This window comes from Pleurodeles waltl, chromosome 4_2 (genome assembly GCF_031143425.1).
Source record: "Pleurodeles waltl isolate 20211129_DDA chromosome 4_2, aPleWal1.hap1.20221129, whole genome shotgun sequence".
In the NCBI taxonomy this organism is placed as follows: domain Eukaryota; kingdom Metazoa; phylum Chordata; class Amphibia; order Caudata; family Salamandridae; genus Pleurodeles; species Pleurodeles waltl.
This window is the reverse complement of record NC_090443.1, coordinates 149,837,366-149,909,454: the sequence shown is the minus strand read 5'-3', so window position 1 is coordinate 149,909,454 and position 72,089 is coordinate 149,837,366.

The window sequence follows — 72,089 nt, the reverse complement described above, 5'->3', positions numbered from 1 at the left end:
TCCAGCTGGAATTCGGTACACTGTGAGCGTGTATTTATTATGCTTTTATGTCGCCTATGTGATGTGTAGCACTATGCAAACTTCCAGAGGGACACAGGGTAAGAGAGCTTGATAAGAGGCGGATCTCAAAGATCTTCTGGAAAGTCAGTGTAAGTAAGTGACAATCTTTGGAAGGAAGAGCGGACGCAAACGTCAGTGATGTAAAAGTAAAAGAACGATGTTGAATAGGAAGAACAGAAGTAAACGTTAATGAACTGAGGGAGAGCAGAGTTATATCTCATGGGTCTGAACAAAGAGCAGAGGTAAATGTGAATGCTCTTCTGGAGACTGCGCAGAGGTACATCTCAAACGCCTGGGTACAGAGCAGAGGTAGATGTTAATGATCTTCTGGATTGAGCTGATGTACAATGGAAACCAGAAAAAGTGGAACCAGAAGGCAATAGAGGAGGATGCTGTGGTCTGTGATGCCAAAGGCAACCCTCAGGTCTATTAATGGTATTAGCGATATCTCTCATTCTGCTCTGATATACAGATGTTATCCTCTCTCTCTTCACCCGCACTTACTTTCCCTGTGTTTCCCTTTCTCTCTCCTTCACACGCTCACATCCCATTCACTCTCTCCTTTTCTCATCCATTCTATTTTTTCTCCCACTTGACATAACATTTTCTCTTTTTCTCTGTTGAGTATCATTTTTTTGCTACGATTCTTCTCACTCCCATTTTTGTTTCTGACTCATTGCCACTATTTTTTTCCCTCCCTGCACTTTGAAGGACAATCTGCTTCTCCTCTCACCTCCTGTCCTTCTCTCTCGGTCCTCTCTTTCTCTCCGTTTCTCTGGCTCTTTCTGTCCATGCATTCTCTACTGTGTGTGCACCTCTCACTTTTTTATTGGAACCAGGAAACAGGCAGGAACTTATACTAATGAAGATACCCTAAGTACAAGATCACCTTTCATTTTTGTCGAAAAATATGTATTTTTTTTCTCTATGCCCTTCTTTGCGTCCTCGCTGTGCCAGCCCTTCTTTCTCATTTGCTGATCTCCTTGTGCAATCCATCCTCTCTTCACTCTCTCCACTTCAGCGCTTTTAACCATCTGTTGTATGCTCTCCTCCCAGAATGTTTTTAGAACAGGGCAATACAAGATGGCTGCCGTAGAGTGGACACCACTGCTATGCAAGTCAGATCTCTTCAAGAAGAAATGATCTCATAGAGGGAAGAGGAGCAAGGCAAACATGCATTTTAGCATATTGCAGCAGAAATCCTTGCACCCTCCATGACAATCAGAGAAGTCCCCTTAAAGGTACCTGTGCCCTGTATTGTAATCATGTGCCATGGCTGCTGGGAAATGGATTACAGAGGCCGCACCCGCCATACCTTTCCCCTGTGCTCATATTTGCGGACAGAGGAAGATGTTTATGTTTATCGGGCGAAAATGCCCAATATTTATTGCAGCCTGTAGATTTTGGTGCGATAAGCATGGTAGTCTTCAGAATTTTGTGAGAGGCCGTAATTCTCACAATCAAAAGAAACACCTCTGAAAATGGCCATCTCATAATGAGGGCCTTTTTTGTTTTAGAAGCTCCAGCCTATCATTAAACCATTTTTTCCAATAGGCTACTCTGCCTATTGGGTCACCTGGACTTTCTGTCTACAAACATGTATGTCATTGTTTGTTTTTGAGGGACTCCTGAAGTTTCAAGATAATCACATTAGATGCTTGCCTCTATGTATCAGCACATTTCACAGAAGGTAAAAATCTTGTAAAAATATTTAATACATGAGGCCTATATTTACAGATGAGGCAAAATGGTAATTCTCTACAGTCGCAGGTTACCCAGAAAATTAGGAGGCCTGGAATAGGACAGCAGTGAAATAATTATTTAAAGTACTGTACTTCGTGTCGGAATCCAGCTACTAACATCTGGGTGCAAAATTTGCAGTTTTCCCTGAATGATGACACTGTAAAACTGTAAGGAAATGTTTGCTGGTGATTGATGAAGGCTTGTATCAGACAGCGCCTTGAGATGTAGGAGTATAAAGTGCACTGATACAGTCAGAGCTCTAAGCTCCTCTGTATCTTCTGAAGAGATGGACACCCAATACCAACTCAGCTGGGCTGAACCTGAGATGTACGTGCATTAATCCTTCATTCACTGGTGACACTGAGGATATGACAATGTTCAAGGGCCTCTCCCCAAGCAGCACTTATGATAGGTTGAGTCTGCATAGTCAAAACTATTTACATACCTTTGAACTGACATATTCTAGATGACAATGTATGGTCCCTCAACTGTGAGAGTGAAGTATGTGTGAAGGGGGCAGAACGCAACTTTTTGCCACCTCAAATTTGGTTCATTCCGGATCAATTTACACACACAACATGGCTTAAATAATGAGGTATCTCTCCTACCTGACTTATTTCCGACAGCAACTGAGATGGTCAGTCAAGAGGAATTATATGAATGTTCATCTGACGGTTTTTTGTGGTGAGGGAAAACTAGGGGATTAGGCTGAGCTGAATTCCTGTAAAAGAGACCACTGTAAATTCAATATTAGACCTTACACAGAAACTGTTTTGACATTGCCTTTTCTCTAAGCAACTACTGAAACATGCCTGCAAGGATTTTGCAAATCCTTAGGTTTACGACTGTGGTTTGGACATTGTGTACACACAAAAGGAAAAATAGTTCTAAAACCAAACCCAGAATAAAAGAGGGTCGACCTCGGTTACAAAAGTATAAATTTTTATTATTTTTTCTGCTGTGGACTATTTAGAAGACATCATATCAATATTAACATGGTGTACATGTTCTTCAGTGCAAAACGATGTTATTGCTTGCTGATAAATAGCATCCGAAGAGAGCCTGTTGAAGGTGTAGACTTTTCTTTCTTGAGAAACCTTTTTTTTTTTTTTGCATAGTGATTGAACCTCTGTCAGTGTCTATTAAAGTAAAATAGCATGATAGTGATTTAACAGAATGTGCAGATGTTTCCTTTTCTTGCTGCATAATTTAGTCAACCTTTACACATAATTTAGTTACCTAATGGTGCATAATTCTAGTGGCCCTGATTATAGTACACCAGGAATAGGGAGGCCTATTCGTAGGGTTCTGGTACGCCTAGATCGTACCCAAGAGGCAGTGTTTGCATCTCTATCAATCTCTCTTGTTCAGTTTGTTTCTTTGCTTTCTGTTTCCTTTTTATCTGTCTCTCTATTTCATTTCTTCCTGATTCACTTTAATTTCAAACACTCTTGCTTTCCCCCTTTCAGTCTTTATCGCTTACTTTTTTACTTTTTTCTTTCCCTGTCTTTGTCTTGCATTTGTCTTTCGCTCTGTTAAATTTGGCTTCTTCCCTTGTTTACATTTGTTATTTCTATTTTTCTGTTCTGTTTTTCCTTCCGTTTAATTTCATAACTTCCGTTCAGTGAATCACTATTCTTTCTCTCCATTGCACTCTGATTTCTCTCTCATTGTCACTCTTTTTCCATACTCTTTCTACTTGTATGCCCTGTATCACACACCCATTCCTATCTTTGTCTCTTAACGATGGTCTCTATAGTTCCTTGATTTCACTCTTTCCTCCCTTTCTCTTTCCTTTTCTCTCTTTCTCATACGCTCCTCCTTCACTTTATTCCTCTTTTCCTTATTTCTCTTTTTATCCATACTACTTCATGCTCTTTTATCCTCTTTATTCTCTTATCTTTCATGCTTCTCCATTTTTTTGTTTCTTGTTTCGTCCAAGCTTTCTCCATTTTTTTTTTGGCTTTGCGTCTGGCCACTGCTGCTTTTCTTTCATTCCCCCTGTTCAATCTCTTCAGTGTCTGAGTGGATATTTTGCTCTTTGATGTTTAGGCCCTGATTTATACTTTTTGTGTGTGCAACATTTGCGGCATTTTTTTATGCTAAAGCAGCTCAAGCTTACAAAATACAATGGGCCAGATTTAAGGAAAAGTGTCACAGCGTGGTCCTGCGCCAAAATTGGCAGTACTGCGCTGCGTCACTTTAGAAACGCAGGGATGTGCCAGATTTAAGTGAATATCGCGCACCCCTGCATTTCCCCCTGCGCTGGCGCTAAATGTATCTGCCAATGCAGGCATCCTTGCACTATCATGCAAGGTTGTCTGCGTTGAGGGGTTTGATTGTTTATATGCGGGAAGGTGTCCCTTCCCACACATAAACAATCACTAATAGCGCTTTGCACTTCTGTGTTCAGCACAATGCAGCACACACAGAAGTGCCAAAACGTAATTTTCAAATGATTGTTTATGTGCAGGAAGGGACACCTTCCCACACATAAACAATCATTTCTGGCATTTTGCTCTTTCTATGCAGAATGCAGCACGCATAGAAAAAGCAAAAAACAAGGAGGAATAAAAGTATTCCTCCTCGTTGCGCCCTGCTAACTCGAAATTTCATAAATCTGAGGCAGCGTCAAAATGCAATGGGTGTTGCTGGGGCATGCCCATATGGGCCCTATTTACAAGGTGGCGTTAAGCCCCTTTTTGTGGCTTAACGCCACCTTGTAAATACGGTGCAGTGCTTAGTGCCACAGGAGTGTCACAAAAAGTGACTCTCCTGTGGTGCTAGGGGCCTATAGATACGGCCCTATATTGTGTAAGTTTGCGCCGCTTTTGCATCAAAAAAATAACGCAAATGCGGCATAAAAAACTATAAATCAGGGCCTTAGTCTTTCTATTGATCCATTCTTTGCTATACTTTTTTCTAGACGTTTCTTTCCACCTTGTTTCTTTCTTGCTCTTGCCTCAGCCTCATTCGCTATCTCTCATTCTCTCAACCCTTGTTTTTTCTGTATTTGCATTGATATGTTATTCGTTTATTTGGCGTTTCATATCCAAATCTCATCTGCTTTGAAGCAGCATTAGATGCATTTGCATCCCTTCTTTCTACCTTCCTCTCTTCCTATATGTTTCCGTGCCCACTTCTCACTTCCCCATGTTCTGCTATTTTGCGTTGCCTTTGGGGAAACCTCTAAAATGCGTTCTTTTTGGTAACTCTTCAATAATTATCCAGAGCACGCTCCGCACTCCGTTCTCTGTCTGCAGTTGCCTCCCCCACCTCGCCCCCATAATCCCATATTTGGTGACGCTCCAAAACATTTCATTTTTGATCTAGCCAGGCTGGCAGGGTGTTAATTAAATGATTAGGTTTATATTCAAGAGAGATTAATGGGGGCTTATTAACTCCGCGTACGAGACATCTCGTTCCAATGCAATTAGCCGGGAGTGATAAGAGTTATAAATGCGGCTGGTCCTTCCGTTGATGGCGGAGTACTGAATGGGATGAAGCGAGGCGCTAGGCCTCGGAGGGAGATACCGGCGGAAACTGGGCCTCCTTCCATGGCTTCAGGCTGCTCGCTAGCCCTACACAGAAAACAGTCAGTTATTACTCACTGATATTCGGCGCCGTCTCTAAGTCTTAACTTAGTCCTAACTTGCCTTGCGGACAGTGTGACCAGATTTTAAGAAGCAAAAACCGGGGCAGGTCAGGTATAAAAGTAGGACTAAAGCCTGCAGCCTTACTTGTATAGCTGGGCTGTCCCGTTGTTTGCGTAGCCTTGTAAATATTTGTGTGTGTGCGCGTGCGCACTAGGGTTGTAAATCTTGTAAATGTGGGCATATACACTAGCATTTACTAGTACATATATGTACACACACACACAAGACTACAACTTAACAGTAGCAGTGGCAGGACCTACGCCCCTTGCTCACGCCTCCCCACTCTGTCTTTCTGCTGGGAGCAGGCCCCTCCTGTGCTGCCTGGCAGCAACAGATACATAACTTAAATAATATCAGACTTTAGCAGCGCTTATGGAAAGGAATGCATACCTTTCAATTCTGCTTCACAGTATGGCCTGACATCTGTCTCAAAAACCGGGACTTCTTTTTTTAATTAACAAAAGTTTGGGGACCCTGGAACCCGTGACTGTCAGGGGAAATATCCGGGACGCCTGGTCACCCTACTTGTGGCAGTATCGGCCTTAAGTCCTCGGGGTTGGTTTGAGATCTAGGCAACGATATGTGGTCACATCCGGTCAACATCGGAGTTTAGGGAGCGCCAACAAATCATAGCAGTGCTGAATAGGCCTCATAGTCCCATACAACAGGGTTATGCAGCTGGCTCGTGAGGGCAGGAGCCGTGTCCCCTTTTCATTACGTCCGCGCGGGATGGATTTGCATGCAGTCCTCTTGGATGGGATTATTTTGTATTACAGTGATTATCTTGAAAATATGGCCACGTAGAAAGATGTCCTCAATACTGGGAACGTACGCATGCGCCTGGAATGCCAGGGTTGCTATAAACTGAACCCACCTCGTGCCTCTGTCTTCCACTCCTTTACACTTCCCGTCACGTATTTCTCTTATGCAGCTTTTTTCGTGAAGGTTTTCTCTTTTTTGTTGCTGTTTTTCCTTGTTTCTTTTTTCTCCTCTTTCTTCTGCCTTTCTCTCTCTTGTTCTGTGTCAAAATCTGATGAAGAAAAACAAGTCTTGGGTCCCCCAAACAAAAGAAACAAATTAAGTACTAGTGGAAATGTACTGGGTGGTAGATCACGCAGCACAATTCACCACACAGTCTTCACCATCACACAGCACAGACCATAGTGCTGAAGAGAAGATCAAACAGAAGAAGGGAGACACAGCAGAGGCGACACAATCCTCCATTGTAAGGATCACACCAATGGCAAATGAAGAATCTCTTTACACATGATTTACTCCTCAGTTTCTAAAGTTTGCAGGAGTGTTGAACAGCACTCGGGATTAATGATTAGACAGCACTGAAGATCAGTCAGCAGTGAAGATCCCTATCGTTTACACGTGTCCCTCCTCCCCTAGTACATTAAGAAGAAGCACTTTACAACGCTCATAACAAATGATGATACAGTACAGAGGAGTTCAGGCAAATCCACATCCACTCACCCTTCAGCTCTCCATTTATAGAATTTAGAAAGACTGATGACAGCCTGCACTGAAGATCAAGGAGCGCTCATGAGCCCAAAATGGTTCCCCATTTCCCAGATTTGAGTACCTTGGGCTACACTCTAGTGAGCTGTAGACAACACAAGTTACCAAAGAATGGGTAACTTTAAATTCAGTAACAGTTACCACTACTTTTATAGTGCTTTCATATTGCAAAAGTGCAGTTCGAAGCACGTTATATAACAGCTTTTTATTACTACTAATACAATTACTGTTACATATTCTTGATAGATGTGCAAATAATCACTGCTTCAACCAAAGACGACCTAGGATGCCCTGACCGGCATACATCAGCTACCTCTAGCCGTTCTGGCAGCCCTTGAACCCATTCAGGAACAGATTCATAAAAACCAGCCTTTGGAAATGTATGAGCTAATTCTACCTTTTCGACACTTAGAACATCACAGATTGGCTGATAGAGGGCCAGAATTGGAGCTCAGTTGCGGTGAAAAGCCAGAAGACACAGTGTAGCAACTAGATGATGTAGTGTTCATATCCATAAGAGCAAAAACAACAAAAAATGGCACTCTCATAATATGATTGTGATTAGAATAACATCAGCAACATCAAAAACAAGTATGGAGCAGATTTTTTGTTTGTTTATGTAAAATACATATTTTTTAAAATCAACATTAACTTATTCAATAAATACAATTCGAGAATAATTATAGAAGGGATAAATATGGTTATTGTACAATAGAGGTACATTTCATATATTCAACTCCAATTCGTGAAAACATGATACACATACAAGCAGGACTCGCACCAACCAAACACTTGCACCAACATACACATAAATAAAAAATAACATAGGCTCTGAAAAACTATATATTCCTAGATTGTGTTCAAAATGCCAGTAACTACACTAAAACTCTTCGACATACGGTTTGGTTGTCATTATATTGTTCTAGACCACTTTCCTCGGAACTACACAAATGACACACATAAAATGCATATGCTCGAGAGTTTAAACTTTACTTTCACAGAAAATAGACATTCACAATAAGCACTACCAAAATCACTACATGGGAAAAAAAACTAAGATTGCCAAAGTATTATTCCAATGGGGTGTTATTCCCAGGATATACCAGTAGACAAAAAGGACAACCACCAAGTGACAAGGTAAGATTACAACAAGAAAAAAAAAATAACAGAGTCAATGGAAAATATATAAATCTAAACACCTGTAGCAGCCATTAACCAACAGGAGCACCTGTGTGTACCAACAAAAAAGTAGGACGTTGATTCGTATTGCTCTTCGATTAGTATATTCCACTTAGATGTGACGAATGGTGATGAAACAGAAATAACCTGAAACAATAACATGCTAGAATCATTCATAGAGATATCAGAAAAATACTCAACAGAACAAATAAAACAGCTAACAAACAGAAAAAAACAGGTTGTATTCAGCTATGGGCTACCTATATGGGGAACAATAGATGAAGAAATGTGATTATGATAACCTTGCTCTAGGAAAGCTAATGATATCAGTCATCAATGGAGTTTTACTTTTTTTAAATGTCACTTACAATCAACAAAGTGCAATAGGACTCTGCTGATCATCCATGAAATATCTGATCTTGTATATCCTAAAACTATTTTTTAAGCTGTACACGTCCTCAGATTGAACAAACAATAATAAACAAACCATGGCCCCAGTCTGCCTTGGTATATTGAAATGGGGCTTGGAGATCAAGCAATATTGAGCGCATCTCCCAGGGCTTTTCAGATGGATGGTGCAGCCTAGGACACTGCAGGGACTGTATAGGTCAAAGGGCGCTGGGAGAAGATTTACGATAAGGTAGATAGCTGGGGGACAGGAATTTAGGAGTTTCCAACCTGATAAAAGTGCGTATAGTTCACTAGCTAGGAAGTGACATTATTTGGGCACCTCCCTCCGATCCCTGTAAAGTGAGGTTGGGCAGCTTATGAAGGTTTTAGGTGCATTTGAAAGAGATTTTCCTGTTCTTCATTGCAGGGTTGTGATAAGGATGTTTGTTGATTTAGAGTTACTGTTGGCAATGAACAGGTTTGCATGCTTTTTATGGTCTGGCTTCACAGCGCAACTGTCAACTGACAATTGTGTGAGCATCACTAGAAAGGGGCTTTGGCTCCGCCCATATGTTCGGAGCCAGGAGTATATGTTCTGATTGAAGTTGTGTGCTTCCACAAAAAAAAGGCTTGCCTTCCACATGGCTGTGATCATTTTCTTTGTTTATTCAGCTGCCTGAGCTTGAGCCTCCAGAGTCACAAACATGACCTTGTAATGCTATTACAGTGTCTTAGATAGCTAGCTAATTGATGGTGTTTTTCGCTGGTAGCAGCACAGAGGGGGGAAGGGCAGCCATTTACCTACAAGGATGTTTAGGTCTGGCTTGACAGTACAGCTGTCACCCGACCTTTTAAGCTACATCAATATTATTCTACAATTCTTTGCTTCTACACAAATACATATCCATTCCGATATTATTTGGTTGTAATGATTCACATTGCCTTACAACATTCCTTCAGAGCCATACCTATTGCCATTGCAAATGCTTGTTTAAGACTTAAACAAGGTTTGTTACTCTAGTGGGATGGCAGACAGGTCGGGGGGATATGGGTAGAGTTTCTGGAGAAGTCAATGTTCACGGGTCAATGTGACACAAGGTTCTTGGATATTAATGAGTTATGAAGGGTAAGAGACAGAGAAAAGGCTGTTGCAGTTTTGGAGACTATTGAAAGGAGGTTATTTAGGAATAGGGATTTATTTTATGTATAGTGAGGCCTTTACAACAATCTGTATGGGGAGGTTGTAAAGTAATTGCTGATACTTGTGATGTGCACCTGTATCATTAAAATGGCTTTTTTCACACACCTTCTTATATTAGGATGTGTTGTGTACCCCGAAGTGACAAATGGCCACCCCAGTCAGTTGCTCAAAGGCGCATATGATAGAATAGTGCCCAAATTATGGCAACGTGTTGGTGTCCATCATAAAGTGCCTACTTCTTCCAAATACTGCCCATCCTTCTCAGTGTTAGTCAGCAGGAGGAGACGGGGTGCGGATGGTGGTGTCAGGGCCTTTCCCAGAAACCAAGTGGGCCAGGACAGCAAAATGGGTGGGAGATATAGGGCCTGATTCTAACTTTGGAGGACGGTGTTAAACCGTCCCAAAAGTGGCGGATATACCACCTACCGTATTACGAGTTCCATAGGATATAATGGACTCGTAATACGGTAGGTGGTATATCCGCCACTTTTGGGACGGTTTAACACCGTCCTCCAAAGTTAGAATCAGGCCCATAGTATTATGTTGTAAGTATGTAAGGCTGTGAAACCCTGCACCACGTTTGGTAAAACTGAGAGTCTTTGCACGTCTCAGAAGGGTTGGTAACAGTTTTCATGGCATAGCAGAATTTCTAAACTTTTAATCAAACCGCTCAAGTTTTCTATTGTCCATGGGAGAGTACCAAATCCTGTCCGGGTTTTTACTTAGCATATACCATATACCAGAAACGCAAAGTAAAAACGGGAACTAAATAGCTACGTCGGCAAATACCTGGGATACTTGAATGCTCTGATTATTAAGTGGCATAAGAATATATTAGCCGAGACCAGCTCAATCATAAGGTTTTTGGCTCCCCAAGACAAATTTACATTTTGCTGTTTGGGATTCCTGGTCTCCCTGCCACTAGGCCTTTTTTCAGGCCATGTGTTGTAGTCTGGTGCCTTCCACGTGGTAAGGTATCTGCCTACACTGGTCTTAACAGCAAGGTATACTACACTTTGAATAGGGCAGTATCTACACTACTTTGCAGCATCCACGTAGGTTGGTGGGGCAACATTGCACTAATCCCCATGGTTGCTGTGATTTATAAGAGGGCAGTAACGACACTTATTAAGAGGGCTGATATGATTTTAATCGACGTTCAATGGACTTCTCATCAGAGGAGCGCAGTTTCTCACGGGGGCAGCAATAGCACTTCTGGGCGGGCTGTTCAACCGGATATGGCCCGTACATTCGCTTCTACGTAGGACTTGAAAGAGACAGTTCAGTTAGTTCCTGACATTACTGCTTCGCTGGTTATGGGACAGCACCCCTCCTCTGACAGGAGCTCGGTAACTGCAATGGGACAGTACCGACGTCTTTCAGCTCAGCTCCACTAATGTTAATGTAACACATTTTTCATTGGTCACTGACGTCACTTCTGCGTTTCGCTGGTTTACCCTTAATGGGACAATGCAAGTACCTCTGTCAGCCAGTCAAATGAGAAACGAATGCACTTTGGGAACTGTAGCGTGACATGGCTGGGTGCAAGCCAGGAAAAATGGGGCCCTTGTTTGGAAGTCCTGGGCGGCCATAATCGGGATTCAGTGAGCTCCGGCTGTATGGCGGACAGCTTCACTCTATGACTGAAAACAGTAGCGTGACCCGCACTGACAGCACAAGCCGCTCCTACCGAAAACTAGCTATGATGCCAATGCATTATAAAATATTAATAATAAACGGAGGCCAATAAATAATAATGATAACAAACATCACTGTCCGGCGACTTACCCAAGATCATCCAGAACGGGAGGAAACTGGACTCAGGGCTCTTGGGCCCAACCAAAGAGTGTTGACTCCTGGACCACAGTGCCCCCTCAAGGGCCCATAGTGGGTGGATCAAAGAAAATGTTTTACTTGTTATGCCTGCAAATAGTTTGCCCTTGTCTCGAGGGAGTAATATTTCCGGTTCTGTTGACCCCCTAATGCAGTGTGGTACATGTTGTTTTGTAGTGACCACACAAACATAAATGCAGGACTACAAGGGCCAGTATCTAGTGGAAAACAATTCAGAGCTGGAAGAGGCATTCGCATAGACATATGAAAGCTTCACAGCACGGTCTGCTCTCTTACATGTATGTGCTAAAGAAATCTCCTCTGCCCCTCCTTCCCGGCCATTTGCACGCCTTACCAAATTCCCATCCTGTAGATGCCAATCTGCCCATTGTCCCTCTGTTTTACAACTTCCTGCTTCTGTTAAGTTGTAAAGCACTTTCATGTTATATAGGGCAACAAAGCCTTCATTCAGTCTCCCCAACCTCTCTCCAGCAGGCACAAAAGACACTGAACGTGCGTTTGGGAAATGAAGAGATGAAGCCGGGTGAGAAAGGCATGCAAACACAGCGACGCGAACACAGCACAGCCTCCGTGCAGATGGCGCGGAGACCTGGAGCGGTGAACAGGTGGAGCGGGGAGAAGGCGGGAGATGTGTGTGCGGCAGCGGGGGGAGGAGGGATGCAGCCGGCATCGCCGGGGGCAGCCTCTCTCCCTTCATTAATATACGACTGTGATTATGATTGTAAAAACCTGAAAATGTTGTGCTGCATTATCATCGTAATACCGCCCGTGAATACTTTGCACACCATAAACTGATGTATGCAGGGGCCGTAAGGAAAAGGCATTATTAATTACCCAATCATGCTCGTTTTATGGACCTCGAAGAGATAATAGGTCGAGTGTGGCTGGATGCGTAGAATGAATCCCGGTGTAGGGAACAGCGGAACTCTTCCTGCCTGTTGGCTTCTGGGTAGTAAAAGACAGACGTAATAGGGTGCTATGGATTCCTTACACCACTGTGCCTGATGTCACTACACCTGCTGCACTATTGAGAGCGATGTCCCTATATGCGCTGCCTGAGGTTGGAACCTACACTGGCGGCTCCTTCACTATGGTGGGGGAGCACCGCCCCCTCATCCCCCCCCATCAGCCACAGCTGTAAACCTTTTACTATAAAACGATAATAAACCAGGTTTATTATCGTTTTGTAGTAAAAGAGGAAGGGCTTCGGGGTGACGAGCAGTGAGGGGAGTCCACTGTGCTGTCCCCTCAGCGTGCCTGTGTGTTTGGCCGGCCGTCTTGCGCCATCCAAACACACATGCGCAGTAGGCTCTCTCCAGCCCGGCACTGTGTTGCCAGACCAGAGAGCATGCACAGGCTCCCAGTCTGCCCGGGAATGCCCTGGCTGGGCGCTTCCAGCCAATCCTAACGCTGCTCTTAGCAGTGTCGGGATGTGTGTGCCACACCCACCACGCCCCTTCTAAGCACCGCGAGCCGCTCCTGGGAACCTATGAGCTTCTGGTCACTATTCATTTATGATATTGCAACATTTATATAAAGCTTACTAACCCTACATGAGGCGCTGAAGTGCTTGCCTACATGTATTGCACACTACATTGTATAGGGTGTGTGAGTGGAAGTGTGTTGTTTTAGTTTTGATCCTATGAGGGAACATTTTCAAGTCGTGTATTATGACCACGGGGTGCAGTTATTGTCTTATGAAAATTTGCAGAAGCACACATGGAAACGGTAGGCAGTCTTCTTCTGGATCTTATCAGAGTGCTGGGTGACAAAATAGTTAGCTGCAAACCCACATTTACCATTCTTTGAAGCCCATTGGCTACACAAAGCGGACCAAAAATCGGTATTTACATTTAGTAGGTTTATTACGAATTAGAATTTACTCTAATCTATAAGCATATCAAAATCAGGTTATGAAGTTACAAAATCAGAATCAGCATGCTGAAACGCTGAAACCAGGTCAATCTCTTCAGCATAAGGTATATAAGGAATGCAAAAACCAAGGAATAAGAATCGACATTCTATATAAGAAGTCAGATTCCCTCTATTCACCAATAATAAAAGTAAGGACATCTAGCTGGGTTCTAAACTAAATAGGACCAGATTTAAGGGTCTCTGGACAGAGTAAGGTAGGTGTCAGTATTGCAAAGGCCCTCAGTAGAAGTATTTAGAAAATGAAAAATCCAGTGTTAGCTTGAAGCTATGCACTGTGAAGACAAGGGACCCAAGAGGTCTGCACTTCTCAGAGTCTAAAGGAATTCTGACATAACTCCAACAGTGTGAACACTAAATTAATTTAGAAAGTACCAGGAGCATCCACAATTTCTGAACACCTCACCAGAAACCCAATGTTTCTCCTTCTCATGAAGTGCACTTGCAATATCGAGTGATTCTCCCATAGAACACTAACAAACAGTTCAACCTTGAGTTTCTTCTTCCCAGATAGACAATGAATAGGAGGCACACCAAATCTTCCAGTCCGTGCCAAGGTTTTCTTGCTCAGCATTTCTAGCTCTAATACACAATACTCCTTTCACTAGCTAAGCCATCGAGAATGGGTACCTGCAAAGTAAAGATAAAACCTTTCACATGTTAAAATGTAGGCCTGCTTATGCTAATTTAACAATCCACAACTAATATGCACATTTAATAATCTGTTATAATTGCAAGCATAATATTAAGTTAAATGCAAAATGTAAGCAATACATCATAAACATGTGAGCATGACTCTTTTCAGTAAATGCAAAACTTAAAAATACAGATGTAAAAAATGAGAACTACAGTTCCCACATTAGAACTAAAGATTAGAACTCACACATATATATGACAACTCTAATTTCATCAGTGAATGCTCTTTCGACAATGTAGTTTGAGGCTTCACTTTTCATTAATAAGGTCAAATGATGTTGATTACATTGCCAACTTACTTCTGTAATGTGTAGGGGTGCAGCTGAAAATTAAGCTGTTCCATTCCCTGCTCTGATGACGAATCAAGCCATCACAATCAAGCTAAGACTCTTATCAGATGGACCAATCAGCACCTCAGGGGTTTCAAATATTTTCATCTACTCTTTTCCAACTGTTTAATTTCATCATACTATCTATACTGACTCATCTCTAATTCAATTTCTTGTCTCTTCCTCTTCACTCTTTTTCTTTTCCAAACCATTTGCCAACTGCAGCAAACCCACTTCCAATAGCTTCTTGTGCACCTGTCACTTCCAACTTCTCAAATCTTCCTTCAAACCTGAAATGTTCTTAATATTAGCCTTCAAATCCTTACTTTTATCAAGAATATAGGTACAACACTTTTGACCCTTTATCATCCTGCAGAACCTGCCCTCCTTTGCGAGCAGGATGTCTAACGCAAGATTATTCTGCAAAACCATAGATCTTATAGCAACCATTTCAGTATCTACAACCAACAAGGCCTGCCACATACTGGTGGACAGTTTATCAACTATGGTAGACAACTTCCTGATCTTGAAATCATTCAAAATCACACCTACAGATGGAATAACTGCACTAAAGATGTCTCCTACAAATTCTCCAGCACTAACACCTTGTTTAGGCCTAGAACTCATTTCCCATATATGATCATTAAAATGCTCCACATGATATATCTTTGGGAAAACTTCAGCTAGATAACATATGCCATACCATCCATTGGGCAATTTAAAATAGGCATGTTCTCCACAACTAAAGTAACGGTATAATGGGATCTTCTCATCCAAGAACAGTCTCCAATTCCCTCTAACTTCAAATGTATGATCACATTTACTCCTTCTCACAAACACACTGTCAACTGCAGATTTCTCTGTAAGTATATTCAGCTTCCCCTTATGCTTTCAATCCAATGCCCAAGCAGCTAGGTTTCCTGCAACTTGATGTTCAATTTCCTCCTTAGGCCACCGATGCTGGCTCCTAAGATATTTATGTACTTTCGACTTACCCTCTAAATCTCTGCTTGTATCCTCAACTAAGTTCAAAAATGTATTTTGAACATCTGTTAGGATGCAAGTCAAATTGTTTCTACATGCATAGACAGTATCTAATGCCGTAGTGGGTTTAAAGAAGATTTCAGCTATCCCTATTTCCTTTGGAGCAGGTCGATGATTCGAATGCTCCAGTGTAGGACTCTCTGAAAGAAGTAAATCGCAATTCAAAAATTAATATTGGAAATGTTCCATAAAATAAGCTTAGCAAAAGGCTCCATGAAACTCCGTATGTCAAAGGAATGTGGTGATAGGTAATACCTTCTACAGCTGATGCAGGTAATTGTGTACACACATTACAGTCCCTAGCTCCATAGTGTCAATTTACTCATAAAGTGATCTAAAATAAGCATTTGAAGAAACATCTCCTCTAGAAGCATCTATTTGTAACTCCCTTTCACTAAAAGAATAATACCTACTATTATTAATGGAAGATGAAGGTGTAGGGTCTACTTTGGAATTGTCTTCCACTGTACGAGGTGTAGGTGAATACAGCCCTACCAATAAAATGACTAATGTTACAACTACAACTGTTAATATGCCTACCGATACATTTTAGTTATTGGTTTACATGACATCTCTACAAGACATTTGGGTCAATACAGCAGCAGCAGAGTCTTCTCTGTCGGTTTCCACCTATGCAAAATGGCAAACCAAAGCCCAATTAATGTGATGTTTTTATTCACTGATCATCAGGAGACTTTCTTAGCCCTACTCAATGTTCTTCTAAATATCAAACCTACGCTCTTTCAGCTATGCTTCGGGCCTCAGTACTCTTCTTAATTCCCTGTCAGAATTTGTCTAAAGTCTCTAGAATGTGCACAGCACAGAAATCACAATAATAACAAATCAAGCTAATCCAATTAGGGCAGAGTAACTTCAATATACAGTCCAGCTGCAGAGTTCAGTTCACAGATGCTCAACTGTATTTGCACAGTTATTCTCAATGTCCATAAACTCACTCTCTCTGGCATCAGAAGCAAAGAATGTCCATTCACATGAGGAGTACCAGCAGCAGAGTACCCTTACTCTCTATGATCTCCTTAGTGAAGGTCCTTCATCCTCACTCTCACTCAGGCCAGAATCCTCAGTATCATTAGGGATAATTTGGTGTACACATCATTCAGATAGGCTTAGACTCTCTCTCTCTTGCCTTCTTGGCCAACAACCTCCCGCTCCTACCGGGTTTTCACCGCACTAGGTCCTTCATTAGGGCTTGAATCTGACTCATCTTTCAACACTGGATGAGGCTCTCTTCTTTCAGGTTCAACTGTTGACTCATTCAGACCCCCCTCAGACTGGACGTGTACAGTTACAAGTTCTGCTTGGTGCCCGACAGCTTGTCTAACCTGCTTCCTCTGTCTCTCTGTCACCAATGGTATTGCTGGAACAGGTGCTGTCACATAATCAAGGTGACATTTGACTCTGAGAGTATGGGAGGCATTTATCCAGTTGGGGAGACCTCCACAATTAACAACTGTAGTTGTCATCAGGATAACTTGCAAACGCCGATGCCAACACGGTTCTAAACAGGACTTTCTCACATGTTTTTTCACTAGAACCCAGTTGCTGGGACTGATGTTGTAGCACTGCTCTTGATGTGGTGGGGCTGTGGCTGCTTCGACCTGGTGAGACACAGAACACACTACATCCACCAGTCCTTTGCGGTAGTTAAGAATCATATAATCGGTATGTTCACAAGCGCATTTGCAGGCAAAGCCGGCAGTTTTATTGCTCTCTCTGTGATTATCTCATAGGGGGACAATCCTTTCCTCCGATCAGGAATGCTGCGAAGACTCATCAACACAAGGAGCAAAGCATCAGGCCATTTGAAAGATGTTGAAGTGCACACTTTAGCTAGTCTGGATTTCAGGGTTCTGTTTACTTGCACCACGATGCGCCAGGGCAATAGCTGCAGTGCAGTCTCTGCTCCACCTGCAATGCTGCACACAACAATTGCAAGACTTTGTTGTTGAAGAAGGTCCCCCGATCTGATTCTAGAGAAGTCGGGAAATTTAACCTGGGGGTGAGTTCCCTTAACAACAACTTAGCTACTGTGAGACTGTCATTCCATCTGGTAAGATGGGCTTCAACCCAATGCGAGAAGAAAGACACAACCACCAGGATGTATCTTAGTCCATTGCACACAGGTATTTTGAAGAAGTCCAAGTCCAGCCTGTTGAAAGAACCACCTGACCTTTCTATGTGACTTAATGTCACTGCAATTCTTTTCCCAACATTGATTTGTTGATACAATCCTTCAGTCATTAGTTTAAATCTGGGGTTAAGCCAAGTCTGCAGAAATAATCACCTCCCTATATGGGCAGGACCGTGAAAATGTCTAGCCATAGAAAGTAATAGACTATCTGGCAACACGTTTTCCATCTGCTGAAACCCAAATGTCATCATTCCTTTTGACACAGCCTGCTCTGACTCAACCTTGCTGTTCTGCCTCTGGCACTTCCTCCTGCATTCTCTTTTCTTCTTCCCAAGTCTCATCTGTTGATTCATTGCAATACTTTCCATTGAAAGTACAAGCTCCTTGAGCACAATACTTGGCAACCTCGTCTGCATATTTGTTGCCCACGGTCACATAGTCATCTCCACTGCGGTGTGCAGGGCACTTAACTCCGCAACCTGAATAGGCAATTGTAAGCCTTCAAGCAATTTATGAATGTACTCTCCATTCCTTGTGGGAGAGCCAGAGGAGGTCATGAAACCTCACTGTGACCAAAGTCATGGACCATGCCAACGACATACTATCACTGAAAACCGTCACTTTCTACTGTTCAGAAACACAGCATGCCCTGTTAAGAGCAACTAGTTCAGATGGTGTAGGCAGCTTTCAGGTTTCCTCCATGGTCTCTCAAACAAGACCCATCCCCAAACAGTACGAAATCGGACTCAGGTAGCGGCTCATCTCATATGCCTTGTCTTGGCTTGGGGCATAGTTTAGTGACATCTAGACAGTCATGCTCGACAACGCCCTCTTCTCCCTCAGCTTCAGGATGGGGAACAGTGTAGCAGGATTCAGAATGGTACAAAGCTTGTCCATCACATTCTAGGCAGCCAATATAACCTTCTCATAGTGTGTCAACCTGCTATTTTTCAAATGATGGGTGCGGGTATGGGTAAGAACAGCTCAACTGAGAGGGGGACAAATATAGTAAGGGGATGACCCATCACAATTTTCTCACACTTTTCAGTGCTGACACCTATCACAGCCACTGATCTTAGTCAACCAGGCAGCGCTGCTGCTACTGGGTCAAGTGCAGCGCTGCTGCATGAAGTGTGGCAGCGAAATAGGCCATAGGCCTCCTTGCACTATCATTCATTTGTATAAGCACTGCAAGCATTCTCAGTGCCGGGGCATGACAGTGAATTTCTCTCAGCTGTAGGAAGGTAATCAAATGCTACTAGTGGGCATGCAGCATTGATTATGCCACCCACATTAGTAGCCCTTTAAACATGTCTCAGACCTGCCACTGCAGTGTCTGTGTGTGCAGTTTTAAACTGCCAATTCAACTTGCAAGTGTACCCACTTGCCAGGCCTAATATTTCCCTTTTACTACACGTAAGGCACCTCTAAGGTAGGCCCTAGGTAGCTCCATGAGCAGGATGCAGCGTATTTAAAAGATAGGACATGTACTGGTGTGTTTTACATGTCCTAACAGTGTAATACTTCCAAATTCGGCTTTCACTGTTGCAAGGCCTATCTCCCTCATAGGTTAACACGGGGGCTGCCTTTAACTAACTTTAAAGTGCAGATTCCCTTTGAGTCAGATAGAACTATGGAGTTTAGGTTTTCTGGACTCACAATTTAAAAATACATCTTTTAGTGAAGTTGGTGTTTGGATTGTGAGTTTGAAAATGCCACTTTTAGAAAGTAGGCATTGTCTTGCTACACCATTCTGGGACTCTGCCTGTTTGTGGATTCCCCATCTGGGTCAGTTCCACAGTTGGGCTGTTTACACCTCTCGTCTAGACAGTGGCACAAAGGGATCTGGGGTGTAGCCTGCATATCCTGATGAGCCAACTGTGCTGAGAGGGGGGAGGAGTGGTCTCTCACACCTGAAAGGACTGTGCCTACCCTCACACTATGCAGCCTCCAAACCCCTGGTGTGTATCTGGGGCCTGGCCTGGACAAGGAACGATTTTGAAAACATGTGACTTTGCTTTGAAGTTTGCCAACTTCAAAGGCAGAAAGGGGTATAAGTAGTAAATCCAAACCCCAAGGCTTTTAGAATCTTTCTGGAATCAAGAGGAGCCTCTGCCCAGAAGAAGAGCTGAAGAAGCTGGAGGAGGAATACTGTCCCTTTGCCGTGTTGGAGCAGAACTTGCCTCCTGTTGGAAGTCTCAGGGACATGAAAGACTTCAGTTTCCTTGACCTTCAGCACTGGGAACTCTGCTGTTCAAGAGAAGAAACCACTGCGCCGCCACCAACAAAGCCACTGGCCTACAACCTTGACCTGCGGATGCTGCACAGAGCCGCACTGCCCCACTTCTCACCGCGACCCTGGTTTTGCTGACATCGGAATACTTCACTGAGCCGCTGCTTGCACCACAACCTGTGGGTCCCGCACTCCAGCATCGCCTGCTCACACTGCAGCCTGGGCCTCCCCGACACCGCCGCTCCTGCTGACACCGGCGCTGCTGCATGCACCATGGCCTGTGGACACTGCTTGTGAGGTACACAAAGCACGTCCCGTCCCGCACAACAGCCTTGGTCCACCGACGCCAGCATCATCGATTCCATTGTCGTCCCTAGGCATCCTTGCCTGCACCGTAGCCTGTGGACACCACTTGTGAGGTTCACGAAGCACAGTCCCATCCCACACCACTGGCTTGGGCATACTGACCACAGCGCTTCAGCAACTACGCCGCCGCTGCCTGCACCGTGACCTGGTGACACTGCACGTCGCACTGCTCCGCTTCACACCGCAGCCCTTGTCTCACCAACCCTGCTGGATGCTGTCACCGAGCCGCTGCCTGCCCGTGACCTGTGGGCCCCGCACGTCGCACCATCCCGCTTTGCACCACAGCCCAGACGCCATCCACAACAGCGCACCTGACTTCATGAGCCCTGAGTTCGATCTTCAACGCATGTGACTTCAAAGGCCCGATGACTCCCGCACCGACTCCGGAACCGACACCGCGACCCCAGCGACACCGCTCCCCAGAGCTCACTGCAAGGATCACGACGCCATGCAATTCCAAAGGTACTTTTTGCGGGTCTTCCCAACACCGTAGCTGGCCCGCGACTCCGCAGCTGGCCTTAACTGTTGGTTTTGTTGATCACGACGCTGTGGTAGCCCCAGGTGGAGCTATCGACTTCAAGGAACTGTATTTTTGAGTAAATCTTGCAGAATCCATATATTTATTACTGTATGGTGGATTGTTATCGTATTTGGTCTTGTTTCATATAGATAAATATTGGCTATTTTTCTAAAAATGGTGTGGTGTCCTTTTGTAGTGTTTTCATTGATTACTGTGCGTTATGTGCAAATGCTTTATACATTGCTTCTGAGATAAGCCTGACTGCTGGTGCCAAGCTTCCAAGGGGGTGAGCAGGGGTTAACTGAGCGGGTATCTCCCTTATCTTGACTAGAGTGAGGGTCTCTACTTGAATAGGGTGCACACCGACTGCCAAATAGAGACCCCATTTCTAACCATAGGGAAGTGCTGAAAGGCATCCTGATTGTAGGAAAAATGTTGGATTAAATTTGGGACCTGAATCAAATTTACCCTGGCACCATGTGCATGGCATTGGGGAACCTGCATTGCTGGAGCCTGAGGCACGTTAAAATTTTGCATTCTCAGTCTCTGCATATTCTGTGACAATACAGGATTGTTATTTTGAGGTCCTGTAAACACTGATTTTTGAGGATCCATATAATATTCGCGCTTCCAATGCCCCAACTTGTTGGAATAATGACAAGGATTTGTCTTTTTCAAAGTTGCCACATCAATTCCATTCCTCAGATCAATCAGAACACCATGCCTTCAACCTTGTATGGCAACCCATTTCCACCCTGCATCATCGGAGCTCCCTGCTGATATACTCCTTGCAGAGTACCAACGTTACCCACAAATGGTTGACTCTGAGTTCCTCTCTTTGATGCTTTCATCTGTACCATCATCAACTTCTCTTTCACATGTTTTTGCTTAATTTCTATTTCATCACTGCAATACCTTGCATATCTCAAAATCTCATCAACTGATTTATTCTGCCAACAAATCAAATACTGTTGAATCATCAAACTAACCCCAAGTCTCAATGCCATCACAAACCTGGACACAAACTTTTCCATATCTTTAGGTTCAAGATTCTCCAATCCACTATGCTGTTTAAATACCTGCAACAATCTCTCATAGAAAGCATGCTTTGACTCTTTGTTCTCTTGTGTCATCCTCTCAATTTTAAGCCAATCCGTGCCTTAGGCTGGAATTTCCCCCTTTCAAAAAGATCTTCACTTGTTGGTACTTTTTCATCACCAAAGGTGAAGGGGCATTTGTAATCTGACTTCTGACAGGCTCTTTCTGTGGCCACTGGATAGCCACTTTACACTCTGCCCACAAGTCACTTGGTACCACAATGTCAAAGAACATTTTCAAAGCCACCCACAAAACCTGCCAAATCTTCACAAATTGTTCAATCTATTTGTACCATTTGATGGGATCCTCTCTCAACTTGGGGAAATCATTGGTGAATGAGGCAAGATCACTCCTACTCCAAGGCATATGGACATAAATTCCACCAAGCATTTCTCTCAATGGGAAAGCTGAGGTGCCCACTCTATCCCTTAAGGACGGTGGCTGCTCTTCCTTTGGTTTCTTTTGTTCTTTCTTTTTTCTTCAACCTACTTTCCCAGTTGTCCAACTCACTCCATTCTCATATACTCTCGATTAAATCTCTAATTTGTATTGTCATTCCTGCTGTTCTCACACTGCAAATGTCATTCTCATTAAAACATACACAACAGCTTTTCTGCAATGACTTAGTTTGACATAAGTCTACTGCGTAAGTTTGGGCCAATTCAGACAACTTATTGTGAGCTTATCCTGCGTGTTTAGTAATGTCCTTGCGCATGAGTATAATTTTTTTCTCTTGATAAGTGTCCAATCAGGAAATATCATGATTCCCAGATATCATCTCATCTAATTCAAATATAAATCTGACCACATCCACTACATTTTATCTCACTGGGGTCTGAGCTATTTCTTGGCTTGATTCTGACCTTTCACGTTCTCCCAGAGACCCACTGAAGAATCTAATTAAATCATCCAGGGCTTGGAAGTTACTCACATTTTGCGCCATAGATGTACTGGGTATGACTATTTCTCCAGAACTACTACCAGTAGCACCCTGAAGTGAACTCCAATTAGACAAATCAATATTTTGTGATCCAGGGGTAGATATTCCTAGTGGAACAAATCCTGCCTGATTCCCAGTTGACCTCAAAGGGGAAACATGGGACGTATTTATCTCTGTTTGTATTAAGGGAGTTGTTCCTCCTGGCTCAGTTCCAGATGACTCAAGTCTATACAATGGGACTGCAGGACCAATAGTGACTAGAACAGTAATCGCATCTGACATATTCTGATCTACAGGGTTATCAGGGGTATTAACTCCTGATCTCCCTCCCATCAGTGTTGGACTCATATTTACTCCTGTTTTTACCTGTGCGGAAGGCACTGCTAAACTATAATTTGGACCTGCACCTCTAATTCCTCCAAACTGAGTTTCACTGTAGGGGGTGGACGTGCTGACGCCAATACATCCAAAATGTATTCGCTAGAATTACTGCTACTGTCTTCATGTATGTTTTCTACATCCTTTGCCTTTTCCCCCTTCTGTGACTTTGACTTTCTTTTCTCCTTACCCGTCTCTTTGCTTGTCAATGCTGGGTACAATCAAGCTCCCTCTATCATGACAGTTCTCCACCTTTTCTGTTCTGCAATCTGTCTAGCATTTGCACAAGTATGCATTGCCTTTTGGACCCTTCCTTGAAATTTCTGTCTTTGCTTTGTTCAAGCTGCACATTCCCAGGCATTAAGTGCTTCATACTGCGCTGGTCTTGCCTCATACAATATCCACCTCAAATTCTCAATAATTCTCAAATTAAATGTGCCATAGTGTGGAAATCTCAATGCACCTTCCTTTTTTGTGATTCTATGCCATTGACTCAGCCACATTTATTGCCATATAATGACTTGGTGTGTCCGTGGATGGTGCCTCTTCCCCTTCCCGAACAGATATTTGCACATCTCCCCTCAATAAATCTCATATAAACTCTACCAAATTTCATTTTTCAATAATAGTTTCCATCCATTACAATTTGAAATACATTTTGAGTTAAATTTAGTGCTTAACCAATAGTTCCTATCCGATTGTAACAGCGTACAGCAGTGTGGCACTCTGTGACGTGGACGACCTATACCAGCGCGACTCAACACTAAATTACCAAATACCAGTGTGATGTCAACCTCACAGCGGCTCCCCCTCCTTTACAATTTTCACAAACACACTCTTCTCAATGCCAAGCACGTACAGCAAATAGCAAAGCAAATTCAACAAACAACGTTGTTTTTCTTCTAAAGAAATTAAAATAATCAATCACACAATAAACAGGTCGGAATTACACTTTCTGACCCATTCTGACTCACTCTTGAATGAAACCTTGACCTGCGGGGAATCAATCAAATTGATGTAGTGTTTTCCTGTGCACTAGGAATCCGCTGCACCAATCACACCTCACTTTTACAAAAAGATAAATGTCCCTATCTCAATTGGGCCATTGACGAGGTCTCACCACAAACAACTCCAAACTTAGAAGACAATTACAATACTGTGCCTTTTATACTTTGTAATACTATCCTGGGATCTTAGGGTCCGTCTGACCCTATAACAACTTCAACTTCTCTGAATCAAGAGCCACACTCACACAAGAACTTAAACTTTACCATATTGTATCACACAATCTCTGCAACACTGCAAGGAAGACATAAGGGACAACAACATGCAACCCCATTAATACTCGCTCCTCCGCTGCCACAATTCTCTCCCAAACTGCTGGAACTCCATCAATTAGGGTTTGAACTGGGTTTGAACAACTAGAATCTGGGCACTCTTAACTCCCTGTACCAGTAATTGAACCATCCGACAGTGCTACCACCTTGCAAGAGTATGTATGGAAGCGGTGGTCATTCTTCTTCTGTATCTTTTCAGAGTGCTGGGGGACAAAGGAATTGTCATCAAACCCGCATTTACCATTCTGTGAAGCCCATTTGGCTACACAAAGAGCATCAAGAATCAGTAGATTTACTTTAGTAGATGTATCAAAAATTAGAAATCATTCCAATATATGAGCATATCAAAATTAGATTATAAAGGTACAAAATCAGAATCGGCAAGCTGAAACGTTGAAACAAGTTCAATCTCTACAGTCACAGCAATGCAAAAACTAAGGAATAAGAATTGATATTCTATAAAAGAATTGAAATTCCTTCTGTTCAGCAGGAATAAAAGTAAGGACACCTAGCTGTGTTCTAGACTAAATAGGACTAGATTTAAGAGTCTCTTGATAGAGCAAGATAGCTGCCAGCACTCCAATGCACCTCAGTAGAAGTCTTAAGAAAATATAAAATCCAGTGTTAGCATGAAGCTATGTACTGTGAGGACAAGGGGTCTAAGAGGTCTGCACTTCTCAGAGTCTAAAGGAATTCTGCCATAACTCTAACAGTGTGAACACTAAATTAATGTAGAAAGTTCCAAGCGCATCCGTATTTTCAGACTACATCATCAGACACCCAATTATTTGTCCTTCTCACTGTGCGCACTCGCAACATAGAGTGAGTCTTTCCTCCCACGGAACATGAATGAACAGGTCAACCTTGAGTTTCTTCTTAATGTAGAGAGTTCCAGGAGCATCCGTGTTTTCTGAACACATCATCAGAAACCGAATTATTCCTCCTTCCCACTGTGCGCACTCGCAACATAGAGTGAGTCTTCCCTCCCACGGAAATCAAATTAACAGGTCAACCTTGAGTTTCTTCTTCTCAGATAGACAATGAATAGGCGGCACAACAAATCATCCAGTCTGTGCCAAGGTCTTCTTACTCGGCCTTTCTATTTCTGATACACAATACTCCTTTCATTAGCTAAGCAATCAAGAATCTACACCTGCAAAGGTAAATCATGTAAAGGAAAGAGAAAACATTTCATACATTAAAAGGTAGGCCTGCTTATGCTAACCTAACAAGCCACAAATAATATGCACTTTTAAACATTCTGTTACAACGCAAATATGATGATAAATGCAAAACATAAGCAAGAAATCATAACCATATGAGCATAACTTTTCTATAAATGCAACACTTCAAAATACAAGTGTAAATATGAATGAGAACTACAATTCTCATGTTAGAGCTGAACATTAGAACTCACACAAATAAATGAAAACTCTAATCACTATAGTGAATGAACTTTCGATAATGTAGTTTAATGTTTCCCTTCTCATTAATACGGTTAAAGCACACAGTAATAATGATGTTGATTACATTAACAAGTTACTTCTATAACATTTAGGGGTGCAGCCAAATTTTACGCTCTTCCAGATTTCTTTGTCTTAAGTTTATGTGGGAAGCAGCTGAGAAAGTGAATAATTAAAACAATTTGTAGGCAAGAGGGTGAGATATTCTGATAATTAACAGGGATTCTGCCATCTACAGTGGCTTAGCTGCCAAGTTTCATGTCAATGAGTGGCTAACAGCTCTAGTGCTGTTTCTTTCTTTGCATCCTGCAACATATCCTGTTTTATAGTGGGATAAACAAGACTACAAGCATCAAAATGCATAGAAACTGTAGCAGCTAATCATACTTGGATAAGGGAACCAGGCAGGGCAGCTGTAGATGAAGAAGTTGTTGACATGGTTGAATAACTGCAGCCAGTAATGGCTTTGTAGTAAGCAACATTTTGTATTCCTGTTTTTTGAATGTCGAAAGTGAAACTACAAACCTCAATATAGAACACAAGCTCAGCTGAAAAAAGCAGGTCTGGACTGAAGGTGTGTCAACTTAAACTGGGTCGCTTGTCAGTTGAGATTAAAGTACTAAAACATGACTTCTCGTAACACATTCAGAGTTCTCTGCAGCAGGCATATCAATCCGCTAAACTATATCACAACACGATTACCAACAGTGTTCCTACCCCTCCACCTCTTAACAACACCCCTCTGACTGGTATCGAGGCTTATCCCTGAGGACCAATCAGAAGAGCTCTTTTGGCGTGCACATAGGGCGTCGCTCACGTTCTATGAAGCTTGTCTGTCAGTTACAATTACAAAAACTTCAAGATGGCGATCATGGTGTGTTTTCTGTTAGCAGATGTTGGGAAGCTGGAATAGTCTATGAAATATGGATTAGTCTTTTGCAGCGGCAGGGAAAGTGCCTCACCCTTGTAGTGCTCTCAGCTTGTGTCAAACTGGAATCGCATTAATAACAATGATAAAACGATTGTAAAACCCGATTTTTTCCTAGTCCGTTTGAAGATTAGCACGGGCAGTGGGGTATCCTTGACTCCAACGTGAACTTGTTTATAGTCTAGCTTTCATACTTATAAAAGGCAGTAATATGCTAAACAGTGCAGCACTGCATTTTTGTACCACACGCTGCAGTGGTGTACCAAAGGCCCCCGTAGAGCCTGCAGTGTGGGGTGAACTCCAGAGGCCCCCAATCAGCACAGCACCTGGCCTGAGTGAGTCCAGAGGGTGGGTCCCCTCTATGTTCTTTGCAGTGGGGCCTCCTCCACTTCTGTTACACCACTGACACACTTGGAAGGCCCCAGTACTTGCCAACATGCCCACTTTAGGCAAGAGACAGAAATTTCCTAGCTATCGAGAAGGACACGGAAGCGAGGATTATGCATATCTTTCTTCACTTTTATTAAATAGCAGAGTTCAAAGTTCAACAGATTAGAAAAAGTGAACTACAACACCCATGAGACAACGTCTCCATGGTAACCAATGTCCAATCACTGTTATCTCCGACGGTCTGTATATAAATCCTCTGGTGCCGTCGTCCATCCTCGACTTCACTGCAATAGGAAGTTAAGGTGTCTTTAAGTTGTTGCAATTTCTGTTCCTAGGAAGCAATGTAGTACAATGAGAGATTTGGACGTGTGTTCGTCGAAGTTCTAAACAGATGAAATAGTTAAACAATTCGGAGAATCCTTCCCACCTCATCATAAGCATCAATAATGTATGCAAATTCCATTATTAGGCTTGAACTATTTCAATATTAGATTGTATCATTGATAATTGAAAAAAAGTGAATACCACCTCCAGTGTTGTTGTGTCAGCTCCCGGGTGGGCGACATTTCTCTAATGTCGGGCGGGATAATCCTCGCCTCCGTGTTCTTAATAGAATTGAAACTTTCCTTCTCAATAGCTAGGACATTTCTCATTCTATGTCAGGACTGGAGACGAGGATTATGCATGTTTAAAGCTTACTTACTACCAATGAGGCTGCTTTGTGAATAGGTATAAAATAGAATTTTTTGAACTTAGACTCTGACGACCAGTCAGCAGCGTTCATGATGTCTTCCACCTACCTGAACGGCTTTGGAAGCCATGGCACCCCGAGTGGAGTGTGCACCAAAAACCTGTACATTAATGCCCGCTTCCATCAAAACCCATTTGATCCACCTAGCGATGGAGGGGGAGGAAACTGCCTTAAAGGGTTTCTTTATTGAAATCAACAATTGTCTTTCCCCAGGTGGCCGGTGTTCAGCCGTCGCTTCCTCATATGTCTTCAGACACCTTACCACACACAATTCAGGCGTATGTTCAAAAGCTGGATAAGTTGCTGACCTGGTATTACACTTTGTTCATCTGGATATCATGAAGGTCACTCCCTCTGGAGAGAAAACCCTAGCGGATATATCCAGAGCTCTCACGTCCGATACTCGTTTGCACGAGATGAGGCATAGCAAAATAGCTAGTTTTGCTGACAATTCCTTCCGGGAAAGATATTGGCTGTCCTGCCAAGAGGTTAAAAGACGCAGAACGTGGTTGACGTCCCATAGCTCTGAGTACCTGGGTTCAGGAGGTCTGGTCATCCTGATGCCTTTCAGCAGCTTGCACACCCATGGGTGCTCCCCCACCGGGCAGTTGTTAATAGGGAGGTGTCCCGCTGATATCGCAGACCGAAACAAATTAATCGAGCAGTAGGACTGACGGTCTCCGCTAGATCTGCTAGAAAATGTATGACATCTGTAACCTGGGTCCCCATAGGATCGATGTGCCTTACCACACACCAACGGACCCAGAGGTTCCAGGCTGATCTGTATCTTTTACATGTGCTCGGAGCCCAGGCTTGTCTGATAAATTTTTCAGCATTCTGTGAAAGACGGCTGTCTTTCCAGCGAGGCCGGAAATCTTCCAAGCCACCAGAGAGAGGTGGCTCTGAAGGACCAGCGGGTGCTGATGTCTCGCTGGGTTCAAGAGAATTGTCGGGAAATCCGGGAGTTGAATCGGAAAGTCGCAGGAGAGTTCCAGTAGGGATGGAAACCACACTTGTGACCTCCAAAGAGGGGTTATCAGGACCACCGTAGTTTCTTGGCGACGCACTTGGTCTGTCACTCTCGGAATTAGAAGGAAAGGGGGGAACGCGTAACTCTGATCCCGCCCCCAATTCTGTAGGAATGCATCCACCGCTGTCGCCCCGGGAACTGGATGCCAGATAAAGTAGCTTGGTAGGTGGGCATTCCATCTGGATGCAAAGAGATCCCCTGAAGAGGGACCCCAGCGCTCCATGAGCGCAAGGAACAAAGCTCTGTCCAGTTACCAGTCGTTGGGATCCTCCAGAAATCTGGAGTTCCAGTCCGCGAGGGTGTTCTGGGAGCCCGGGAGGTACTCCGCCGTCACCGATATTTGCCGCTGGAGGCAGAAGTGCCAGAAATCTTTCGCCATTCCCGCTAGGGCTCTTGAGCGAGTGCCCCCTATTCGATTTATGTACTGCACCGCAGATATGTTGTCCATTCTCAAGAGAATACAGCAAGAGACTTTGTTCCGCGTCAGGGACCTGATCGCAAAGGATCCCGCCAGGAGCTCTAGGCAATTGATGTGTAGGTTGAGTTCCCGTGGGGTCCAACGTCCTCCGAACGAGACGTCCCCACATCGGGCTCCCCAGCCGTAGCGGCTGGCATCCGATTCTATCACGAGATACGGCGAGGATCCAAAGATCGCTCTGCTGTTCCACGCTTCCATGTGGTCCAGCCACCACTGGAGTTCTGTCCGCGCCTCCTGGGAAAGAGTTATCAACTCGGAATGGGTTAGTCCGCGCCGAAGGTGGTGAGTTTGTTGGAGTGTGACCTTTAAAATTAATATTAACATGAGAAGCTTGCAATATAATGTGTAGTGAAACTGCATAGAAATGTGTTAATGTAGAAATAATGCACGCATTTGAAAATGTGCCCACGGGGAGTGGCCACCAATATATACGATGATTAATGAAACTGATTGATGATGAATTAACAATGTACTAATGTATGACTTTGTATTAACATTAAGAGTTATGTATTAGGGTTTTGCTAAATTACTCATTAGGCCTTAGTTAGCAGGAATCTGGGCCTAGCTGCCTGGTCTCATATTAATTGTGTTTTTCTAATGTGCAATGTGCTGTTTTCCTGAAGGACACAAAGCTGTACTTTTCCAGAAGCTAGAGACATGTGTGTGCAGCCGTAGTAAATTCTTTCTTATGGGACCCGACCTGCTCAAGGAGACATTCTTGCGGAATGCAACAGTGTAATTCACAACAGGTGCAAGGTCGCCTGGACTAGGAGAAGACAATGGAACTACTGACTGGAGCGTAAAGTGTAACTTTTCTTACCTGACATTCCACCCGATGAAGACGTCAATCACAGGAGCCAATCGACTGCATGAGAACTGTGTTAGGTGAAAATTCTAGTAAGGTGTGTGGAGAATTATTGGACAGAGATAATGATGCACCAAATATTGCCCAATGGGAAATTAGAGACTTGTTAGACAGTTTTGATATAACGGCGTGACCCGAGGAAGGAGGAACACATTTTTTCTTCGCCATTCTTCATCATCCCTTACCATTCTGAGAGACTTTGGCGGTCATTACAACATTGGCGGTAAAAGCCGCTTACCGCCGTGCAGAAGACCGCCAACACACCGCCACGGAATTCCGCCACAGCTATTATGACCCACAGCACGGAATCCGCCAATATTCAGACACCCACACAAGTCCGCCACACCAAAGGTCAGTGATAAACTGGCGAAAACAAAACCTCCACCGTCACGGCAACAGAAATACGCCCACACTACCACGAATCCACGCAGCGGTCTTTCAACCGTGGTATTCCATTGGCGGTACACACCGCCGCACTCAAAATACACACACATCTACAAAACACAGCCACATTGGACAATTCGAAATACACACACCACTCCCACACACACAATACAATATAAAACACACACCTGGATCCCCCACAAACCCCCATGAACACAATTGAGAAAGAAGCACACAGAGAGACACCACCATCAACAATACTAGGATCCACAGGCACACAACACCATCACCCACATAACTTCCACGCACCTCACACAACACCCCACTACATATCAGCACACTTATCACCACACACACCACCCCACACATCACCCACACCACCCCATGGCACGGCAAAGACACCCCAGGTTCTCGGAGGAGGAGCTCAGGGTCATGGTGGAGGAAATCGTCCGGGTAGAGCAACAGCTATTCGGATCACAGGTGCAGCACACCTCCATTGCAAGGAAGATGGAGCTATGGCGAAGAATAGTGGACAGGGTCAATCCAGTGAGACAGCACCCAAGAAATCGGGATGACATCAGGAAGAGGTGGAACGACATACAGGGGAAGGTGCGTTCCGTGGTCTCAAGACACCACCTTGCGGTTCAGCGGACTGGCGGCAGACCCCCACCTCCTCCCCCACAACTAACAACATGGGAGGAGCAGGTCTTGGCGATTCTGCATCCTGAGGACCTCGCAGGAGTAGCTGGAGGAATGGACTCTGGTAAGTCAAATCTTAACTATTACATCCCCCACCCTACCTGCATGCCATCACATACCTCCACCCTCACCCTCACCCCATCACTCTAACTCCTCACAAATGTCACAACATCACAAATCACACATCCTAACACCAAGCCCTGCATGCAACAACAAAGCATGGAGACCCATCACTAAAGCATGTCCACTGCACATACCCATATCCCCCTAAACCATCATCACACAAGGTCCCACACAGGAATGCAAGCACTGGGGTACACGGTCACCCACCCATTGCACACCACGGCACACACAGATGTAATAAACATCCTTTTATACCCCTGCAGGACCCCTACCCAACGTCACCGGACAGGAGGGTCCACACATGTCCACACCACCAACAGAAGAGGCCCACAGAGATGACAGCACCTCTGTCCAACTGGATCTAGATGACCAGCCCGGCCCATCAGGGACCTCGGGACAGTCGGTTCCCATCACACAGTCACAGGCCACTACAGACCTTCCCCCCTCTGGAAACACCAGCACAGCACCCACCCAGCGGGCCCATACCTCCGTCCCCAGGACACGTCAATCAGCAGTGTGTCCACCACTACAGGGAACCCAGGATAACCCACCACCCCAACAACAACAGGGACCTGGGGGCAGTGGCAGTGGGCACACTGGCCAGGGGACGGAGGCCCAGGAACACAGGGGAATTGGGAGGGCTGCTGTGCAACGGGGGAGGACAGGCCAAGGGAACCCACTCTCCACGAGGCCCTCTCGAACATCATGGGAGCCTACCACCACTCCCAGGAGATGATGGCAACGGTACTGGCCAAGTTTCAGGAGACCCAGCGCACGCAGGAGAAACAGTATTTGGGTTTCAGGGAGGGACTCAGAGCCATCAATTCCACCCTGGGCACCATCGTAGGGGTGCTGAAGGAAGTACTCAACACCAGGAGGAGCACTGTGGCACTACAAGGGGCCCCTGACACTAGCCTGGACGATGAACTGCCCACCATCTCCGCCGGCACTAGTGGACAGGAGGCATCGCCACAGGACCACCACACCAGCACCCCACCCCCTGCAAAGGGAGAACCACCTCGCAAACGGTCCCTGAGATCCAGGACAAAGACAGAGAACGATGCCAAGACCCCCGCCAAGAAATGAGACCTCCCTGAATGTCATCCTTCTGTCCCACTTTGTCACCCTGTCCATCCTTAAACTGCCACCGCTCCACTTCCTATGCCCATTTGGGCAATGCACCTGTGAGACTAATAGACTGGACTCTGCCATGGAAATTCCTCCACCATCACCCCTCACCATTTTGCTACCCCCTCCAATATTGAGCACTAAAATAAACACCCTTAAAGCACAAAACAATCTGGAGTCAGTCTATGATTTCGGAATAGTGTATTAGCAATTACAGTGTCAAAAAGCTCTTTCGGTTGTAATGTCAACATACCTATGTCACACAGCTGTAGTCCATGAGGAATCAAATCAGATGTCACACTGTGGGTCCCACATCTGTGAAATCGTAAGGGAAAGTGACAACTCAGTGACTATACACTGAATGAAAACGACAGATAGTAGAGAGTTAGTAGTGTTAAAGTACATGTAGTAGTCAGGTTTGGATTCTTACCTGTGTTTCACTGGAAATATTGCTGGATCACTGAGTCCCTGTTGTCCATGTCTTCTTCTTCTGCTTCCTCGTCTTCACTGTCCACAGGCTCCAAAGCTGCAACAACACCGCCATCTGGACCATCCTCCTGCAGAAAAGGCACCTGTCGTCGCAAAGCTAAGTTGTGAAGCATACAGCTGGCCACGATGATCTGGCACACTTTCTTTGGGGAGTAGAATAGGGATCCACCTGTGCCCATTTGGGCAATGCACCTGTGAGACTAATAGATTGGACTCTGCCATGGACATTCCTCCACCATCACCCATCACCATTTTGCTACCCCCTCCAATATTGAGCACTAAAATAAACACCCTTAAAGCACAAAACAATCTGGAGTCAGTGTGTGATTTCGGAATAGTGTATCAGCAATTACAGTGTCAAAAAGCTCTTTCATTTGTAATGTCAACATACCTATGTCACACAGCTGTAGTCCATGAGGAATCAAAGCAGATGTCACACTGTGGGACCCACATCTGTGAAATCGTAAGGGAAAGTGACAACTCAGTGACTATACACTGGATGAAAACGACAGACAGTAGAGAGGTAGTAGTGTTAAAGTACATGTAGTAGTCAGGTTTGGATTCTTACCTGTGTTTCACTGGAAATATTGCTGGATCACTGAGTCCCTGTTGTCCATGTCTTCTTCTTCTGCTTCCTCGTCTTCACTGTCCACAGGCTCCACAGCTGCAACAACACCGCCATCTGGACCATCCTCCTGCAGAAAAGGCACCTGTCGTCGCAAAGCTAAGTTGTGAAGCATACAGCAGGCCACGATGATCAGGCACACCTTCTTTGGTGAGTAGAATAGGGATCCACCTGTCATATGGAGGCACCGGAACCTGGCCTTCAGGAGGCCGAAGGTCCGCTCGATTGTCCGCTGTGTTCGCCCATGGGCCTCATTGTAGCGTTCCTCTGCCCTTGTCCTTGGATTCCTCACTGGGGTCAGTAGCCATGACAGGTTGGGGTAACCAGAGTCACCTGCAAATGGCGAGGGACAACTGTTAGACACACACTAACTCATAGGGACATCCACAGACCCAGACAACCATTCCCACTGTCTTGCTTTCAGGTGCTCACATAATAGCCACACACGGTGCCTCTGGAGTTGCCCCATCACATAAGGGATGCTGCTATTCCGCAGGATGTAGGCGTCATGCACTGAGCCAGGGAACTTGGCATTAACATGGGAGATGTACTGGTCGGCCAAACCTACCATCTGTACATTCATGGAATGGTAACTCTTCCGGTTTCTGTACACCTGTTCACTCCTGCGGGGGGGTGGGGGCAAAGCCACATGGGTCCCATCAATGGCCTCTATGATGTTGGGGATATGTCCCAGGGCATAGAAATCACCTTTCACTGTAGGCAAATCCTCCACCTGAGGGAAAACGATGTAGCTCCGCATGTGTTTCAGCAGGGCAGACAACACTCTGAACAACACGTTGGAAAACATAGGCTGGGACATCCCTGATGCAATGGCCACAGTTTTTTGAAATCACTCACTTGCAAGGAAATGGAGCACTGACAGCACCTGCACTTGAGGGGGGATTCCTGTGGGATGGCGGATAGCTGACATCAGGTCTGGCTCCAGCTGGGTACACAGTTCCTGGATTGTGGCACGGTCAAGCCTGTAGGTGATGATCACATGTCTTTCCTCCATTGTCGACAGGTCCACCAACGGTCTGTACACCGGAGGATGCCGCCATCTCCTCACATGTCCCAGCGGACGGTGCCTATGAAGGACAACAGCGAGCACAGAGTCTACTCTACGGTCCTCCAGACAAACAGGTAAGTACACTGGGAGCATGCTGTATGGGCTATGCCTGTGTGGAGTGGGGTGGATGTAAGAAGGGGGAGGAGATTGCGGCGTGCAGGAAACGAGGGTGAGTGCATGTGCCACATGGAAAGGGTAGGGATGGGGGCCAATGACTGTGACGGTGCAGTTGGTAATAAGTTTCTCTCCCCCCTGTACAATTAATGTAGGTCAGCGCCCACCAGAAAAAAGATATTTGGCGTGCCATCGCCAAGGACGTCCGGACCCTGGGGGTCTACCACAGACGGAGCACCCACTGCCGGAAAAGATGGGAGGACATTCGCCGCTGGAGCAAGAAGACGGCGGAGGCTCAGCTGGGGCTGGCCTCCCAACGTGGGAGGGGTGCCCGTCGCACCATGACCCCCCTGATGTTCAGGATCCTGGCGGTGGCGTACCCGGAGTTGGATGGGCGCTTGAGGGTATCACAGCAGCCACAAGGGGGTGAGTACACTCTCATCCTGCTGATTTTGCGCGCAGTGGAGGTGTCTGGATGAGGGAGGTGGGCTGTGGGTTTCCCTAGGCCAGGGCGAGTTTCGTAGGCAAGGTCCCTCCATAAGGCAGGCCATGTGGCACCCCACCCCACCTCTGTAGAGTGCCAAGTACACCTAGTCATGCCCATGTGTCATCCATGTGTGCAGATGTCGTCCATAGACTAGTAGGCCATTTCCCAGGGATTCAACAGTGGAGCCCAAGAGCGCGGCGTAGTGCAGGGGGCTTCTGTGTTTGTCGTGTCCGCCAATGGTAGCGGTAATGCATGCACTCAACATGTCTTTCTTCTGTCGTTCCCCTCCCCTTTTTGTGGTCTCCCCGTTCTTGTGTGCATTAGCATCATCAGGCGGAGGAACAGTGGCACCGGAGCACGAGGGGGCTGCATCCCACATGGCCATGGAGGGCCACACTACGTACTCAGACTTCACCAGTGGGACGGAGGGCGAGGGGAGCTCCACGGCGGGGACAGGAGCTGAGACCAGCAACACAGACTCATCCTCTGATGGGAGCTCCCTTGTGGTGGCAGCAACATCTGTGCCCCCCCCATCTACAGGTACAGCCACCACCCCCCCTACCAGCACCGCCCTCCCAGCAGCCCCTCAGCCTTTCCCCCGTGCCCGCTCACCCGGGAGGGTGGGCATCACCTTCGCCCCAGGCACCTCAGCCCCTGCCCCAGTCATCCCTGCTGCCCTCAGTGAGGAGGCTATTGACCTCCTCAGGTCCCTCACTGTTGGGCAGTCTACCATTTTGAATGCCATCCAGGGTGTAGAAAGGCAGTTGCAACAAACAAATGCATTCCTGGAGGGCATTTATTCTGGTCAGGTGGCCCTTCAGCGAGCTTTTCAGACTCTGGCCTCAGCACTGATGGCAGCCATTGTCCCTGTCTCTAGTCTCCCCCCTCCAACTTCCTCCACCCAGACCCAATCCCCTGTACCCCAGCCTGTCACAAGCACACCTACAGACCAGCATGCACACACGTCAACACACAAGGGAAGCTCTGGCAAACATAAGCACCACGCATCCCAGAGGCACTCACGCAAACATCACACATATGCAGAAACACCAACATCCACTGCCTCCACTGTGTCCCCCTCCTCCTCGTCTCCCCCCCAGTCTCGGCTACACTCACACCTGCATGCACTACATCTACAGCCACTACTGCCATCACCAGCACACCCACCACCACACCCCGCTCATGTGCAGTCACCACCCCCACTACCATTCACACGTCCCCTGTGTCCTCTCCCAGTGTGTCTGTGACACCACCTCCCAAGATACACAAACCCCAGGCACACACCCACCCAACAGCCATCCACCTCACGACAGCCTCCAGCCCATGCACCTTCACCCAAAGTCAGCAAACAAACACCTCCTACATCCACACCCTTTTCCTCCCCTCCCCCAACCTCCTTTCAGCTACCCGTCCCAGTGTCTCCAAAAAACTTTTCCTGTCCAATCTTGACCTCTTTCCCACACCTCCCCCACCCCGTCCATCTCCTAGGTCCAGAACTAGCACCTCAGCCACAACATCTCCGGGACCAGTGGTGCCTGTAGTCACCGGAATCTGGAGTGCACCGGCCACCAGGGCAGCCAGTGTGGCACGGAGCCACAGCACGGACAGTCACCCACCTGTGAAGCATCAAAAGTTGGCCTGTGCCGGCGGGAGAGGGGGAAGACTCCAGCCACCAAAGCCACTCCCAGGGGTCCCGGTGGGAGTGTGGAGTCAGCTGCGACACCTTCCAAGGTGGGGAAGGGCCACAAGAAACCAGTAAAGTCTGGGAAGAGCAGCACGGTGGAGGAGACCGCCATCATCCCCGCTGGGACAGAGAGGACCGCCAGCACAAGCCCCACTGGGACAGAGAGGACCGCCAGCACAAGCCCCGCTGGGTTAGAGAGGACCACCAGCACAAGCCCCGCTGGGCTAGAGAGGACCGCCAGCACAAGCCCCGCTGGGACAGAGAGGACCGCCAGCACAAGCCCCGCTGGGACAGAGAGGACCGCCAGCACAAGCCCCGCTGGGCTAGAGAGGACCGCCAGCACAAGCCCTGCTGGGACAGAGAGGACCGCCAGCACAAGCCCCGCTGGGACAGAGAGGACCGCCAGCACAAGCCCCGCTGGGACAGAGAGGACCGCCAGCACAAGCCCCGCTGGGACAGAGAGGACCACCAGCATCTGAGTCACTGCAAAGGAGCCCGTCGCGTCAAGCACCGCTGAACAGGGCACCGCCACCTCAAGCACCGCTGAACAGGGCACCGCCGCCTCAAGCACTGCTGAACAGGGCACCGCCGCCTCAAGCACCGCTGAACAGGGCACCGCCGCTCCAAGCACCGCTGAACAGGGCACCGCCGCCTCAAGCACCGCTGGAGCATGAGCGCCAAGGGCACTGATGCTACTGAGTCCGTCACGAGCAGGATGAAGCACTCTGGGCACCATGCCCCCTCCAGAACCAGTGGAGAGATACATCCACTACCTCTGGCCTTAGCAGAATGAAGCAATCTGGGCACAGAGCCCCCTCCAGAACCAGTGGAGAATGTCATCCACTTGAGAGACTGTGGCTTTGCACTCCCCAGGATGGAACAGTGGGCAACCCACCCACTGTAGAGACTTGAGAGACTGTGGGTTTGCACTCCACAGGATTGAACAGTGGGCAACCCACCCACTGTAGAGACTTGAGAGACTGTGGCTTTGCACTCACCAGGATTAAACAGTGGGCAACCCACCCACTGTAGAGACTTGAGAGACTGTGGCTTTGCACTCCCCAGGATTGAACAGTGGGCAACCCACTCACTGTAGAGACTTGAGAGACTGTGGCTTTGCACTCCCCAGGATGTAACAGTGGGCATGTGGCCCTCTCGTGGATTTGGCGTCGTGCACTCAATCGGCTGAGGTGCCCCCCCTTTCCCTCCCCCTGAGGTGCCTGTTTTCTTGCTCTCTGATGCCCCTGCAGTGTTCTCTCCGTCATGGTCGGGGATCCTGTGTGGGTCTCGCCCATACCGTGTGGGCCCAGTGTTCCACGGACTTCATTGGAGCACTACCTGGACTCATAAGCTTGGTGTATATTTTGTTTATGGTGTATATTTTTGCCTACTTGATTTTAATATATTACAATGGTTACACTCATTTTCTTTTGTCTTTGCATTCTTCCGGTGGGGTTGGGAGGTGTAAATGTAATGTACCAACATGTACTTGTGTGTGTGTTGTAGTGGGTGAGGGTGGGGGTGGGGGTGGGTGTGTTGCGTGTGTGTGTCCCTGTTTTTTCCTTCCCCTGTGTCGTAGGTGCAGTACTCACTGTGGTCTTCGCCGCCGGCGTTCGTGCTCCTGGTAGAGGAGCAGGAAGACTATCGCAGGGAGAATTTGGAGTTCCGGCTCCATGGTGTCCTGGTTCCTTGTGGGGTGTGTAGAGGTGAGCGTTTTCCCTTCGAAATCCTGTTTCCGCCGTGTTTTTATCCGCGGTGAATCCGCCCCAGAAAAGGTGGCGGATTGGTAGGTTGTGATACTGTGGACGGTACTTTGTCTTTTGCCTGTCTGTTGGCGGTGACCGCCAAGCTGTTTGTCTGTACCGCCGTGGCGGTCGGAGTGTTAAAGTGGCTGCCTTTGTTGGCGATTTCCGCCACGGTCGTAATTGCAATTTTTTTACCACCGGCCTGTTGGCGGTCTTACCGCCACTTTAACACCGTCCGCCAGGGTTGTAATGACCACCTTTGTCTTTAGCCATCTGATACTTTAAACCAGCCTCATCTTACTTCTTGTCCGATATACACTTCTCCTCCTTATGAGGGAAGAGCCTTGCTCTTTACCTATGCCCTACTGAGACTTGCCTGTCCTATCTTTGCTGATGGCGAAACGACTGATGTCCTGAGGACGAAGACTGACACTGATTGCTGATACGTTGGAGGGGTAACTATCTGATGAAAATTGTAATTGCCTGTTTGCCTTTTCTTTCTAGGTACCAACTGCTCTTTTGATAGAGGCCATAGTTAGATGCTATTCTAACTTTGTGTTTGCCAAATTGTTTTGCATGAACCCAACATGCAGATGCTAATTCGAAGTTAGTTAAGGAATTCAGTAATATCGGATGCAAATAGACAAATGAATGAATTCTTGCTTTGTTGAACACTGTACTAATGATACTCGGCTAAAGTTGATTCATGTCAACGTCGTGCTTCATTCTAATGTTCATGATCTATGCTTTGATAAAGTTTTGCTCTGATTGCCAAGCTAAAGTGGTTTTGACGTGCTTGTTGATATTGAAACTAATAAACATGATATTAGATTGTAACTAACAGGGAATAAATATCCTAACTCATAACTATATTGCTGTGGTTATTCATGGCTGGAAGGTCATGGTGTGTTTGTTGTATTGATCTACATTAAATGTTATTGATCAGCTTCATTGATTAGTTATCGTTAATATTGATGGGGTAATTGACATATTGATTGTGATGCCAAAAGATATCTCGTTCTGGGAAGTCTCCAAACGTGGTCAAAAGTTTCATTGGCCTAGACGTGTCTCCTTGTAAGTTTATTTATCAAGGTTTGGACGCGTTATCAAGCCTTCAGGCGTTGAAGAGCCCTGTCGTGCTGCGGGCCCGGAAAAATGGCCTAAATCGAGGATGAGAGAAGTCCCAGCACACTGGCCAATTGCCAGAGAGAGATTCTGTCGCGTCTCATGACATTCGTCAGCTCCTTCTTGATCTTGGACATCTTCGAAATCGGGAGACTGAGGGAGGCTGCATTGGATTCGATGAGAAACCCCAGGAAGGTCATTGGCTGCGAGGGAAGGAGGTCTGATTTATGAGGATTTATCACAAACCCCAAATCCTGGAGGAGTTGAATAGTTGTGGTCACATTGGACAGCAGTTGCGCATCGGATTGGTCCATCAGGAGGATGTCGTCGAGATAAATGATCAGGCGGATCCCCCGGGACCGTAGGTACTCCACCACTGGCTTGAGCAGTTTCGTGAAGCACCACGGTGCCGACGATAGGCCGAAGAGCAGGGACGTGAATTCGAACATCTGATCCCTCCAAAGGAATTGCAGGAATCTGCGATGAGGGGGAAAAATTGGGACCGTCAGAAAGGCATCATTGAGGTCCAGATGAATCAGCCAATCCCCTTGCAGAAGAAGATCCCTGAGCATGTGAATGCCTTCCATTTTGTCTGTACACAACCCACTCGTTGAAGGCTTTGAGGTTGATTACCGGCCGGAAGCCTTTGTCTTTTTTCTCTACTAGGAAGAGGTTGCTCACGAAACCCCTGGGGTGACAGACTGCTATACGAATGGCCTCCTTGCGCAGGAGGTCTTGGACTTCCGAGTCTGTCAGAGCGGAGTCCATCTCCGTAAAGACCAAAGGTCGCGGCATACTCTCTTGAACCGGAGTTCCCCAGAACTCTATGTGGAAGCCAGTCACAGTCTGTAAAACCCAGGCATCTGATGTTATCTGTGCCCACTTGTGCGTGAAAAAGCGTAGCCTCCCTCCGAGAATTTTGGGGGAAAAAAGGGTCATTCTTACCATTGGTGCCTCCAGGAGCGTTTGCTCCGCCACGGGCACCTCTTCTGTTCTTTCCTCTACCCCGATTGGGTAAGAAGGCACCTTGTCGGCCGCCTCGCCATCCATTGTTTCTGGTGGGATAAGAATTGGGGCCTTGCTGGTACATGCGGCCGGAGGAGCGACCCCTGCCTCTTCTGGCCCCCCAAAAAACCTTCCCCGGAAAGATCTTTTTTATGGAGGACTGTCCTTTATCAAGCGCCGAAAAGGTGGCCACGAACTTGCCCAGTTCTTTCACAAAAGGGTCGCCAAACAAGTTCCCTTGGGCGATAGCCCCTGAATCTGAGTTGGAGAGTTCTCCCAATTTGGGGTTGATTTTAATTAGTAAAGAGTGTCGCCTCTCCGCAGAGAGATCGCAATTGGCGTTACCCAAGAGACAGACTGCTCTTTGGGCCCATCCCACCACGATATCCGTAGGCAGGGGAGTATTAGTGTGCTTTGCGTGCTCAGCTAGTTGTATTATCTGTGTTAGGGGTCCTAGGACATCCAACAATTTATCCTGGCATACTCTCCAGGATCGGTCTATGCCCTTTTTGGGGTCTTTGATATATTTTGCGAAGAATGTGCACATCTTCGGGTCAATATCTGGGGTTGCTGCTACTTTGCCTGGCAGAGTAGGGCGAGGACACTCAAACCTCAGCCGGGCCCTAACCTCCTTATCCAGAGGTTGCCGAATTTTGCTGGCGACATAGTCCGCTAATCTCTTCTCTGGTCGCCATTCCGAGGATCTAGGGCAGGGGGTCTTCAAACTGGGGGGCGAGCCCCCCTAGGGGGGCTTCAAGTTATCCCAGGGGGGGGCGCCAGGCTATGGCCAAAAGAAGCATTTCACAGATAACAGTGTTTTGTTTTACGCAGAAACATGTTATTGCATTTTTAAAATGGCAACAGTTCTTATCTCCAATATTTAAATATATATAGATTTATTTAAACATTGCCATCTTTATAAAATATTTGTGAAACATTCTGAAGGGGGGCCCAGTGATTTTTATTTTTCAACTGGGGGGGCGCGGCATTAAAAAGTTTGGAGACCTCTGATCTAGGGTGATATATGCCCTCCGGTTCAAACCTTTCTGAATCGGAGTCCTCAGCCTCCTGCAGGTCTGATATGGCAGGGGCCGGACGCCTAGGACGACCGGAGTCCTGCTCCTCATCAGAGGAAGAATCCCCCTCTGTGTCGCCCTCGACCCACTTGCGTGACCCTGCACCAGGGTCCAATATGGGGTGAACCTCTCACCAGTCTCTCCGGGGTAAGATCCCTCTAGGAAGGGTGGTCGCTTAAGCGTGCGCGCACTCTTATGGAAGACCTCGGTGAGGATATCGAAGCCTTCCAGGTGCCCCTCGTCGCGCTTGCGTAGTTTCTTAGGAGCCGTCGCCGTTATTTTAGTGTCAGCAACCGTCCCCCCAAACATGCCTGTCCCCTTAAAAACCTGATCGGATAGCTTAGCTACACTATCCTTAAGGGGAGCCAAGGCCCTGGTTATGGCCTGGGTAAGGAGGACATCCACCTCAGGAGAAAGCGCACGCTGCGAGGTGCCCTCCCCTGGGGACAAGCTGGGGTAGAAATCGTGGTCCTGAGTGGACTGCATAGAGGGACACAGTAGGTGAGATATACAGGAGAATCTCCCTTATAATAATAATGAGGGAAGCCCCCCACACTCCTGTCAATGAAGTGAGACCAAACGGCCTCAGCGCGTGTTTTTCAACTGCTGTCCTGCGCTCCTCAAATGGGAGCCGTCCTTACCTCTGATGCAGTGTTCTGCGGGGTTGGGGGGTTAATATGAGCTTCACGCTCAAGAAAAAACCCTACTGCGCTATTCTAAAGTGATCGAGCGCTCACCTCGTCTCGGATCGCTGAGGAAAGTGCTTCGGGACACCAGCGTGTGCGAAAGAGCGCCCTCTGGTGGACCTGACACGAATCAAAAAACAAATCTGCGCTCGGGCAAAGAAAGCCTACCGCGCTTACAGTATTAAATACACAGCAAGTTATAAACAATATGCCGGCACAAAGCTAAGCACAAACAGTATAAAACACTCTTTCCCCCAACAATCTCAGAGACAGTATGGGCCAAGAGACTTAACTGACGATGAGCAGTGAAGAAAAAGGACTGACGACGGCACCACTGGATTTATATACAGACTGTCGGAGATAATAATGATTGGACATTGGTTACCATGGAGACGTTGTCTCATGGGTGTTGTAGTTCACTTTTTCTAATCTGTTGAACTTTGAACTCTGCTATTTAATAAAAGTGAAGAAAGATATGCATAATCCTCGCCTCCGGTCCTGACATAGAATCGAATTTTGAGTAAAATTCTATTTGTGTTAGCTTTCTTCCGCTTAAAATAGGGGAAATTAAATTCATTTTTTAAATAAATCTTCTCATCTCTTGCCAAACTTTGTATGCATTGGCGAAGGGGCGGTCTGGCAACTTATTTTGTGACTAATCATCGAGTAGATCTGGCCGAGCCAGCAAATTAACAGAGCCATGCCAAGGGTCTCTTTTCCCACTAAGAGTCTGAGCACGAGCAGGTGATCCCAACATATGGCATGTAAATTTTGCAGAAAACTTCATGCTTACATAGTATAAGGACTTCCAGATTCTAAGAATGTGTGTCTTTGTAATACAGAAGCGTTTAAGTTTAGTACATTCAATTATTTTGCTGCATTGAGTGCCATTTATTAGAAGTTATATTTTTTGAACGTGAACAGAGAAACATTCTTGCACTCCCACCCACCCACCCCTGCAAAAAAAATTACGCCATTAGTAAACCAAGAAACAAGTTGGATATCATGTGCAGAGTTCTTCTGACTTAAGGGTGCTATTGGAGATGGAGCACTTTTATGAAATCATGTATAAGAGAGAATTGTGTAAATCTCCATCCTGAAAGTGGTCATCCCCAAAATGTTATTCTGCCTCCCTCCACTTTTCTGACACTGTTTTTTTGTGGTTTTAGGACTCTGCACTTTACCACTGCTAACGAGTGCTAAAGTGCATATGCTCTCTTCCTTAAACATGGCAACATTAGTTCATTCACAATGGGCATATTTGATTTACTTCTAAGTCCCTATTAAAGTGCACTACATGTGTTCTGGGTCTGTAAATTGAATGCCACTAGTGGGCCTGCAGCAGTGATTGGGCCACCCACACAACTAGCCCATTAACCATGTCTCAGGCCTGCCATTGCGTGGCCTGTGTGTGCAGTTTCACTGCCACTTCGACTCAACATTTAAAAGTACTTGCCAAGCCCTAAACTCCCGTTTTTTTCTACCCCTAAGGTAGGCCCTAGGTAACCCAGAGGACAGGATGCTATGTAGGTAAAAGGCAGGACACGTACATATGTGTATTATATGTCCTGGAAGTGAAAAGCCCCTAAATTTGTTTTCCACTACTATGAGGCCGGCTCCTTTCATAGACTAGCATTAGGACTGCCCCCATATACTTTTTGAGTGGTAGATTATGATCTGAAAGGGGTAACCAGGTCATATTTAGGATAGCCAGAATGATAATAGAAAATCCTGCTCATTGGTGAGGTTGAATTAAATATTAGTATTGTAGAAATGTCACTTTTAGAAAGTGAGCATTTCTCTGCACTTAAAACTATCTGTGTCCCTTACAGGCTGTCTCCAATCAACGTCTGGTCTGTGCTGGTTGACATCTCCCTTGTGCATTTCACCCAGACAACCGCAAACACAGAACACTCAGTCACATCTGCATTCACCTGCCTACAGAATGGGTCTTCCTAGGCTGGAAGGGTGGAGGGTCTGACATATTTCAAAAGCCAGTGCCCTTCCCTCACACAATAGACTGATAACCCCCCCCCCCCCCACTGGGATCCTGACAGGACTGAAAGGGGAATGTGTGCACTTCAAAACCACTATTTGAAGTCTCCCCCACTTCAAAGGCATTTTTGGGTACATAAACTGGGTCTCTGACCCCACCAACTCAGACATTTCTGGACCTACACCTGCACCCCATCAGAGGAGCTGCCTGGCTGCCCGAATGACTCATTTGGACTGCTTTGCTGGAAAGGACTGCTGCCCTGCTGTTGCCCTGCTGGCGTCTGACTTTGCTGGAAGGACTCTGCCTTCCCCAAAAGTGCTCTCCAAGGGATTGGATTGAGCTTGCCTCCTGTTTCTGAAGTCTCAGGCCAACAAAGACTTCACTTCTTCAAAGAAACTCCTTATGCGTCGTAATTCGAGGCAACGCCTGCGGAAATCGATGCAAAGCTTGCACTGTAACCGAGAAATCACTGCACAGCCAACCGGAACGACGCAGCCCGACTTCACAAGTGGAAATCTGACGCATCGCCTGCCTTGCAATGGAAAAATTAGTCGCATCTCCTACCGAATCAACGCCACGCCTGTGTCTTTGCCCAGCAATTCGAGGATTTTCACGCATTGTCTCTGGGCGTCAAAATATACCCGCATCTCAGTGAAGAACCAATGCTGTGCACAAAAAACGATGCAAACCCCTTACAGAATGAAAAGAAACGTTGCATCATCTGTGTGGCATTGGAAAATCCGATGCAACACCTTATTTTTCCAAACATCTCCTCCTCTGCAGCCTCAGTGTGTTGTTATTATTGACGTTTACCAGGTACTATTTGTAACAAAGAGACAACTGTTTATTTCTAAGGATTGAGACTCTTTTAAACCTTTTAAAGGTGATATTTCAACTTGTGCTTATTGGATTGTTAATTTGATCTTACTTTATTCAGATAAATGTTGTCTATTTTTCTAAACCTGCGTGGTGTATTTTTGTGGTGATTTCACTGTGTTACTATATGATTTATTGCACAAATACTTTACAAATTGTCTTCTAAGTTAAGCCTGACTGCTCAGGGCCTATCTACCAGAGGGTGAGCTCAGGATAATTTGCATTGTGTTGTAACTTACCCTGGCTAGGATTTTGGTCTCTACTTGGACAAGGAGGTATACCTCTGCCAACTAGAGACCCCATTTCTAACAGTACGCAAGCAAGCTGAGATTGATCACAGGTCTTCTGGTTTCACACTGTGCAGTGTATCTCTGTCCCATCTTACTTGAAAGGTTAATTTAAGTTTTTGGAATTTAACTTAGTACAACTCAATAGTATAATTCATTAGTAATACAGAAAGTATACTGTTTTAACTTTTGTAGTACCTTGGTATATATACTTAACCCTCATAAACCCACTCACTGGATGATGTCATCAGTCATGTCATTTGAGATGTTATCAGTGATGTCACTGACCATGTCATGAGTGATGTAATATGTGAGGTCATAAGCAGTGCATTGCCAGGGTGTAAGTTATAGTTAGCTCAGCTAATGGTAACTGCTGAAGTTCACTGGTTTTGTACGAATGAAATGCGAGTCTAACAAAAGCATCCCTGCAACCTTCGTTTTTTTTCAGTGAATTTCTAAGGTTTTTTTATTTGTTTTCCAAAATATAACCTCCCTGTAACCTTTGTTTTTTTAAGTGAATTTCTAAGGTTAGTTCTATTTATTTCCTAACTGTAACCACTAACCTTCAGCAGTGAGTGAGTGCATAAGTGTCTCACTAGGTCTGTGAATGGGTGTGAGAGTGTCTGAGTAGGTCTGTGAGTGGGTGCGTGAGTCTCTGAGTCAGTCTTTGAGTGGGTGCGTGAGTGTCTAAGTGGGTCTGTGAGTCAGTACATCAGTGTCTGAGTGGATGCGTGAGCCTGAGTGGGTCTGTGAGTGGGTGTGTGAATGTGTGAGTGGGTCTGTGAGTGGCTGCCTGAATGTCTGAGTAGGTCTGTGAGTGAGCGCATAGGTGTCTAAGTGGGTCTGTGAATGCGTTACTCTCTGAGTCAGAGTGGGTGTATGAGTCTCTGAGTGGATCTGTGAATAGCTGCGTGAGTCTGAGTGGGCCTGTAAGTAGGGGCCTGAGTCTCAGAGTGGGTTTGTGAGTGGGTGCATGAGTGTCTGAGTGGGTCTGTGAGTGGACGTGTGAGTGTCTGAGTAAGTCTGTGAGTGGGTACATGAGTCTCTGGGTTCATCTGTGAGAAAGTGCATGAGTTTCTGAGTGTGTCTGTGAGTGATTGCATGAGTCTCTGGGTCTGTGAGTGGGTGCATGAGTGTCTGAGTGCGTCTGTTAGTGGGTGTGAGTGTCTGTGGGTGTGTTAGTAACTGTGTGAGTGACTCGGCCACAAAGGAACATCACCTGCCCTTTTATCCAACAAGAGTCAACAGTTTTGCACAAAATGCCATTCCAAGTCGAGTTCTTTCTGCCTCCTTCGGTAAATGTTCAGTACGTATTCTACACTATAGCTGTGTAATGGAGCACAAGGAAATGTCACCACTGACCTTGTGTGCATTTTGACAAAATGATTGTTCCTGGTGCATCTTTATCCAGGAATATGTGATAAAATGAACCCTGCTATAGAGAAGACAACAAAAGAACAAACTGTTAAATCTCCACCAAACAAGGGTCTTTCCTCTTCACTATATGTAGTAGGTGCTTCTTTGTTTGGTGGAGATGTCCTCATATTCCTCTGCATTAAGAACTCCTCACCAAAATCAGCGGGTAACCCGCTGGTGGTTGGGAGGGGCGCTTGTTAAGCTCTTCATTATCTTGGCAAAAGGCAGGAAGACCATTCGATACTACTAAGGTGGGTAGGTGGGGCCAAATGGTCGAAGCTTCCAGGCAGCCCCCTCCCCTGGCCAATTTCAGCCCCGGGGGCCTCATCCCCTGGAGCCCGGCTGTTAAATATTTCTTTTTTCATGGGGGGGGTGGGAGGGCTTTGCGCCCCCTCCTTCCTGGGCCTATTTCAGCTCCAGGGACCCCATCCCCTGGGCCGCAGCCGTAGTTCAATAGGGGAGGGGGTCAAACGGACCCCTCCCTAGGCCGATTTTAGCCGTTGGGATCCCAGGGCACAGCATTAAAATATATATATATATATGTATTAATGGGGGAGAGGGGTGTGCAGTAACAGTGCTATGTTGTTGGGTATAGAGAGCCTAGTTAAGCCCTCTGAATACTTTTGGACTAGCCATTGTGACTTGAGTTGAAAAGAAGATCTAGTGAGGTCTTGACGACGCTGAGACACTACAAAACTCAACACAAACTTGGACTTGTGGTAATCATTTTTAGCTTGTCTTTTCAGTTCTGTTGTAAAATGTTCAATGCGTTTCTACCTCTGTATGTTTTTTTGAGAAATGCGATTACCCAATGAATCGTTTGAGGTCTGGGTTCGATGTGATGGTTGACAGGGCGAGTACCCCCAGAAATGCAGGTTGATCCTTACAAAATCGCCTTTTAAAAATCAGCCCACATAGTGTGTGCAAATAAGTTGCCGCTTGCATTTAGAGAGAGTACACGTTTTTGACGTTTTCTCCATGGTTGCCAACAATGACTTCCCTGTCTGATTTGTTTTAGTTCCTGAGCTGGAACTGTTCTAGTAGGACCAAGAAGCTGCTATAATACAGGGCTGAGTGCAAGCGAATCGCAGCCAAACTGAGTTAATGATGAGTTTTTTAGAAAGAGGAATCAAACATGACCGTAGCGAGTGACTTCAATAATTCGCGATCGATGATAGTATTTAGTTGACATTTTCGCCACTTAGTCGCCATTTTCTAATACATTGCATGTTGCTAGCATGCACATTTCATGAGTGTACAAAAAACGTAGGAGAACTTCATTTTTTTCTGCTGACATGTTGGGCTTGGTGAGTAAAAAATGCATGTTCGATAAAGTACCATTTGATGTACTGCTAATTACTTTAGCTTTTTTTCACCCCTTTGTTCTTTAGCGGCAAGCAGTCAAATCCACTACCAACGTGGGTCCTAACCGTTATTGCAAAAACAAACTCCTGTTGTTTTTATTTGTTAATTCTTCTCCCCCTCACCCCATAGTAATCTTCCAGTACTCCATAGTGGTAATGATTTTCAGGACCTTTATCCTTATACGTGTGGTCACCGGTGTTAGGTCTGCTGGTGCCTAACAATCACTTCAGGCCGCAGATATACTTCCGGCGCGCCGCAGCATAAAATAACTCACACCAGACTCGCAGCTACGTTGCTCGGCTCGGAACTGTTGGCGCCACGCCAACCCAGCCCATTTATTAACTCCCCTTACGTCAGGGGCTAAACTACTTTTCCCCGGTTGGCAGGGTGAAACAACATTCGCAACATGTTACAGCACACGCTGTGAAAAGGGTACCCCTCCCCACTTGGTACATTCGTGAGTCCCAAACATGACAACCGGAAGGGTTTTCTCCCACCATGCCTCATGTCAAGGATGCACTGACAAGCCTTGGGTGCATCTAATGAATTGCTGCTTTCTCAACTGTTTCAAGGCCTTCCTCTGCTCTGTGGTTGGGCTTGTTGTCTCAGTTCTTCCATGGGATCCCGGCTGGAGGTTTTCAGTATTGACCGATACAGGCAGAGTACGCATCGTCATTTATATTCATTAAGCCCAATTGTCCCTTGGTCCTTGCTGTAAAGTTTTCCTTCCTAGAGTGGACCACAGGTTCCCAACTAGGACACAAGAAGGGGACTCTGTCTGTCCTAAGAATACCCCCACTGGTAGACCCACTACAGGGGTGGCCATTGTGGCCTTAGGGGGAAGTAGTACCCACGGGCAGGTCATAGACCATTCTGTGATCTCCCTTAGTTGGGAGGTGAACTCAGAGGGTGAGTTGGTGATCCCTGAGGGTAAGAGTTGTCACTTCCGCCAGGTGACAGTGAATGGGGTCTCAGTCACTGCTCTGAGGGACAGTGGGGCTAGCCATACCATGATGGTGGAAAGGCTCGTCTCCCCAGAGCAGTAGGCCATCCAGGTGTGGGAGGTGACACCAGCCCATTGGCAGTACTACTTTCACCCTATGGTCCTTGTATCCCAAGAGAGGTTAGGAGGTGACCCAGAGAAGGGTCATAGTTAGTCCCTAGATGTCCATAGACTGCCTTCTGGAGAATGAGTTGCCCCCACTGCCAAGGGAGGTGGCTACCAACTGTGCTCTCACAGTTCAGTTTTCTGGGGGTACCACTCCAGAGCTAAATGAACAAGATTCCAGCAAGACGGCAGGAGGAGAGAGAGAGCACACCCCTGTCCTTTGCTCCTCCTGAGGGTACAGACACTAAGTTGAGTGACCAGTGTCAGGATACCACCCCTGAACTAGTGGGAGGTGAAGTGGAAAAAGGGTGCAAGGCACCTGGGGCTACTGCCTCCCACTTTTCTAAACTGCAGAGGCTGGAAACCCTGAGATGACCTGGGGCATGGCTCTTGACACTGACGGCTATCAGTGGCCTTTGTTTGTTGTTGTTCTTGTGGTCAGAGTTTTCCATGGGTTGGGGATCGAAGTCAGACCCAAAGGGTTGAATGATCCCCATTACACTGTTGGCCATGGTGGTATTGTCCGCCTACTTGGATGCATCTTTGAGCTAGGTAAGTTTAGATGCTGCACATATGGAGTCTACAGATGAGAAGAAGGGTTCCCCCTGGGTTAGTCCAGTGGGCTGCTCTGAGAGTGTAGACAAAGGAATCCACCTGGGTTTAGAGAGGAATAGAACTGGCAAGAGCCCCTGCAGTAGAGGGCCATGTCCAGGTTCTATCGCACTAAGCAGGGAAGTCCAGCAAGGTGTTGATTGGCCTACACTGGCTTTAGGCTGGGGGGGAGGTGAGTTGGAAATTGCCATTTTTACAGGGTTATCCCCACACATTTTGCCTCTTACCTCCTGTTTTGACTGTGTGCTGAATTTTGTTTTAGCTGGCTCTAGGACTCTGGACACTTTACCACTTCCCATTAAGCGTTATCAATTGCAGATACTCTAGTACACTTTAATTTGACTTCCCAATTATAAAATAAGGTTTAATTTAAAATGTTCAAGGAGACACCAAAAACTATAGCTGTCATTATCAGGATAGAAAGGGTCTTGAATTCGAGAACACCATGCATTTAGATTCTCTGTAAGGATCACAATCTACATTGGACTTATTAATGTAGCCCAAGTACTGAATTTGCATACTCCAGGGCAGTGGTTTTCAAACTTTTCAATGCCGTGCCCCCCCAGGGGAAAAGAATAATCATTGGACCCCCCTCAAAAAGTTTCACCAATGTTCTATTAATTTGCCAATGTTTAATTATGCCTAGACGTATTTGAACATTGCAGTGAAGTTTTGTTACCTTTAAAAAAAGTACGACATGTGTTTCTGCTTAAAGCAAAGCACTGTTATCTGCATAATGCTTCTTTTGGCCGGAGCCTGGCGCACGCCCACCCCTGGGATCCCTTGAAGCCCCCTTAGGGGGCCCCCCTCTAGTTTGAAGATCCCTCCTCTAGGGTCTTGTCTTTGCATTACACTGGGGTATTAGGAGTAATACGAGCAAGGGCTTACATTGATATTTAGAATTAAAACCATTCTGAAAATCATTATATTATTACGATCATGTGCTATTCCATGATAAGATAGTTTACAGGTTTTACTTCTGGCTACATTAGTTCCTCCTGCCTCACTTCTCTTTCGTGCCCCATGATCCCTATAACTGCTGGACATGAATACAGGATTATTTATTTCATAGCTGACATATCTTCTGTAGGAGTGCAACTTTAGGATCACTCAAAATTCACACTAATGCAGGATCTTGGAGATAGGCATCAAGCCAAGCAAAGTTCCAGGATACTAATGATTCCAACGTCATGCTGAAATTTAGCTATGAGCTTTACCTGAGGAGTCCTGGCTAGCCAGTTTCAATCACTGCTTTCGATTTATGTTATTTCGCCATAGAAGGTTCAGAGAATTGCTTGTAATTCCTATCTTTATTATTGTTGCCTCCATGACATTCAATAAATTGACTTTTCACCAAAACGTTCCTTGAAAGAAGGATGACAATCTCTTACGTTTTAACCTAAACCATATTTTTTATTAAATTCCTAGTTACTGTTTCATAGCACAGGACAAATGCCTTGCAAAGTTCTAACTGAATCTCACATTTTAAAGGGTTATTGTTTGTTTTTTTCACTTTTTTTTCAGTTGGCAAATTGGTACAGAGAGTTAATCATAAGCAAAAACACTAAGGGCCAGATTTATGAAATGTGGCGCGTCATGATCTGCCACTTTTCTTGCGACCCGCTAATGCCACCATGTGTGCGCCTTATTTATGATGCCAAGGCGCATGTTAGGGAACTAGCGTCAAATGTTTGATGCTAGTTTGGCGCTTTTCAGGATTTTTGCCAACAATTTTGGTGCTAATCCTGCAAAGTGAAAGGAGGCCCTTTGAAAACAATGGGAGTGTCATTTCAACGCCTGCCTTAGACAGGCATTAAAAATGATGCCAAAAATGGCACAGTGAAATCTCATAGATTCCACTGCCCCATTTTTCCGGGCCTCCTAATACCAGAGTGCCCCCCTTGCCTACATTACGCCTGGCGCAGGCTTAATGAGGCTCAAGGGTTTACAAAGTGGCACAATGCATGCATTGCGCCACTTTATAAATATGGCACAGCGATTTTGACAACCTAACCCACCATTAGCGTCAATAAAAATGACCCTAATGTGGCACAAGGTGGTGCTAGGGGCTTCTTAAATCTGGCCCTAAATTTCTCTGTGATCACCTACAAGTTCCTTTTTGTACCTAGTTACATAGTCAGCCTTAGCGTTCTCAATATCATTTTGCACAGAGATTGTTAAAAAAGGAACCTGGTTTAACTGCCCTGCTGGCCCTGAAAAGGGAGCCGACTATTTTTATTTAACATTTGTGGCAAAATGAAGAGCTTGGGTTATTTATTTTCTCGAATCAAAAACTGTACCCACAAAGTTGACCAACACCAATTATTTTCATAAATCATCAATGCCACCTGTGGCATCTTGAAAATATGCTGTCTTGCCTTTCCTGGTGAAGAGCTAGATAGCCCATTCACTTGCATCAGTGAAGTCTACAACACTGACTTTCACATATATCCAGAAATGATCCAGCACCACTTTACCCTTCAGAAATGATCTGGTGATCAATTCTAGGTGTGCAGTAGTGGATGAATCTTACCTGCCTCTCTCATGGTGCGGAAACAGAAATATGGCTCCTGGGCTCAAAATGTGTTCCGCAGATACACTTTTCCGCTAAAGAGGTAGATATCCTGTCAAATGTTCACTTTGTCTTTGAAGAAGGGGTTGGAACTCAGACGTACACAAAGATGCTATTCCTTGGCGAGGTGCAGTATGTTTATGGTTTGTAGGCCATAAAACCGCTTTGATGGAGTTTATTGGTTACAACATTGAGAAATTATGCACAAAAGGGGGAGTGAAAGAGACTCTGCTTGGCGTCATAATTAAATCACACATAGGGAAAAAAGACAGCTTTTAAATTTGGGCGAAGTATGGAACTTGCTCGAAATACTGAGTTTGCAGGTGGTGTTAGACCACTACATTTGGCACCTCTTTTTATTCGTTTTGTATATTGTTAGTTTATTAGATGATATGGCAGAAGTCACCAGAAGTTTCTTAATAATAGGTCCAACAGGCATCCTGCTGTATTATAAGCATTTGACACTTCACTTTTATGCAGATGACACATGGATTCCAAACCAAAGGAAACAACGGATCTACAGACAAATAATAAGAAATCTAATGTTGTGTTTACATGCATTGTATGTGGTATTCTGGAGGAGGTGAGCAGCTTTTGTTTTCTGGTTCTAAACTTTGCTTGCACTTTAAATGAGGTGGGCTTCTCAGTGTGGATCACATGTGCCTCACAAAGACTGACTGGGCACAGGAAACGTCAGGATGTGGTAACAAAAAAGTTCAGTGTTAAAGCCTATAAAATGTATGCACTTCTAACTTCTTCTGTCGGCAATGGAACACAACACACACAGGACCATAATAAGAGGGGACAAAAAGTAGGTGATTAAAAGTTGTACGGAGATGTTAAATTAAGAGACCATAGGTACAACTCAAATGCTAACCACAGACTGATTTCTTCTTGCAGCGTGGTAGGCATCTTCAGACATATAGGGGGTCATTCTGACCTCAGCGGTAAAAGGCGCTTACCGCCGGTCAGAAGACCGCCATAACACCGCCGCGGGCGCGGGAAACCGCCACGGTCATTCTGACCCGCAACAGACAAACCGCCAAAAACCCGACATCCACAAAAGTCCGCCACACCAACGGCCAGCGAAAAACTGGCGATGACCAAACCTCCACCGTCACGCCAACAGAAACACGCCCATGCCATTCTGACCCACGAATCCACGCAGCAGTCTTTCAACCGCGGTATTCCATTGGCGGTACACACCGCCGTGGTCAAAATACAGACACAGCTCCAAAACACTGCCACATTGGACATTTTGAAATACACACACCTGATACACATACAAACACCACTCCCACACACCCAACACAATATAAAACACACACCCACATCACCCACAAACCCCTATGACCACCATTTATTGACTAAGGCCAGAGAGAGACACCACCAGCTAGTACAGAGCATTCACAGGCACATAACACCATCACTCACACAACATCCACGCACAAAACACCACACACCACCACACTCACCTCACTCATCACCACAAACACCACCCCACACCTCATCCACACCACCACATGGCACCCCAAAGACACCCAGGTTTTCAGACGCTGAACTCAGGGTCATGGTGGAGGAAATAGTTCGGGTAGAGCCCCAGCTCTTCGGGACACAGGTGCAGAACACCACCATTGCCAGGAAGATGGAGCTATGGCAAAGAATAGTGAACAGGGTCAACGCTGTGGGTCAGCATCCACGAAATCGGGACCACATCAGGAAGCGGTGGAACGACCTACGGGGGAAGGTGCGTTCCATGGTATCCAGACACAACATCGCGGTGCAGAAGACTGGCAGCGGACCCCCACCGCAACCCCCAGAATTTACAACATGGGAGGAACAGGTCTTGGCGATCCTGCATCCTGAGGGCCTTGCAGGAGTAGGCGGAGGAATGGACTCTGGTAAGTCTAATCTCAACTACTTCATCCCCCCCCACCCACCGGCATGCCAAACCATACACCCACCCTCCCCTCCCACCCCCATCACACATCCTCCTTGCTAATGTCTCACCATCACAACCCACCCATCCCAACACCAAGCCCTGCATGCGACCACAAACCATGGACACCCATCACCTAAGCATGCCCACTGCACATACCCATCCCCCCCCCCAAACCACCGTCACAACAGCCCCCACAAGGGAATGCCAGCACTGGGGTACACGGGCACCCACCCATTGCACGCTATGGCACACACAGAAGCAATAACCATACTCTTATACCCCTGCAGGACCCGAACGCCACGACACCGCCCAGGAGGGTCCAGAAATGTCCATTCCACCCCCAGAAGAGGCCCACAGTGATGACAGCAGCTCTGTCTCCCTGGACCCAGATGACCAGCCCGGCCCATCGGGGACCTCGGGACAGTCGGTTCCCCTCAGACAGCCACAGGCCACAGCAGACCTACCCCCCTCTGGGAACACCAGCACAGCACCCACCCAGCGGGCCCATGCCTCTGTCTCCAGGACACGTCAAGCAGCGGTGTGTCCACCACTACAGGGCACCCAGATTAACCCACCACCCCAACAACAACAGGGACCTGGGGGCAGTGGTAGTGGGCACATGGTCCAGGGGACAGAGGCCCAGGGAAACAGGGGAACTGGGAGGGCTACTGTGCGACAGGGGGGGACAGGCCCAGGGAACCCACTCTCCACGAGGCCCTATCCTCCATCATGGGAGCATACCACCACTCCCAGGAGACGATGGCGACGGTCCTGGCCAGGTTCCAGGAGATCCAGGTACTGCAGGAGGAACAGTTTATGGGGTTCAGGGACGAACTCAGAAACATCAGTTCCGCAATGGGCACCATTGTTGTGGCTCTCAATCAGATTGTCAGCACATTGCGGGACCATGTGGCACCACAAAGGGCCCCTTTCACTAGCATGGACCAAGAACAGGCTACCACCTCCGCCGGCGCTAGTGGACAGGAGGCCCCGACACAAGAACAACAGGCCACCAGAACCCCACACCCTGCAGAAGGAGAACCACCCCGCAAGCGGGGCCTGAGATCTAGGAAGAAGACAGAGTGAGATTCCAAGACCCCTGCCAGGAAAGGATACCCCCTGATTGTCATCCCACTGTCCCACATTGTCACCCTGTCCAACCTTAAACTGCCCCTGCTCCACCTTCCACAGGCATATGGACAATGCACCTGTGAGACTGAAAATCTGGACTCTGCCATGGACATTCCTCCACCATCACCCATCACCGAATTGCAACCATTACCCAAAATTGAGCACTTTAATAAACACACTTATTGCACAAAAATAATCTGGAGTCTGCCTGTATTTTTGAACAAATGTATTACACAGAACCGTGCCAAAATGTCCAGTGACATTGTGATGACAACATACCACTGTCACACAGCTGTAGTCCATGGGGAAACAAAGCAGAGGTCATGGAGTGGGGCCCACATCTCTGAAATTGGAAGGGAAAGTCACAACTCAGTTAATATACACTGGGGGGAAACTCAGACAGTAGAGAGGCAGGAGACTTTAAGTAAATGTAAAATGCCGGTGTTGATTCTTACCTGTATGTCATTGAAAATACTGCTGTATTACTGTGTCACTGTTGTCTGTGTCGTCCTCTCCGTCTTCCTCCTCTTCACTCTCCGCAGGCTCCACAGCTGCCACAACACCACCATTTGGACCATCCTCCTGCAGGAAAGGCACCTGGCGTCGCAAAGCCAGGTTGTGAAGCATACAGCAGGCCACGATGATATGGCACACCTTCTTTGGTGAGTACATTAGGGATCCACCTGTCATATGGAGGCACCTAAACCTGGCCTTCAGGAGGCCGAAGGTCCGCTCGATCACCCTCCTAGTACGCCCATGGGCCTCATTGTACCGTTCCTCTGCCCTTGTCCTGGGATTCCTCACTGGGGTCAGTAGCCATGACAGGTTGGGGTAACCAGAGTCACCAATTAGCCACACACGGTGTCTCTGAAGTAGTTCCATCACGTAAGGGATGCTGCTATTTCGCATGATGTACGCGTCATGCACTGACCCAGGGAACTTGGCATTTACATGGGAGATGTACTGGTCAGCCAAACAGACCACCTGGACATTCATGGAATGATAACTTTTTCTATTCCTGTACACCTGTTCACTCGTGCTGGGGGGGACCAAAGCAACATGTGTCCCATCAATTGCACCAATGATGTTGGGAATATGTCCAAGCGCATAGAAATCACCCTTCACAGTAGCCAAATCGCCCACCTCAGGGAAAACAATGTAGCTCCGCATGTATTTCAGCAGGGCAGACAACACTCTGGACAACACCTTGGAAAACATAGGCTGAGACATCCCTGATGAAATGGCCACTGTTGTTTGAAATGACCCACTTGCCAAAAAATGGAGTACTGACAGAACCTGCACTAGAGGGGGGATCCCTGTGGGTTGGCGGATGGGTGACATCAGGTCTGCCTCCAGCTGGGCACACAGTTCCTGTATAGTGGCTCTGTCAAGCCTGTATGTCAGTATGACATGTCTTTCTTCCATTGTCGACAGGTCCACCAGCGGTCTGTACACGGGAAGATTCCTCCATCTCCTCGCAAGTCCCAGCGGACGGTGCCTAGGAAGGACAACATGGAGCACAGAGTCAATCAACCCACAGGTACGTTCCCACAGCTTGCACAGTACACGATTCTCAATGCATTGAATGGCTTGTATGAGTGTTGATGCAAGGCCTAGGCATATGTGACGCAGTAGAAATTAAGATATGGGGGCCCTTGAAATGGCGGCTGCCTGACCTGTGAAGTGCGACAGTGGGATGTGAGGTCAATGCGCTGGCGTGGCACACCATGGCGGTAGGCGGTCGAAGACCGCGGCGCAAAGCCGCATTGGTTAACATTGAACCCTATGGGTTTCAGGAGCCAATGACGATGTGCGCCGGCGGTCGTGGTACGCACCGCCGCGGTACGCACCGCCGCGGGCGTGACCGACATTTTCTATCTGCTTAATCACTCGATACCTGATCATCCACAGGAGAGGACCTATACTGCAAGTGCTGCTGGGACCTCGGTCTGGAAGAGACAATGGCTGCTGCGACTGGGGAAAGGGCCCCTGCCTTCACTTCTGAAGAATTGGAGAAACTCGTGGATGGGGTCCTCCCCCAGTATGCGCTACTCTACGGTCCTCCAGACCAACAGGTAAGTACACTGGGACCATGCTTTGTGGCCAATGCCTGGGTTGAGTGGGGTGAATGAAAGATGGTGGGGAGGGGAGCGAATGAGGCATGCATCAAACGACAGATGAGAGCATGTGCCACATGGCAAGGGTGGGGATGGGGGGCCACTCACATCGAGCATGCAGAAGGTGATGATTTTTTATTTTCTCCCCCTGTGCATGTCACATAGGTCAGCGCCCATCAGAAAATCGACATTTGGCGTGCCATCGCCAAGGACGTCCGGACCCTGGGGGTCCACAACAGACGGGGCACCCACTGCCGGAAGAGGTGGGAGGACATCCGCCGCGGGAGCAGGAAGACCGCGGAGGCTCTGCTGGGGATGGCCTCCCAACGTAGGAGGGGTGCCAGTCGTACTTTGACCCCCCTGATGTCCCGGATCCTGGCGGTGGCCTACCCCGATTTGGATGGGTGTGTGAGGACATCACAGCAGACACAAGGGGGTGAGTTCAAGCACATTCTGCTGATTTTGCGCACATTGGAGGTGTCTGGGTGGGGGAGGAGGGCTGTGGGTATCCCTAGGCCAGGGCGATTTCTGTAGGCTAGGCCCCTCCGTTAGGCATGGCCCTGTGCCCTCGCCCCCCACCTCTGTAGGTTGCCTAGTACAGCTATTCATGGCCCTGTGTCACCTATGTGTGGAGTTGTCGTCCATAGGCTTGTAGGCCATGTCCCACGGATTGAGTAGTGTACCCCAAGTGCGCGGCGTAGTGCAGGGGGCTTCTGTGTCTGTCCTCTCCACCAATGGTGTCGCCAATGCATGCACTGAACATGTCTTTGTTTCTCCACCCCCCCCCCTTTTTTGGTGGTCTTCCTGTTCATGTGTGCATTAGCATCATCAGGCGGAGGAGAAGTGGCATCGGAGCACGAGGGAGCTGCATCTCACATGGCCATGGAGGGCCATGCAACTGACTCGGATTTCACCAGTGAGACGGAGGGCGAGGGGAGCTCCACAGCAGGGACACGTGGTGACACCAGCGACACAGACACGTCCTCGGAAGGGAGCTCCCTTGTGGTGGCGGCAACATCCGTGCCCACCGCAACAACAGGTACAGCCGCCACCAAGCGCACCAGCTCTGCCCTCCCCGCAGCCCCTCAGCTTTCGCCCCGTGCCCGCTCACCCAGGAAGGTGGGCATCTCCTTCGCCCCAGGCACCTCAGGCCCTGCCCCAGTTACCCCTGCTGCCCTCAGTGAGGAGGTCATTGACCTCCTGAGGACACTCATTGTTGGGCAGTCTACCCTTTTGAATGCCATCCAGGGTGTAGAAAGGGAGGTGCACCGGAGTAATGCATACCTGGAGGGCATTCATTGGGGTCAGGCTGCCCATCAGCGATCGTTCAACGCTCTGGCCTCAGCACTGACGGCAGCCATTGTCCCTGTCTCCTGCCTCCCTCCTCCAACTTCCTCAACCCAGTCCCACTCCCCTGTACCTCTGCCTATCCCAGACACACCTACAGACCAGCCTGCACACACCTCAACACCCAAGGGAAGCTCATCCAGACATAAGCACCACACATCACACAAGCATTCACCCAAGCAACATCCACATGCAGACATGCCAACAGCCACTGCCTCCTCTGTGTCCCCCTCCTCCTCGTCTCCCTCCTCCCTCCCTGTGACGTCTCCACTCACACTTGCATGCACAACATCTTCAGCCACTACGTCCATCACCAGCACACCCACCAGAACACTCCGCACACGTGCAGTCACCACCCCCACTACCATTTACACGTCCCCTGTGTCCTCTCCCAGTGTGTCTGTCACCCCCTCTTCCAAACCACACAAACGCAGGCAGCCACCCACCCAATAGCCATCCACCTCACAACAGCCTCCAGCACAAGCACCTGCACCCAAAGACACCAGACTTCACTCTCCTACAACCACATCCTCTTCCTCCACTCCCATACCCACTACAACTACCCGTCCCTGTCTTTCTAAATTGATTTTCCTTTCCAACCTTGACCTCTTTCCAACAACTGACCCACCCCATCCATCTCATAAGACTCCAATCAGCACCTCAGCCACCACAAAACCTGTACCTACAAAGACAATAGTCCAAGGATTTTGGAGTCCACCACCTTCAAGGCCAGCTACTTCGGCTAGGAGTAAAGAGACGGCCAGCCCACCCCCTGAAAAAAAAGCCAAGAAAGCCAGTGCCCGGCGCGAGAGGCCAAAGACAGCAGGCTCCAAAAGCACTACCCTGGCACCGTCAGGGAGTGGGGTGCCACCTGGCACACCGCCAAAGCGAGGAAAGAGCTACAGACGAGCAGGGAAGGGTGGCAAGGGCAGCACGCCCGACAAGTCCGGCAGCAGGCGAGCTGCCCAGGAGGGCCCCACCAGCCCCATTCCAGGTGTGCAGGAGGACACCCACGGGCCCGGGACGGCAGCACAGGAGGGCCCCGCAAGCGAGAAGACAGATGTGCACGAAGGGCCCGGCAGCCACATGTCAGGTGGCGAGTGAAATCCATGTAATGGCCAGATCTGGTGACCTGGACACACATGTCAAGCACCGGTGAACAGGGCCCTTCAAGCCAAGCACCGCTGAACAGGGCCCTTCAAGTCAAGAACCGCTGAACAGGGCACCGCCGTCTCAAGAACTGCTGAACAGGGCCCTTCAAGCCAGGCACCGCTGAACAGGGCCCTTCAAGTCAAGAACCGCTGAACAGGGCACCGCCGTCTCAAGAACCGCTGAACAGGGCTCTTCAAGTCAAGCACCGCTGAACAGGGCCCTTCAAGTCAAGCACCGCTGAACAGGGCCCTTCAAGCCAAGCACCGCTGAACAGGGCCCTTCAAGTCAAGCACCGCTGAACAGGGCCCTTCAAGCCAAGCACCGCTGAACAGGGCCCTTCAAATCAAGCACCGCTGAACAGGGCCCTTCAAGTCAAGAACCGCTGAACAGGGCACCGCCGTCTCAAGAACCGCTGAACAGGGCCCTTCAAGTCAAGAACCGCTGAACAGGGCACCGCCGTCTCAAGAACCGCTGAACAGGGCCCTTCAAGTCAAGAACCGCTGAACAGGGCACTGCCGTCTCAAGAACCGCTGAACAGGGCCCTTCAAGTCAAGCACCGCTGAACAGGGCCCTTCAAGCCAAGCACTGCTGTACAGGGCCCTTCAAATCAAACACCGCTGAACAGGGCCCTTCAAGCCAAGCACCGCTGAACAGGGCACCGCCGTCTCAAGGACCGCTGAACAGCGCCCTTCAAGTCAAGAACCGCTGAACAGGGCACCGCCGTCTCAAGAACCGCTGAACAGGGCCCTTCAAGTCAAGCACCGCTGAACAGGGCCCCTTCAAGCCAAGCACCGCTGAACAGGGCCCTTCAAGTCAAGAACCGCTGAACAGGGCACCGCCGTCTCAAGAACCGCTGAACAGGGCCCTTCAAGCCAAGCACCGCTGAACAGGGCACCGCCGTCTCAAGAACCCCTGAACAGGGCCCTTTAAGTCAAGAACCGCTGAACAGGGCACCGCCATCTCAAGAACCGCTGAACAGGGCCCTTCAAGTCAAGAACCACTGAACAGGGCACCGCCGTCTCGAGAACCGCTGAACAGGGCCCTTCAAGTCACGAACCGCTGAACAGGGCACCGCCGTCTCAAGCACCGCTGAACAGGGCCCTTCATGTCAAGAACCGCTGAACAGGGCCCTTCATCTCAAGCACCGCTCCGCTGGGCACCGCCGTCTCTGCACCGCTCCGCTGGGCCCTTCATCTCAAGCACCGCTCCGCTGGGCACCACCGTCTCTGCACCGCTCCGCTGGGCCCTTCATCTCAAGCACCGCTCCGCTGGGCCCTTCATCTCAAGCACCGCTCCGCTGGGCCCTTCAACTCAAGCACCGCTCCGCTGGGCACTGCCGTCTCTGCACCACTCCACTGGGCACCGCCGTCTCAAGCACCGCTGGCCCATTGGCAGAAGGGGCAGGCCCGCATCTGTGTCGGGCAGGGCTGCACGTAGCACTCTGGGCTCCATGCCTCCTCCAGAACCAGTGGAGTCTGTAATCCACTTGTGAGACTGTGGCGTTGCACTCCCCAGGATGGAACAGTGGGCAATCCACCCACTGTAGAGACTCGTGAGACTGTGGCTTTGCACTCCCCAGGATGGCACAGTGGGCAATCCACCCACTGTAGAGACTTGTGAGACTGTGGCTTTGCACCCCCCAGGATTGAACAGTGGCCATGGAGGCCCCTCGTGGATCTGGCGTCGTGGACTCATCTGGCTGAGGTGCCCCCCCTTCCCTTCCCCCTGAGGTGCCTGTAGTTTTGCTATCTGATGCCCCTGCAGTGTTCTCTCCATTGGAGTCGGGTATCCTGTGTGGGCTTTGCCCATGTGTTTAGGCCCATTGGCCCACGAACAATGGCTGATACCCAATTTGGACAGGACAATTTACATATGTATATATAGTTATAGATGTTTGATATATTTTTTTACTTAGCCGTACAATATACTACAAATTTCATGATCATTTTATTTTGTCTTTGCATTCTTCCGGGGGGTTTGGGGGTGTCACTCTGAGTTGTTGCTCTGCATTGATGTGTATGTAGTTGTGGGTGAGGGTGAGGGTGGGTGTGTCCCGTATGTGTGTCCCCGTAATGTTTTGCCTCCCCCCTCCCCTGTGTCGTAGGTGCAGTACTCACCGTTGTCTTCTGCGCCGGCGTTCGTGCTCCTGTTAGAGGAGCAGGAAGACAATAGCTGGTAGGATGTGTAGTTCGGGTTCCATGCTGTCCAGATTCCTTGTGGAGTGTGTAGAGGTGAGCGTTTTCCGTTCGTAATGGCTGTTTCCGCTGTGTTTTTATCGGCGGGGCTACCACCCCGGAAAAGGTGGCGGATTGGTGGGTTGTGATAGGGTGGGCGGTACATTGTCTCCCGCCTGTCTGTTGGCGGTGACCGCCGCGCTGTTTGTTTGTCCCGCTGTGGCGGTCGGAGTGTTAAAGTGGCGGTCTCTGTTGGCGGTTTCCGCCAGGGTCAGTGTAGGAAAGTACCATCTTGCCTGGCATGTTACCCCAATTTTTCACTGTATATATGTTGTTTTAGTTGTATGTGTCACTGGGACCCTGCCAGCCAGGGCCCCAGTGCTCATAGGTGTGCCTGAATGTGTTACCTGTGTAGTGACTAACTGTCTCACTGAGGCTCTGCTAACCAGAACCTCAGTGGTTATGCTCTCTCATTTCTTTCCAAATTGTCACTAACAGGCTAGTGACCAATTTTACCAATTTACATTGGCTTACTGGAACACCCTTATAATTCCCTAGTATATGGTACTGAGGTACCCAGGGTATTGGGGTTCCAGGAGATCCCTATGGGCTGCAGCATTTCTTTTGCCACCCATAGGGAGCTCTGACAATTCTTACACAGGCCTGCCACTGCAGCCTGAGTGAAATAACGTCCACGTTATTTCACAGCCATTTTACACTGCACTTAAGTAACTTATAAGTCACCTATATGTCTAACCTTTACCTGGTAAAGGTTAGGTGCAAAGTTACTTAGTGTGAGGGCACCCTGGCACTAGCCAAGGTGCCCCCACATTGTTCAGGGCCAATTCCCCGGACTTTGTGAGTGCGGGGACACCGTTACACGCGTGCACTACATATAGGTCACTACCTATATGTAGCTTCACAATGGTAACTCCGAATATGGCCATGTAACATGTCTATGATCATGGAATTGCCCCCTCTATGCCACCCTAGCATAGTTGGCACAATCCCATGATCCCAGTGGTCTGTAGCACAGACCCTGGTACTGCCAAACTGCCTTTCCTGGGGTTTCACTGCAGCTGCTGCTGCTGCCAACCCCTCAGACAGGCTTCTGCCCTCCTGGGGTCCAGCCAGGCCTGGCCCAGTATGGCAGAACAAAGGACTTCTTCTGAGAGAGGGTGTTACACCCTCTCCCTTTGGAAAATGGTGTGAAGGCAGGGGAGGAGTAGCCTCCCCCAGCCTCTGGAAATGCTTTCATGGGCACATTTGGTGCCCATTTCTGCATAAGCCAGTCTACACCAGTTCAGGGACCCCTTAGCCCTGCTCTGGCGCGAAACTGGACAAAGGAAAGGGGAGTGACCACTCCCCTGACCTGCACCTCCCCTGGGAGGTGTCCAGAGCTCCTCCAGTGTGCTCCAGACCTCTGCCATCTTGGAAACAGAGGTGCTGCTGGCACACTGGACTGCTCTGAGTGGCCAGTGCCACCAGGTGACGTCAGAGACTCCTTCTGATAGGCTCCGCCAGGTGTTGCTAGCCTATCCTCTCTCCTAGGTAGCCAAACCCTCTTTTCTGGCTATTTAGGGTCTCTGTCTCTGGGGAAACTTTAGATAACGAATGCAAGAGCTCATCCGAGTTCCTCTGCATCTCTCTCTTCACCTTCTGCCAAGGAATCGACTGCTGACCGCGCTGGAAGCCTGCAAAACTGCAACATAGTAGCAAAGACGACTACTGCAACTCTGTAACGCTGATCCTGCCGCCTTCTCGACTGTTTTCCTGGTGGTGCATGCTGTGGGTGTAGTCTGCCTCCTCTCTGCACTAGAAGCTCCGAAGAAATCTCCTGTGGGTCGACGGAATCGTCCCCCTGCAACCGCAGGCACCAAAGAACTGCATCACCGGTCCCCTGTGTCTCCTCTCAGCACGACGAGCGAGGTCCCTTGAATCCAGCAACTCTGTCCAAGTGACTCCCACAGTCCAGTGACTCTTCAGTCCAAGTTTGGTGGAGGTAAGTCCTTGCCTCCCCACGCCAGACTGCATTGCTGGGAACCGCGACTTTTGCAGCTTCTCCGGCCTCCGTGCACTTCCGGCGGAAATCCTTTGTGCACAGTCCAGCCTGGGTCCACGGCACTCTAACCTGCATTGCACGACCTCCTAAGTTGTTCTCCGGCGACGTGAGACTCCTTTGTGCGACTTCGGGTGAGCACTGTTTCACGCATCCTCGTAGTGCCTGTTTCTGGCACTTCTCCGGGTGCTACCTGCTGCTGAGAGGGCTCCTTGTCTTGCTCGACGTCCCCTCTGTCTCCTGGCGCAATTTGCGACATCCTGGTCCCTCCTGGGCCACAGCAGCATTCAAAAACCCTTACCGCACGATTTGCAGCTAGCAAGGCTTGTTGGCGGTCTTTCGGCGGGAAAACACTTCTGCACGACTCTCCACGGCGTGAGGGATCCGTCCTCCAAAGGGGAAGTCTCTAGCCCTTGTCGTTCATGCAGAAACCTAAGCTTCTACAGTCCAGTAGCAGCTTCTTTGCACGCACAGCTGGCATTTCCTGGGCATCTGCCCATCTCCGACTTGCTTGTGACTTTTGGACTTGGTCCCCTTGTTCCACAGGTACCCTCGACTGGAAATCCATTGTTGTTGCATTGCTGGTTTGTGTCTTTCCTGCAGAATTCCCCTATCACGACTTCTATGTCCTTTGGGGAACTTTAGTGCACTTTGCACTCACTTTTCAGGGTCTTGGGGTGGGCTATTTTTCTAACCCTTACTATTTTCTAATAGTCCCAGCGACCCTCTACAAGGTCACATAGGTTTGGGGTCCATTCGTGGTTCGCATTGTATTGTATTGTATTGTAATCGTATTTATATAGCGCTTACTACCCCTGACGAGGCGTCGAAGCGCTTTTCGATGAGTAGCACGCTACTCCGGAACCCAACAAGAATTAGTGATGGATTAGTATCATTTAATAATGAGTACAGTTTTAGTATTATTATGAGTTAATTTGAGCTGCGGATATGAGAGTTTGTTAGTTAGATTGACTGGCGTAATGGAGGGGTGGAGGAGGAAAGAAATCTAAAAGTGTTAATTGGGAGTATATCCTTCATTTACTCAATCCAAAGGCTTGGGATGAATAAAGGGGGGTGGAGGGGGGAAGAGTATGTGGAAGGGTTAGGGAGAGGACAGTAGCAGGGTGAGATGAATGCAGGAGAATTTAGTAGGTTTGTGTGGGAGGTCACAGAGGTAGAGTGAGGTTTGGTGAGTTAGATGTGGAGGTGGAGGGAAGAGCTTAGACAGAGATATTTAGGAGATGAAAGTGGTCAAAGGGATTTGGGATGAGTCAGAGTGAGAATGGAGGATAGTTTGATAGAGACATGACATAAGAGTGATGAAAAATGAGAGCAGAAATTCATAGATATCTAGTATAACAACCCAAAAAAACCAGGAGCCATGCAATGATCCACAACATGCCAAGCACAGAAACAACATATACACATACATACATATATATATATATATATATATATATATATTTATACACACACACACGAATACACACATATGCACATACAATACATAATTAGAATCATGGGTAAAAAATACTTAGTCAGACAGGTTTAAAAGAGTGTGTGTGTATTTTATTGTTATGACAGTAGCAATACATATTTTCCAAAGAAACTATAAATAAATAGAAATATACATATAATCTGAAAAAATATTTATCCACATAGGCATATGCAGTTCATAGTTGTTTGAAAAAGGTGGTTATGAAGGAAAGAGCCAACTCTTGAGTAGTTTTCTGAAAACAAGAAAGTTATCTGTGGCTCTTATAGTTGGGGGTAATGAATTCCATAGTTTTGCTGCTTGGACGGAGAAGGATGTACCACCTACAGTCTTTTTCTTGTATGGTGGTGTTCTAAGGCGGGGTGCCAGTCTTGAGCGGAGGGTTCTTTGTTGGATGTATTTTGTAATTTTCTTTCTGATAAAAAGCGGTCCTGTTCCATGTATAGCTTTGTGGGTGATACAAAGCAGTTTGAAAGTGCATCTTCTGGCAACGGGTAACCAGTGTAGTGCTCTCAAGGCAGGGGAGATGTGGTCTTGCGGCTTTATATGTAGTAGTAGCCTGGCTGCGGAATTCTGGATACGTTGTAGTTTTTTCATAACAGATAGAGATGATCCATGGTAGAGGCTATTGGCATAATCCAGTTTGGATAATACAAGTGAGATAGTAGCTTGCACCTTGTGTGGAAATCCGAGGTGGGGGAAGATGCGTCGTAAAGTCTTTAAGGTGATGAAGCTTGTGCGTGCTAATTTGTCTACTTGGGTATTCATAGTTAGCTTGGAATCCATGGTGATTCCTAGGTTTTTCACTTCCTTGGATAATTGAGGAGGTGGTCCTAGATCTTCAGGCCAGATGCACAGAGGGTCATAATTTTTCCAGTCACCACATATGAGTATTTCTGTTTTGGAGGTATTTAGTTTGAGATGGCTCCAGGTCATCCACTGATCAACGGCTCTGCGGCTACTGAAGATTTGTGACTTTTCAATGTTTTGGGGTCTTCTAATTGAAGTAGTATTTGTGTGTCATCTGCATAGTTGTAGCATGTGAGATGGAACTCATTGATCAGTTCTGGTAAAGATATCATGTAGATGTGAAAAAGCAAAGGTGAGATGATTGACCCTTGGGGGACCCCTGTTTTGTGAGGTAGGGTTCGGACGAGAAGGGGGGCGAGTGGATGATATTCGCTCTTTTTTGGAGATAGGAAGTAATCCAGTTGAGAGCAATCCCTTGTATGCCGGCTTCGTGGAGTCTTTGAGTTAGGGTGTCATGGTCAACCGTATCAAAGGCAGCTGAGAGGTCCAAGAGAAGTAGTGCAGCAACTCCATTTCGGTCGACTGTGTTTTTAAGATCATCCCAGATTGCCATGAGTGCTGATTCAGTGCTTCTTCCTGGGCGGAATCCAGTCTGGAAGTCTGAAAGTATAGAATTGTCTTCAATGAATTGTGACATCTGGGCGAATGCTGCTCTTTCTATCAATTTGCCCAGGAAAGATCCATTTGTGATAGGTCTGTAGTTGTTGGGGTCTTGTGGGTCTAGGTTTGTTTTCTTTAATAATGGTCGTATGTATGCCTTTTTCAGGTCTGTAGGAAAAGTTCCTGAAGTTAAAGAGTTGTTGATGATTCTTCTTACAGGTGAGAATTCCACTTTTGGAGTATATGGTTTGTGTTGCCCCTATCCCTATGTGTCCCCATTGCATCCTATTGTAACTATACATTGTTTGCACTGTTTTCTAAGACTATTACTGCATGTTTTGGTATTGTGTATATATATCTTGTGTATATTTGCTATCCTCATACTGAGGGTACACTCTGAGATACTTTGGCATATTGTCATAAAAATAAGGTACCTTTATTTTTAGTATATCTGTGTATTGTGTTTTCTTATGATATTGTGCATATGACACTAAGTGGTACTGTAGGAGCTTCACTCGTCTCCTAGTTCAGCCTAAGCTGCTCTGCTAAGCTACCATTATCTATCAGCCTATGCTGCTAGACACCCTATACACTAATAAGGGATAACTGGGCCTGGTGCAAGGTGCAAGTACCCCTTGGTACTCACTACAAGCCAGTCCAGCCTCCTACAGTCAGAATTCCATTTTTTTTACCGCCTGCCTGTTGGCGGGTTGGCCGCCGCTTTAACACCGACCGCCAGGGTTGGAATGACCCCCATAATCTAATGACACATTTTAGATGAAATCTGCTTCCCCTATATTTATGTGCCCCAACCCGGATGATCAATTCTCAGTTTAGAGATTACAACTGTCTGTCTATACAATAGTACCTCACTTGAAAGCAGAATGTATTTTGTCTCCTTCTATTTTGTAATCCATTTTATAAAAAATAGTAATACATGACTTGAGAGTGTGCTGTGTTCTAGAGATTTATATTTACATCTGTAAATAAGTAACAATAAATATTCATGTGTAATTGAGATTTACACAGAAATGCAGCACCATTTTTAGGAAACAACACACTTATGCTTTATGTAAACATTTAATGTAGATGTTATTGATTTATTTTTATTGTAAGCTATTGATAAATCATTGATCTCTTTGATCAATCTTGATAATGTACGTTTTGCCTGCATGTTTTATCAGTTTTGTATTCAAACTAAAAATGTACTACTACTCTTTACCTATGCCGTTACCTCGGTCCTTCAACTGTCTGAGCACATTGGGAAGACTGCTTCACTTTTCAAATATACGCACTGACTTAAAATTCATTTAATCACCTTAGCCTGCCACGTGGACTTCTCTTTTTACCACTGATATCATAAAAATGTATCTGAATCGCACTGTACTAATTTTCTGCTTGTATTACTATAACAGTGCACACATGGGTTTTCACTATGACTTTCTGCAAGGTCTAACATCCAGATCCATCTTTCCTAGGTGACCACTGCCCATATTTACCCTACGGTGAAAAACAAAGTTGGTTTCTGGCCAGTCTTCTCTCCAACTGCTATGTTATCCCCAAAGGAATATGGCATTGAAGGACATTAAAAGGGTGCAGCCCTTCAGTTCCACACTCCTATGTGTCCAACAATCCCAAAATGTAGCCCGTCAGTTCCATATTCACAAGTGTGTCCTCTCAGTGCCCCACATCAAGCTGAGTACCACAACTCACGTTCCTCTCGTCCCTCTCTTTCTGAACCTTGCAAATGGCTTTATGGTGTCTGAAGTGAGGAACAATCCTTAATAAAATTAACAAGCATTAACAAAGCCAATAGATCTGCCTTTCTCTAGCTATTGCCGTGGCCTCACCACGGAGGCCCTATACTTGCAATAAAACGTTAATATCTAGAAAAGAAATAGCCACCACATATACGTTTAATAGAAAAGTATGGGTGCTTTCCAGCAGTCAGTGTTTTTTTAAACAGGTATAGAATCTCTTTTCAATTTTAAAACACATCCCAGGAAAGTATTCCAAATGGTGCAAAGAAAAAAGTACTAGATATTGAATTACTGAAACGCGAGGACATAGTTTAAACACAGTAGGATGGCTTGAAAATGAAAAAAAGGATAAAGGTGGGAAAAACAATTGGTAAAGTATTGGCTCACCACCCCTGGCAATGAAGTGCTTTTTTTTAGGCGAACGTGCACATGTGACCAGGTGAAATGCTGTCACTGACAGTGAGAGAGTCAGTGGCTTAAGTGGACGGACACATTTCCCCATGTCATGTGCTATAGTGGGCAGAAGTAAAATGTGATAGTCAGTCAAAGAACTTTATTCGGCAATTGCCATAAAAGTGCAAATTTAGATCAGATTTCCGATAAACAAACAGATGAAAAAAAGTGAAAACACATCTTACATATATTGTCAAAGAAAAGGATGACAGAATAATCTTAGCAAAAGTTCCTCTTTCACAAATATTCCAATATTCTTATCAAAGCGTTTACTAGTTTCATGCAATATAATACAAAAAAACTGTTTAAATACCCTAAAATATAATAAAAACCTTTCTTCCAATAGAATAAAAGCTATACTAAACCACATAAATAGGGTATAGATTTCTGAAATTAAGAATAAGATTTAAAAATCAGCATGGAATAAAATTTATAAATTACAGAATGTTAATACCGGTTCCTAATAGCAATAGATGATCTAATAAAGTTTAAAACCTGATAGCAAATTTTATCATTTGGTAATTTCTGAAAATATATCAAAGCTTCCTTATAATGGATTGGTCTTAAAGTATGTAAAATAGGTAAAATGAAAGAATTTCTAGGGGAGGCGTAAAGAGAGCAAAAGAAGGAAAAATGAGAAGGGCTTTGTTTTGAGCTGGCATCACAAGGGCAGGGTGGTAAATCTTTTTGCCAAATACACTGCTCGGGAAAGGCCACCTTAAAATGAATCAAATTTAGTCTAAAAGAAGTTAGGAGAGAATATATTTTTGGGCATGAAAACCAAGTCAAATAAGGTTCAATATATAAAACCATAGCAATCTGAATATAAGAATCTAAAGATTTCAAGTTAAGACAGCTATAAAGTCTTTTGTGCAAAGTATGCTCAGAGTGCCGTGCTTTCAACAGGGGCTTTGCAGTTTTAGTTAGCATTTGCGGTTCCTCATACATATGCCTTAGCCCCAGTTTATCAAAAGATGATCGCAAATACGAAAGCCGTGGGATCCTGTTCAAGTTAGCCGATTGAGTGAATTTAGTAATACATTCCCGCACAAGACTAGCCGCTGGATTTGTCCAACATCTAATCCACAACAAAAGGGGGGCAATAGAGACTGTGTCCTCTTAAAAGCATTGGCCCACTTCCTCGTGGATAATGATGTTTGCTATACACTTAGGTACCATCAATAGTCTGCGCATAAATTTATTTTCAGTACATTGGAGAGTGGGTATTTTAATGTAACCCCAAACTCCAGCCCCATAAAGGGCTGCTGAGACACACTTTGAGTTATATAGCGTCATAATCTGAGAAGGCGGTCTATGGCCTAGTTTCCTTGACATTTGCTGAGTCTTAAATTTGAGGTGAGTGTTCCAAAGCATAGTAGAGCTTATATGCATGCCTAAATTTCAGAAATCCCTCACCTTATTAATGATATTGCCCCCCATAGTAAATGTTTTAGATTTTGTATTTCGGGGGCCACATGTCATAACAAATGTCTTAGAATAATTAACTTTTAAATCTAAGTCCAACATGAAGTTCAAAAAAAGATCCAACAGGCCTTGTAAACCATTTGCAGTACGTGCAATAAGTACAGCGTCATCTGCATATAGTAAAACTGGGAGCAATCTCTGACCCATCTTTGGCACGTCCTTCCCGTTGTTTGTCAAAAAATCATAAAGCCCATTAATATATATCAGAAAAAGAAAGGGGCCAAAATACATCTCTGCCGCACTCCCCTAAAAGAGGAAATGGGGGCAGTTCTCTGTCCGGATGGGCCATACTGAACTGACACCTTTAAATCCATATGAAGGCGCTTTATGAGATCCAGTAGAGTCACATCGCATCC